The 72,089-nt window shown below is 35.9% G+C and overlaps 2 pseudogenes; both read left to right on the top strand.

The window, feature by feature from the left end:
- The first annotated feature begins 39,485 nt into the window (after positions 1-39,485).
- LOC116597066 lies at positions 39,486-39,933 on the top strand (annotated as a pseudogene).
- Positions 39,934-60,599: 20,666 nt separating this feature from the next.
- LOC116597722 lies at positions 60,600-61,712 on the top strand (annotated as a pseudogene).
- The last annotated feature ends 10,377 nt before the right edge of the window (positions 61,713-72,089 follow it).

The following is a 72,089-nucleotide window of genomic DNA, read 5'->3' as shown; positions in this document are numbered from 1 at the left end:
GTACAGATACAGCTCTGCTGTCAGCCATAGGTAGGTTCCTGGGAGTTACATTCCTCATCTGTTCCCCCTTAGACAATGAATGACGATGTGTAGCAGCATATAACTCCACGAACTAATATGCAAAACAATGAAATTATGAGACTGGGCTAAGTGTTGGAGTTTGGGGAAAAGGAATCATAGATATTTAGTAATTAGAGGCTTTATATTTTGAATTGTTTATTATGTGCTAAGCATTGTGCTGACACATTACTTCCTTTGATTCATTCATGGGATGCAATTACCATTATTTTCCTTTTTTACTTCTAAGAATTTATTTGACAGAGAGAGAGAGCTAGAGCTGGGAGTTAGGGTCAGAGAGAGGGGGAGAGAGAGTCTTAAGGAGACTCTGCACGGAGCATGGAGCTTGACGTGGGTCTCTATCTCATGACCTGAGCTGAAATGAAGAGTCAGATGTTTCACTGACTACACCACCCAGGCCTTCTTACCTTCTCATTTTCTATGAAAAATCAGAGATTTTTAAAAAAGCTTATTTGCCAAAAGTTCACATAGATGGTGCATGAAGATTTAATCCTACCTCTGACTCTAAAACCTGTTGGCTATTCAATCTGCCTTTAAACCCACAAAGGGTAGAAACAGACTTTTACAAAAAAATAAAACTTCCCCATGACTTTGACCTCAGCAAAGTTCTTCCTGTGTCATTTTGAAATATGAATCTAATTGGTCTTAAATTGAATCAGCCACCTTCCAAAGGCTTAGAATGCTCTGTTTTAAATTCTTTTCATTCTAAAGTATTCTTACCCAGAAATTTTAGAAGAAACATAATAAATCTTATTAAACTTATTTTAAGAGTTCTTTTCCAGAAAACACTTACATCGCAAAAATTGTTCAAGGGCTCTTCTAGGAAGATATCCTAGCTAAATCATGGCAGTTATATAGGATATAAAAAGAGCACAATGAATCAAGATATTGAGGAATTGGGAAATAATCCAATCTCTTTAATAGCAGATTTAATAGTGCAACTTATCTTGGGGTACTAAAAGCACTATTTGATTTCTATATATTATAGAAATCAAATCACTATTTGATTTCTATAATTTCTATAAATTATAGAAATCAAATTACATATACATATATATATTTGTGTGGGGTTGAATGACCTTGAAATTCTAAAACAGTACTTTATAATGAATTACTGTATCCTTTGTATCCTCCACATCTGCTGATCAGTGTCTCTGAAAGATTCTAAACTTGGCTCCATGCAATAAATTTTATAAATTAGAATTTTTTTCTTTTTTTAAAAAATTTAATATTAATTTAATTTTAAAAGAATTATATGCACAATTTCTTTTCTCTCCTCATTTTCCTCATGGTATCTATAATTGTTGCTCAATTCACCTGAATACCTGTTCGAGACATCATGGATTTAGTTTCTGGAATTTACAGGCAGATGGTATAATTTTTATTGCTCTATGAGGTAAAATGTCAGATTGAGATTATACATGTTTATTTTTTTTAAAAAACATACGTATAAAGAAGCTCTTCTGTTTTGGGATAGTTTTAGCTTTATAGAAAAATAATAATAATAATATAGAGCGTTCCTCAGATGCCCTTCATCCAGTTTCCTCTATTGTTAAAATCTTACATTACCATTTGTCACAACTCAGAAGCCAACATTTGTCCGTCACTATTAACTAAAGTCTACACTTATTTGGATTTCAATAGTTTTTTTCCCTGCGAATGTCCTTCTTCTGTTCTAGGATCCTATTCATTATCATGCCAGATTGTTTACTTATCATGTCTCCTTCATCTCATCTGGTCTATAACCATTTTTCAGACTTTCCTTGTTTTATAAATCCTTCACAGTTTTGAGGTTAAGTGTTTTGTATAAAGTTCCTTAAGTGAGTTTGGCAAATGCTTTCCTTATGGTTAGTCTGGGAATACTGGTGTTTGGAGGGAAGACCACAAAGGTGAAATAACCATTCTCACCATATCACATGAAAGATACATCAACCTGACTTATCACTGATGATGTAACCTTGCACCTGGCCAAGGCAGAGTTTGTCATGTTTCCCCAAAGTGAAGTTCCCTCCTCCCCTTTCCATGTTCTATTCTCTGGAACCAAGTCACTAAGTGCAAATGCAGGATCAGAGGAGGTGATTCAGCTCTGTGTCCTGGAGGAGGAAGTACCTATACAAATTCTTTAAACGGTCCTATAAGGAAGATCTGTCTCTTCTCCACTCATTTACTTTTTCAATCATGTAGTTGTATCACCATGTATTCATGGATACTCATTTTATAAGTGGGATTATGATGTGACACTAGAGTACTTCTTTTGTTGCTCAGCTCTGGCTATTAGGATCTCTTTCAGGTTAGCTCCTGAGTTCCTTTGACGTGCCCCCCACTTTTGAAGACTCTCTTAATTTCTGGCACTGAAAAATTTACCTCCTTCACCCCTAGAATGGGTCATTTCTCCAAGGAGCCCTGATTCTTTTTGCCCAAAGAAACCATGATCTAGGTACTTGGTGTGCTCCCTACTACTATGCTTTCACTGGTTCTTGGCCCCCTGAGCAGACTGAACTAGGAAATGTTTATACACGTATCCCTATTTCTGTATCCATTCATCTATATGAGGTTAAACATGAGTTCCTACTGACGTCTCTACCTCTAGTCCAGTTCCATACAGCTTATTCTAGCCTGTGGCTTTCCCTTTCCTAGAATAGGAAACTTCTATTGCTATCCACCTTATGTTTACTTACTTCCTCAATTCCAGGATACAATTTTTTTCCCTTCTGAAATAGAACTTACCTTATTATTACAAAACCTCTCAGAACCGAAGACATCTTTTTAAAAAAAGCACAAGATCATTGCTAATTCAATAAAAGAATTAGAATTTTTAAAGTTAAATAAAAATAAAATTACAGTTTGATCTTAAAACTATTTAAGGATCCCCAAACAGTATTCTTGTGTGTGCGTGTGTGTGTGTGTGTGTGTGTGTGTGTGTGTGTAGTTTTCCATTAAGTGACTTTAATAGCTGTAAGGAAAAAATACAAATTCCATTCAGAATGGCCAACCTCCTATCCCAAAGTTTTCTACACCTCTTGGCTATGGAGAAAAGAAAAAGAAAAAAAGAAAAAGAAAAAAGGCACATTTGAGTAAAATATGTAATTTTATTCCACTGCCTAAGAACACTCCCAAGACATTTACCAGTCATAAGCGACTAAACAATCAGGTTTCTTCCCTCTTGGTTTTTCTGCTACACAGGCAAATTTTCATCAAGGTCTTTAGAGACTCAAACACTACATAGGAATCTCACCTACTAAGGAAAACTGGATTTGACCAATACCCAGCCGTACCCTACTCCCATGTCCATTCCTACCCCCAACACTAGCTGAACTGCGGTGACACTACCTCATTGTGTCTAAGACGAAGTGAGCACTTCTTAATGGATTTTACTAAAGGCAGTTGGTCTAAACAGGTTGAATGACCAATCAAGTATCATAATAACCTTAATAGTTGAAACAGAAGATATACCATTTCTTTCATCTTTCATTTAACAAAGTATTAAATTCCAAAATTTTATTTTAGATGCCTCCCATAAAACATTATTTTTAAAAAGAGGAAAATTATGAACATAACCTCAACCCCCTTTCAGATTGCTTGTTCTAAAATTTTTTCAATTTTAACTAAAAGTCTGCAGCTTGACCTACATGCCTTCTTTTCAAAAATCTCATGGCAGTGTAACTTTTCAAAGATCTCCTGAAAACACACTTACAAACTCCTCCGCACCAGCTTTGTGTGAATTTCTCCATCCTCTGTCTCACTTTCCTACAGATAGCATGTGTAAAAATGTTACAAGGTCTTTGTGCAGGAAAAGGCAAGTTTTGACAAGAAATCATATCTTAACATCTTAAGTCCAAGGAAGAGGTCTCAGGGCTCAGATGAAGATCTTGCTAGAGAGGCACAGCTGTGGTGCTTTGGGTGATAGAGAAAGTCACTGTAGCACTGTGTAGGCAGAATTTGCCAGAAATCCACCCTTTAGAATGTCAGGGAAAGCTCCACAGAGGGAGGTGCTTCACTGCAAGGTATCTGCCTGAGAGAGGTGCTAAGGTATATGCTGGCTTCCAGTGCTGCACACTGTAGGAATAGAGCACCAGATATGTCACCCACATTGTAGGAGCTAGAGTGAACTTGGGAGGCTGTACTGAAAGTGAGCCAAGAGGCTGACTGGAAGCACCTCAGGACCAGGAAGTACAACTCTTCCTTCCTCCAACACCTATCCAGTGCCCTCTATCAACAATGTTACTGTCAGCTGGAAAACAAAATATTTATTCACAGGACTCACATCCATTGTTGTAAACAATAAAAACATGAATTTGGAGCTGAGAAGCAATAAATGGATAACTGGCAAAGTTCCCAAACATATGTAGTTTAAATTATATTAAGATCTGAGAAGTTACCCCATATGTGGCTCCATGGCTTCCAGATACTGTATTAACTTCAAATGTCATCCACTCTTACTTGAGGGAGTAAGGCTATGCTTTTCTGCTACTAGAGCTGAGCAGTAGGGGGAAGGAGAGAAAGTATGCTCAGACAAAAATGAAAAGTCACATACTTGTAATTCTTATCACCTTTATCTTTCAAAGGCAACCCCTCCTGTTGCTTCTGCTTGCTTTGTCTAATGTTTCACTATTTCAAAACGCCGGATTTGTTTAAAATTTTTTTCAATTTTTGTAACCATTATTCGTGGGTTTCCCTGGACTACTTCACATGTCCAGCATAACTAGAAGTCTGGATTTTCATTAAAAAATAGATATTCAAGTAAAATAGAGTTTCTCAGCATCTTTTTTCCTTTGGTTTGCAGTAGAAACTCAAGTGTCCAAGGGCTTAGATCTCCAAATCTCGCTTCTTCAGGGTTATGAAATATTTTCCAAGATGAGTGTGTGTTTGTGTTTTTCTAGAATGATTCTGAAGACAACATCCCTGGTTAGTAATATCACTGTTTTTGACCAGTCGCTGTTGGTCCTCTAACAATTTGTGTTCTCCTTTCACAGAAAAGACTGATTTCTGGAAAGGGACTGTCCCACCCTTTTCAAGTCTCCATTTCTCCTGGGACCCAAAGAATGTAAGCAGAGGTGACTTGTGTCACATTTGGCTAAAATGTGGATGAAACAGGAAGATGTTATGAATTCTTTCCTTCTCCAACTGTAAAAGAATGTATTTATGACCTATGTGATGGAAGTATCGTAACATGGAAGGAGCCAGGATCTTTGGATTGCTTCATGCAAGCCTGCCCACTGAACACAAATTAAGGGATATAGCATAAATAAAAAACTTCTAGAGTGCTAAACTACTACATTTTAGGTTTTATTTGGATAGCAGCTCGCAACACCCTAGCCAATACACCAAAATGGAAGTAATATTTAAGCTCCTGTATGACATTAAGAAACTAACAAGATCACATTTATGTTTGAACCAATAAATACATAGTAATTTTTAGAGCTGAATGTGTCTTTATCTGCTTCCTTAATTAGATAGGTTAGACCTGGACTCTACATTTAAATAATCTGCAAATACATGGGATTTTTCTAAGTACTATAACATAGACCACAAGACATTCTGTGACTTAAATTCTGGACTGAAAAGAGAGGAGTAGAATTGAGAATAGATGTATCACTCTATCTTTGATCTGGCATAACTTGAAATGTACAATTCCCAGAATCTAAGAGTATGAAGAAAATGTTGCCCTGCGTTATGAAGTCTGTATCCCAAAACTGTCCTATAATTGGTAGGAACAGAAGGAAGGATTTTAGAGCATAAGAAGCAAGATGACAGGGTTTGATTCCTGGAAACTGGAATGCTATTATCTATCCAGTATAAAGCAAGCCCATAGTTTGCCAACACAGTCATGTGACTCAGAACTAAGGTAGAGTCTCCCAGTAAAAAGAAACCAAACAAAGGCTAGGCAGATGGAGCTCTAAGCCATAAAAGGTGAAACTGGAGTTGAGAGACAATAAATAGTGGGACTTAGAGCAAAAATCACAGGTGGTTGCAGAAAAACAGTAAGAAACAGGAATAGGAACAGTGTGGAGTCCAGTACTCTGGTCTAAGAGCCATGTGGGGTGTTTCCTCTCCTCCTAAAATAAGAGTAATAGCCCCAACTTACTTGTCTTTTAAATAAAAATGGAAATTCATTGGGGCGTCTGGGTGGCTCAGATGCCTCAGGTAATGATCCTCAGGGCCTGGGATCTAGCCCTGCAGGGGGCTCCCAGCTCATCAGGGAGTCTATTTCTCCTCCACTTCTCTCCCTGCTTGTGTTTTCTCTCTGTCCCTCTCTCTCAGATGAATAAATAAAATCTTTTTAAAAAGATTTAATTAGGGGCGCCTGGGTGGCTCAGTGGGTTAGGCCGCTGCCTTCGGCTCGGGTCATGGTCTCAGGGTCCTGGGATCGAGTCCGGCATCGGGCTCTCTGCTCAGCAGGGATCCTGCTTCCTCCTCTCTCTCTCTACCTGCCTCTCTGCCTATTTGTGGTCTCTCGCTGTCAAATAAATAAATAAATAAAAATCTTTTTTAAAAAAATAAATAAAAATAAAAAGATTTAATTAAAAATGAAATTCACAATTAATTTAATAATGTGATACTGAAATAAAAGTATATCAGTTATAAGCATGGCACTTCTTCTTAGTTGCCTCCATAAGTATTCCTTCTTTGCCATTGCTGTGTGGGCATTCACAGGTCCAAATTTTTCTTAGAAATGAGAATGCAACTAGAATAGCAATTATGGAAATGTGGATTTAGTCCCAAAATAGATGCCAAATATTTGAACATTCAAAAATGACTGCTGCACCTCAAACATTGAGTGTAGGAAAAAATCAGCAAGAAATGTGTTGCAAGGAGCATCAAGAGAATTTAAAGTCTGAGATCACCTGACTTCCAAAACTCTGGTAGAATTAGCACTGAAAAATTCTATTTTTATTAATCAAGGAAGCAATTAAAAAAAAAACTAATTACAATCCCTTCTTTATTTGTTATAGGAAACCATGGAATTGACAACTGGAGAAAGAAGGCACTAGAAGGCAAGATTACAACACCTATTCCTGTATTTTTTTTATTCTTACCTGAAAACATATGGCTAGAAAGCTCGTGTGACCTTCCAACAAATGGCAAAGTGTACAGTGGCTGAAATGGAGGTGGGAAAGTTGAAGTTTCAGGACCCAAGTGTGTCTCTGACCATGAAAGCATGGGAGTCCAAATATAGCATGTACTTTATATGGAGAAGTTGCCTAATATTCCTAACCTCACTTGCTAAGAAGAGATGGGATTCCAATTTATTAATGTATTTGGAACTGGAAAAAGTAAAATCTGCAGGTTGAAGGACTTTAATCTTCAGGGTTAAATGGAGCTGAGTTAGGAATGGATACCCAAATGGATATACATCTAATATTTGGGGCACTGGGTTGAATTTCATTATATATGAAGAACACATAAAGTAAGAAATAGCACTTCAATTAATTATTTTATAGGCCAGCTTAAATATGTCTTAGCTATTTTTTCTTTTTGTTTGGAATAATGGAAAATTTTGTCACCTTTATAGCAATCTGACTCTGTAATGGGAACAAAATTATTAACAACAACCCAATATTATACAAAAGCTGAAATTTTAAGACTGAGTTCTCAAAAAAAAATTACTAATCAATTTACATCAACAATATAAAGATGTATTTTTATAATAATTAATAATATATATGTCATTATAGTGTACATTACCATGTGTTTGACCTTTATATCTCAAAACTTAAAAATAGAAATTTTACTCAATTCTCCTCTTTCATCTCATTTTTAGCAGAGTTCCTTTTTTGTTTGTTTGGTATAGGTATCGTTTCTTTCCACATATATTCCCTATGTGCCAGAAGAAGACTACCTCACCTCCAAAAGCTAAGTTGGGCCCAAGTGAACAGATAGTAACCCCATCCATCCTCATCAGTGATTGGCTTAAGAATGGAATATGTGAGCCAGTTTGGACCAATGGGGTGTGAGAGGTTTTCAGGAAACCATGATGCAATTATTCTTTTTGTCTTCTAGAATTCATTCTTTAAATGACTATTTGCCCTCTCTTTTACTGTTATAAATTGATCCAAAATTTGGAACTGATACCATGATCTTAATAACAGCCTCACTGATGAAACCAACACATGGCAGGAAGCAGAGCCAAAAGATTTGCTAGGGAAAACAGTGAGAGACACTGAATTTACTGTTAGACATTTTAGCTAGCAATTGATATCAGGTTTACTGTTTAAAACAGTATTTTTTTTTAAAGATTTTATTTATTTATTTGACGGATCACAAGTAGGCAGAGCAGCAGGCAGAGAGGGGAGGCAGGTTCCCCGCTGAGCAGAGAGCCCATTGGGGGGCTCAATCCCAGGACCCTGAGATCATGACCTGAGCCGAAGGCAGAGGCTTAACCCCCGAGCCACCCAGGCGCCCCAAAACAGTTTTATATTAATTTTTCCTGAAGGCATCTAAATGATTGAGTGGAAGTAATTTTTCTAAATATGAAAGGCTTTTCCACATAGATATTTCTCTCCTTTTTTTTTTTTTTCCCTCTCTCAAGTATTGGGAGATCAGAGACTTGGTTTTTAAATTACTCCAGACCTTACCTTTGTCTTGTGTCTTTCCCTCTAATCACAGACAGATATCAAGACTAGGCCTATTCTTGATGCCAGAATGTGAAAAATTAATTTCTCCTGAAAACTGAACTTTGGACTTCTATATCTCAAAACTTGAAAGTGGAAGTTTTATCACTTCAGCTTAAGAAAATTTCTAATAGCTTTTTAGCACTTACATTGCTATCTCCTAAACACGTCCTTTTGTCACACACAACTGTTTTTTCTTACAGTTGTTGTCATGGATTTTATTTATACAAGTCACTCAAATTTGAGAATGCAAAGGTTTCTAAATATTATCTACACTGCATAGTGGGAATTCCTATTTCCACTATGTGAAAAGTGAGAAGATGAAGTACTATTGGAAAACTAATACATCGTGGTCTATTTTGGTATTAATTTGAATTAATCTATCTAGCTGTCATGAGGCCATTGATATATTGTTCATTCTGAGACAGTTCTTTATTGGCTTCATCATACATCAAATCCATGCACCACAGAAATCTATTTGTGGATTGTGGATTTAAAAATAAAATATCTATCTATTGAAATATTAAAATGCAAAATTCTCTTCCATGTCCTGGGAAATAAGGAAGGTGATACATAGGGACATGTATACATAAATAAGAATAAGACACACCACTTGCCAACAAAAGGAATAATAGATTAGTGAGGATGCAGAGGAAGTGTGGATAAAAATAATTCAAAATAAGAGGAAAAAACTTTTTTCTATTTGTGTTTAGTTTCATTTTGTGTTTGCTTTTGGATGGCTTAGTATAGAAGCAGCTAAATTCAATATTTTGAATAGAAAAAATAGTACATTTTATGTCCCTCTTAATTATTAGCAGATTGGAATGTTTAGTAGTAGAATGTCCTCCTGGTTTTGACATATAAATAATTCTAAGCTTCAGAATTAACTGTGGAAAAACAGAAAATCAGCAAAACTTTTTTTTAGCTGTTCAACATTTTTGCCTTTAAAGAGATTTAACTATAATTACAGAGAAGGGCTTCATTAAATTTTCTCTTATTCCAAGAACTTCAACTTTTGAAGGTGATTCTTGAAACTTATTTTTAAGGAAGCATCAAGCAAGGTTTCATTCCTTTATTTTTACTTTAAATTATATTGCCCCTTGCCAAGAATTTTCTCTTTCCATTTGCAAAGAAATTTAGAGATTTTTCTTTCAGAAATGTTTTATGTTGTAAATGCAATATTTACATAAAATTACAGCTCTGGTTTTTATCAAAGAAAAGGCAGAAATATTTAGATTTGTCTGCAATTTCACAGGAACAAAAATTATATACAAGGTAGCAACTGTGGATATAATAAGATTCTATAATTATTCTTAGTGATTTATTATTTATAGTTAGAAAAATGATGCCTCCTTTGTGTCAAAGTAGTCTCACAGATGAGGTCAAACCTTTTCATACACCTGGAAAGTTTGTCGTTCTTCTAATTAGTTTATTATCTTGATTATATTCAGTGTAAGAGTGGGTTAGCATAAGAATGGCCATCCTGAAGGCCGGGAAGCCATTTTACTGAGCATCCCTACCAGCGGACACTGCTTGGGTGACTTGAGATAAGAGAAACTAGCTAAAACCTAAAAAACAACTTAATCATACACCACCAGGACGGTTAGATGGTGGTGCCACAGGGACCAGATGTTAATGAAAAACAAATAGTTAACTTGCAGAGATCACAATCCTGCAAGACAGGAGTCTCCCTTGGTTTACAAATGTCCTAGTGATTTACAACAAAGAAGCTGTCTTCTCAATAGCCCAATTTCCAGAGACAAATGGCTAAGTTCCTTGAGGCCTGGTGTCGCCCTCCCCACCATAAAACTGAAGGAGGCTGAGGCAGAAGGAAATGTAAATAAAGTTAAATTTCTTCTAAACCTAAATCTCGCTTAACCACCAAGGTGACGCCGGGGTGGCAAAAAGTTAAACAAAGTTAAACTGTTAAAGTGGGGTGCAAGACATGTATGTAGCTATGAAAAAGTGCCTTGAAAATGCTATATAAACCCTTGGCTTTGAGTGCTCAGGGTCCTTGTTGAAACCCGCTGTGCTGGGCAGATACTTGCACCCCAGCTAGCTGGAAATAAACCTCGCTGTGTGACTTGCATTGTCAAGAGTGTTTTCTGTCTAATTGAGGGGTGGTCGACTCCGTACCCTAACATTCAGTAGTTTCATGTTTCTCATTTTAATCAATGGTTCATATTTATGGTTGAAAGCATAAAGGTAAATGAAGCAACTCATACAAAAATAAGTTAAATAATTCACTGTGGCAAGGAATAGATCTATAGGCTGTCTTATCATTTTAGGCCAAACATTAAATTTAGCATAACTTGTGGGACCATGAAAACATGATATGTTAGAGTAGATTTTGGTTCTTATGCTGACAAGTTCATAAACATAGTATCAAAAAGATGTATTCATTCCTTAGGAAATCACAGTGGTTAGTTCATCACTTGCCAGCACTTCAGTATCTACAGGTTAGTGTGGTTGGTAAAAATAATTTATTCATTCAAAAATAATTATTATTCAATAATACATATTAGACACACTCTCCATGCCGGACATTATTCTAAGCACCAGGATATAGCAGTAAACAAAACACTATCCATACTATCACACAGCCTACAATCTAGTGATGGGGAGACAGACAATAAAATAAATAAACTGAAATAAACCGAAATAGGAAGTAAATGGTACAGAGCAGAAAACAGAAAGAAATAAACAGGGTTAAATAACATAGAGAATGGTATGATTCATACTGGATAGTTAGATAAAGCCTCTCAGGTGAGGTGGTATTTGAAAAAACATAAATGTAATGATAGAGCAAATCATGTAGATATCCAAGTTAAAAGCATTTGAGGGAGAAAGAATAGCAAATGCAAAGACCCTGAAATTGGAAGTGTTAATCCTGTATTCAAGAAACAAAAATAAGGCTATTGTAACTGAAACAGAGTATTAGTAAAATGAAGTGTTAGAAGACATAGTAAAAATCATACCTGGGAACCAGCTCATATATGCCCTTTTAGTGACCAGTGTAAGGCCACTGGATTTTACTATAACTAAAAAGGACACCTCCTAAAGTATTTTAATGAGGGTAACATGGTCTCAATGACATTCTGAAAGGATTTCTCTGAATGCTATTGTGGAGAATAAGCTATAAATGGTAATGAACAGAAACAAGGAAACCCTCGTTAGGAGACCAATGGAATAGTCCAAGTAGGAAATGACTGTGAGAAATGATGGAAACTGGAGAGCAGTCCAATTCTGGAAATGTTCTGAAGGTAAAGACAAGAATTCCTTGCCCCCAAGATTGATTAATATGGAAAAATAAGGTTTTCCTATTTTGATTATACATGCGATTTACAAATGCTTTAGAAAGTAACAATTCAAATCCCCTCTTCCTACCAATTTTGATATTCTTAGAAGAAATACCATGGTTTTTTTTTTTCCTTTGGAACCCCAATAAAGATGAGTATCCATGTTTGGTTCTCATAGGAATATAGTTAGATTTCTCCATTCAGTTAAAATAAAACATACTTCTAGTCCAATAAGATCAAAAAACAAAAGAAGAAAGAAAGAAGGTAGAAAATGAGGGAGGGATGGAGGGAGAAAGGAAGGGAAGAAGGAAGGAAGGCAAAGAAAGAAAAGAAAAAAGAAAGAGATTGATTAGAAATGAAGAAGTAAAAATGCCCTTATTTGTAGATGACCTCATCATTTTTGTCCAAATCATATGGAATCTATAAGAAAGTTACTAGAATTAATAAGTGAATTTAGCAAGAGTTTAGAACACAAGATTGATACATAAAAGTTAATTTGTATTTATATATAATAGCAACTGACAACTGAAAACTGAAATTGTAAAATCAATACCATTTATAGTAGCATCAAAATTATGAAAGACTGGAATCAATCTGACAGACTATACACTAAAATCTGCCAAGCATTGCTAAGAGAAGTTAAGGACTGCCTAAGTAAATGAAGATATGCCATATCTATAAGCAAAACAACTCAGTATTAAGATATCGATTCTCCCCAAATTGACCTACAGATTAAATAGAATCTTAATCAAAATCCCAGCAGATATTTTTGTAGAGAGTTTTAAAAAGCCAATTTTAAAATTAAAATGCAAATAACCTACACTAGAAAACCTTGAAAAAGAAGAGGATTTTTAGGGCAGAAAAATGACTCTGTAATGGTATATACATGTCATTGTAAATTTGTCTAAACCCATAAAATGTACAATGTTAAGAGGGAAACCTAATGTAAACTATGCACTCGAGGTCATAATGATGTGTCAGTGTAGGGTCATCAATTATAATAAACGTACCACTCTTGTGGGAGGTGTTAATAAGGTGGGAAGGCTATATATATGTATCGGGGTGGAGGGCATATGGGGCATCTCTACCCTTTGTACTCATTTTGCTGTGAACCTTAAACTGCTCTAAATAATACAGTCTATTAAAAAAAAGGGAAATTTTGATTACTAAAACTACTTGATTTCAAGTATAATGATAAAGTTACAGTCAACAAGACTGGTGATATTGACATAAAATCAACACAACAAAGAAACAGACATATACAGATATGTAAATAGATATGAACAGCTGATTTTTGACAAAGGGGTAGGGGAAACACAGTAGAGAAAGGACAGGGTTTTCAACAAATGGTGCTGGGACAATAGAAACAACCCATATGCACCATATACTAAAATTAAGTCAAATGAATCATAAGACATAAATGTAATACATAGATCAAAACTTCTAGAAGAACATCTTTAATCATCAGGGCCATATACCCCAAACTAAAATGTGAAACATGATGTTAGCAAAACAGTGGAGTAGGAAGTTCCAAGCTCCCACCCCCAACAATTAAAATTGCAGAATTTATTAGAACCAACTTTGTTAGAACTCTGGAAAACAAAGGTTTACAGCAGCCAAGGAAATTTTTTTTTTTAAGATTTTATTTATTTATTCGACGGACAGAGATCACAAGTAGGCAGAGAGGAAGGCAGAGAGAGAGAGGAGGAAGCAGGCTCCCACCAAGGCGAGAGCCTGATGCGGGGCTCGATCCCATGACGCTGGGATTATGACCTGAGCCGAAGGCAGAGGCTTTAACACTCTGAGCCACCCAAGCACCCCAGCCAAGGAAATTTTAAATCAAGACAACGCAACTCTAAAATGGAGGAACAACTTGCCCTTGCCCCACCCTCTCCCTGATTCAGCAAGGATCAGAAAGATGGAAGTCTTGTTTTTCCAGCGTGGGATGCTAGTCCCTGGTTGTGGCAGGAGTTGAGTAGATCCAACTTCTAAGCTGCTAAGGAGTTTCTTTGGGAAATCAGGGCATTCAAAAGCACACACTAATATGGGGGAATTCAGAAAGCCATGTGCATGTCCGATGTAAGACGCAAGCTCAGAAATATCTGGGATAACTAACCTTTTACCTGGCTAGGTGTTAATAAAGTACCCTGGCACAGAGCAGTCTGGGAAGACTAGGGGAGGTGTGGAAGGGGTTTCATTTGCTTTAGGTGTTGGTACTCAACGAAATCTCTGTCAAAACACTAGCTGAAGCACTGGGTGTAGTGCAAAAATAATGAATACTGCTATGCTGAAAATAAATTAAAAAAAAAAAAACAACAACAAACACTAGCTGAACACAAGCTAAGAACAGACTTCAGTGACCACAATATAAGGAATAAAAATCTCTGTGAAACCAGTAAGTCACTAAACAAATGGACTAGTCAGTTTTCAATAGTCAAAAAAGCTACAAACCCTAGGGAAAGTGGAAAATCTGATTTCCAATCTCTCTACATTATGATATTTAAATGTCTAGTTAAAAAAAAAAAAATCATAAGGCATGGGTGCCTGGATAGTGCAGTTGGGTAAGTTGCCAGTTCTTGGTTTTAGCTCAGGTCATAATCTCAGGGTCCTGGAATTAAGCACTGTATCGGGCTCCACACTCAGGAAGCAGTCTGTTTCAGGATTCTCTCTCTCTCCCTCTGCCCCTCCCCAGCCTGCCTGTGCTCTCCACAATTAGCTGTCAAGAAAATGCAAATCCAAACCATAATGAGATCACTCTACATACACACTAGGATGGCTATAATCAAAGAAACAGATAATAACAATGTTGACAGGTTGTGATGATATTAGAACCTTAATATCTGTTGTTGAGAATGTAAAATGGTATGGGCCTTTTAGACTATGATCTGGAAATTCCTCAAAAACTCCCATTGACCCAACATTTCACTCCCAGGTTTATTCCTTAGAAAAATGAAAATCTATGTCCACAAAACAATCTGTACACGAATGTTCATAACAGCATTATTCATAATAATCAAAAGGTAAAATAACCCAACTATCTATCAACCGATGAAAGGATAAACAAATGTGGTATTTCCATACAATGGAATATTATTCATCAGTAAAAGTAATAAAGTACTGACACATGCTATAACATGAATAAGTTTTGAAAACATTATGACATGTAAAAGAAGCCAGTCACAAAAGGCTACATATTGTATAATTTCATGTATATGACTGTTCAAAACAGGCAAATACAGAGAGGAAAAAGTAGGCTTGTGCTTGCCTAGAGCAGGTGGAGATGGAATGGGGAATTACTGCCAATGGGTCTGGGGTTCCTTTGGGACAGCATTAAAATGTTTCAAATTTAGACTGTGGTTATAATTGCACAACTCTGTAAGTATACTAAAACCCACTGAATTATTTATTTAAATCAGTGATTGCATGGTATGTGAATTTTATCTCAAAAAACACATTTACTTAAAAAATTTTAGAGACTTTATTAAAGGAAATATTCATTGGAAGGATCTCAGGTTATCCTACTCAGCATATTAACATAAACAATGTGGTCTAAATCAATGGCATGTAAACGTGGATGCATCGCTTCAGAGACTCATAAAAACAAAGCCCTGAGCTTTTATTTTCATTAATGATATTTAGGCTGACTTGAAAGAAATGTATCATTTGGCAAACCCCCCATTCCCTCTAAAATCAGCATAAGTTGCCATTTATCATTTACCAAAAGCTGGTTAAATTAATAGTAGTCTGATATTTTACTACTGCTATTGACATTCTGCTAGATACAGTAGAGTAATATATGATTAACATAGATATCTATATATTTCCTAATTTATAAAACAAATGAAAACTCATCATAAAGGTACATGGCACTTAATACCCTGTTATCTCATACCAACTTTCCTTTTTTTAAAAAAAAATATTATTTATTTATTTATTTGACAGGGATCACAAGTAGGCAGAGACACAGGCAGAGAGAGAGAGGGAAGCAGGTTCCCTACTGAGCAGTGAGACCAATTCGGGGTTCAATCCCAGGACACTGAGATCATGACCTAAGCCAAAGGCAGAGGCTTAACCCACTGAGCCATCCAGGTGCCCCTCATATCAACTTTTCTAAACTGAAATTTTCAGTTTAATCAGGATAATAAGATCTTTAAGAGGATATGACAAGTAAATGGATTATTTTATAATAACACTAAAACAGAGGTGGGAAGACTAGAATTATTACATCTTATTTCACATAAAAGATATTTTTTTCTCCTATCTCTCATATTGTATCCTCCAGGAAGCTACCTATTTGCAATAAAATAAAATTGAATTATTACTTATTTATGTCTCTTCTTTTCACACTTACTAAGGTGTTACCATTGTTTCAAGCCTATATTCCTCAAGAAATACCTAGTTTTTATGTCCAGTTAAAACCTGATATTCCTTCATCCCAATAGCCAGTCACTAATTTTTTTTTTTATTTTTAAAGATTTTATTTATTTGACAGAAAGAGAGAGAGAGCATGAGCAGGGAGAGGGGCAGAGGGAAAGAGAGAAGCAGACTCCCCACTGATCAAGGAGCCCAGCGCAGGGTTGATCCATGGACCCTGGGATTATGACCCGTGCAAAAGGCAGATGCTTAACAGACGGAGTCACCCAGCCGTCCCCCATTCACTTTCTTAAAACACATTCAGTTTTTCTATAGTGTTGTCAGACTCTGCCTTTTTTGCATACTTTAGGAACAAGGCACAATCCTTGCCTTAAAGGAAGAAAGACAGTTAAGAAAGACAGCAGTTTCAACAGAGTTAGAATCACCAGGGGAGGCGTGCTCACACAGTGATTGATGTAGAGCAGCAAAAGCACAGTGACAGCAGGCAGAGAAATGGAGGTTAAGGAAGATTTAACAAAATAGAATTTCTTGAGCTCTGGCATGATGAGTTTGCCCCTTTGCCAGAGAGGCGTGGCTGGTTACATACCGAAAACAGAAAAAACAGCATTTATAAAAGCAGGGAAATACTAAATTGTATAGAACAGTTATATTAAAACAGAATTGCATTTTTACCTCTGCTTCTAGGAAGACAGAGAAGAAATACTTGACCTACTATTCCTTCTATGCACATGTCTACATGAGGAGAGGAAGTGCAGTGAATGATGGAAGTATGGTGATGCAGCATTAGGCGACTATTGACCTTCAGACTGTATGTCAGTAGGAAGGTCACCTCCCCACTTCCGGATTTCAGTTGACAAAGGTTAACTGAAACCGCAGAAAACAAAACCACCATGGAAAAGGGGGGCTACTGTACTTTGAAATGCAAACTGAAAAAGAAAAAATAGTCTTATTTATTTCACAATCATTCTCTGTCTTGAATCAATTCAAGATACAAAAGAGTTTGCCTTCCTACTGATTATATCAATTTTTAAATTGCACTCATTGCTATTTTTCTCTTATTCAGAAAGATTTATTGGATGTCTGTTACGTGCCAGGAACTATTCTCGGTAGAGCAATAAAAAAAAAACAGAAAAAATTTTCACACTCATGAAGCTTAAATTCTAGCTGGAAAGATATAGGAATAAACAAATAGTGAAACAGACAAGCAAAAAGGATGTCAGAAGGCATAAGTACTACAAAGAGAAATAAAGCAGGCCGATGGGATGGCGATTATACATAGAAAGTTCCTATTTTCTTTGGGATAGTCAGGGAAACTGACTTATCCCAAGATTAATGCATGATGACGGCAGCAAATTTTAACAAATAAAGATGAACAAAATGAAAAACTGAAATATCTTTTATTTTATGACCTGGGGAGAGAGAGTCAGTGTTAATATTGTATTTTAATTACAATGAACATCCATAATTATTTCATGAGTCTAATTTCAAATGTCAGTCAACAACCATTACAAAATTAGAGTTATGATCAACATTATCATAATTTTTTCTAGTAAGTTACTACCACTGGCATTGGATGGGAGTAACCACTTCTTGAAATACTCTTTTAACATTGGTTAATGTCATTCATCAATATATGATGAAATCTGAGTTGTCTTTTTTTAGTTTTTGTCATCAGCACAATCATTCTATATTGTCTTTAAAACATAGTAAGGAAGGCACTTGGTTATCTGGTCAGTTCAGGGTCTGCCTTCCACTAAGGTCATGATCTCAGGGTCCTGGGATCAAGCCCCGCATCAGGCTCCCTGCTCAGTGGGGAGTCTGCTTGTCCATCTTCTTCTGCACCTCATCACTGCTCATGCACTCTTTCTCTCTCTGCGCTCTCTCTCAAATAAATAAGTGAAATCTTGGGGGAAAAAAAAAAACATAGCATGCATTGTGTGATGGAATCTATGTTCATCCGATTTAAAGAACTATTCTTTTTAAAGATTTTATTTATTTGACACAGAGAGAGAGAGAGAGAGAGATCACACGTATGCAGAGAGACAGGCAGAGTTGGGGAAGCAGGCTCCCTGCTCAGCAGAGAGACTGATGCGGGGCTCGATCCCAGGACCCTGAGATCATGACCTGAGCTGAAGGCAGAGGCTTAACCCACTGAGCCACCCAGACTCCCCAAAAAACTATTTTAAAAAACAGGGGAATATGTTTTCTCACAGTAGTCTAGAATGGTAGTATACTGCCTTATTTCAACAGTGCATGTATGGCACAAAACCTCAGTTACCCTTTGCAGAGGGTTTTAAATATTTTTACAGCTTTACTGAGATATAATAGGTGTATAATAAACTGCACATATTTAGCTGTATAATTTGGGAAGTTGTGACATTTGTACAAACCCAAGTAATTGTTACCACAATAAAAAAAATAAACTTTTCTATTATTCTCAAAGTTTCTTTTGGCCCTTTCATAATCTAAACCTCATCATATATCCTCATTCACTTCCCAGAATAATATTATTTGCATTCTGTCACTCTAGATTTGTTTCCAATTCTAGGGTTTTATATACATTGCATAATATTATCCTCATTTTTTGTCTAATTTCTTTTATTAATCAAAATTATTTTGGGATTTATTCAAGTATTTGAATGTACCAATGATTTGTTCCTTATTGTGTTAAATATGAATATAATACAATCTGTTTATCCATTCATTGATTAAAGGACATTTGGATTGTTTTCAGCTTTGGCCATCATGACAAATAAAGTTGTTATGAACACTCATACAAGTATTTTTGTGGATGTATTTTTCATTTATACTAAGTAAATACTTGTTGGGTGATATCGTAGGTATGTGTTTAAGTTTTTTTTTTTTTTTTAATATCTTAACTGTTTTTCATATTGGTTGCCTCATTGTACCTTCCCACCAGCAGCCTCATCCTCTACCCCAGGCTCAGTTTTGAAGACCCTTTGTTACAGCAGCTCTGCTGCACATAAGTCACAGTTCACACCATACAGGAACTGAGACACTTAAGGACTCAGAGAAACATCAAGGTCAGCATCAGCGGTATGAGATCTACTTTTAAGTTCATTTTATCATAGTCATGCTTCAAGTTGGTTCTAGGCAACTTTTTTTTTTTTTAAAGATTTTTATTTATTTATTTGACAGACAGATCACAAATAGGCAGAGAGGCAGGCAGAAAGAGAGGGAGAAGCAGGCTCCCTGCTGAGTAGAGAACTCAATGTGGGGCTCTATCCAAGGACCCTGAGATCATGACCTGAGCCGAAGGTAGAGGCTTAACCCACTGAGCCACCCAGGTGCCCCACTAGGCAACTTTTGAGAGAGTCTTCAACCCAGGAACTAAAAGATCAATCTGGAATAATGGAATACTCTACCCTCAACTAATTTAACCTTCCTTGATGCTACGCCTCAACAAACCATGAAACCTGGACCTCAAAGTTCAGGAGATCCAAGTCTGATGACTTTTGATCTCCTCTCTTTCTCCTCTTTGCTTTCCCCAAATCACTCACAGATGGGAAAGGAGCTAGGTCATTGTACTTTACCCGATGCTTCTCAAATGATACATTTACTAAGGCTCTGCTGCGTAATGGAAAGCAGTCACATTAAGCCATATCCCCATCCCCTTCTGAGAGTACCCACCATCAAAGACAACAAAAATCATGAGTTTAGTGTGGATGTTTCCTAACAATATTTTATACTTTACCATATATACAATACATAAATAATATATACATATATACATGAGCAATATACTAAATTATTGCATATAAGAATTTTCATTTTTTAATTAAGAATACCCAAAGTTATAGGAGTTACATGTCCTTTTTCTGTTCTTTTAATGATTACCAATAACAACTACTAGACATACTTACAGTAATATTTTAGTAAAACATTCTAAAGTAAATCAGTGTATCAACCCACAAAAAAAAAAGGATCTTACCAAACTTTTTTGAACTCCCACTTCGTATCCCAAACCACATTAAGTATGAATGTATTTGTTATTTTATTTTAGTGTCCTTTAATTTTTTCAGAGTGTTTTATATGTTGCTCACCTTTCTTTCTAGAATCCCACTCCTTCTGCCTGGGGTTATTTTTCTTCCTGGTATAATATGTTATCAATGACAGTCCTTGGAGTAATTGAAGAACAAACACTTCAGAAACATGTTCATTTTATTTAAGCCTGTTTTTAAACTTCTGAAAGAGAATAAAAAATTCTAAGCTACTGTTGCAAATAATAGAAATCATATTGGAGTCTTCATAATGTGAGGTGAAAAGGATAGTTCTGATAAAAACAATTTCAATACACCTATATTTTAAACTCCAGTATTTGGATTTTAATTTAAAATGCAGTTAAATCAGAAATATTTATAATAAATCTAGTTAATGAACTGATGTAATATTAAAAGCAAGCTACACATTTTGACTCGTATTTTTCTAAGTATTTCATGATATTAACAAACATAAAAATTTACATTTATAAATGCAGAGAGTACTTTTCATGGACATTATATGGCAAGATATCATAACACAGAAAAATTATTACTTCTAATCATGCAGAAAAATTTGTCTCAAGACTCATTTTAACTTGATTAGTGAGAAGACAGGATTCTGCTTAACACCCTGTGTTGTAAATATTCTGAATGACCAGTATCTCTTAGTAGTAAAGGGAAATAACTCACAGCATGGTGCCTAGATAAACAATGCTTCAGATCCTAGTGATGTCCATCATAGTTTTCCTTTCATTTAAAGGTGATTCTGTGTATAAGGGATACTAACTTTGTTATCACTTTTGTTTCCTTTTTGAAATGTCTTTTTTCTTCTGTCTTGATAACGATGATCTGTTTTGATGTATATGTGTGCATGTGTGTGTAATAACTTAAAAATAGTTTAGATGTAGAAATCCAGGTTCAAAGATATTTTCCTTCAGCACTTTGAAGATATTCCATTGTCTTCTGTGACATAAATTATTGCTAAGATAAACCCTACTTTTAATATGATTGTCTTTTCTGCATAGGAAATCTATTTTTACTTTAAAATGTTTTAAATATTGTTCATTGTTCTTAATGGTATGCATTTTTTATCTCATTCTTTAAAGTTTATTAGATACACATTACAGCTTCTTGCTATAGCTTCTCTTTCATAGACCCTATCTTTTGTTGAATTGTGGAAATCTACCTATTACCAAATTCACTTCTTCAGTTATGTCCAAACTGAATTTATGTACTGATTTTTAAAGTTAATGGCTAATTAATGTTAAAAGTTAATTTTTTTTAATTCTCAAAATGGTTAATTTCCAAAAAATTGTTCTTAGTTTTCTTCACATTCTTTTACAATCTCTTATCCATTACATGGATGCCCTTTGAAGATTTAAAATAAGCATATTTTAAAACTTCTTCAAATTACTTTAGTGATCTGATGGGATGCCTGGGCGGCTCAGTGGGTTAAGCCTCTGCCTTCGGCTCAGGTCATGATCTCAGGGTCCTGGGATCGAGCCCCTCATTGTGCTCTCTTCTCAGCGGGGAGCCTGCTTCCCCCTGTCTCTCTGCCTACTTGTGATCTCTCTCTCTGTCAAGTAAAAAAAATAATACTTTACTGATCTGAGTGTTTTTTTCTCAGGTATGATTTTTCTGCTCATGAGTATGTTCTTTTTCATGGCAATGGATTTTTCGTTTGCTTTGTTATTTTTATTTGATAGCCCATTTTGCATTGTTTTTCAACATATTCACATATTCATCCCTTCCTGTTAGAGGGTTTCACGACGGTTTCAGAAGAGACTTTAAGGAGAGCACAAATTAGGCCTTACATTATTAGTGAGGAGTAGCACAGACTATCCCAGAACCTATATCTTGTACACTGTGGGCTCGGTTCTGGACTTGCTCTGCCTTACCCGCCAGGTAAGGTGTAATTTGAACTTCAGGTATGTAAAAGAAACTATTTCATCTCCTGTGCGTAGGTGGAGAATTTGGTTCCACATCTTAATCTGGTTTCAGCCCCTGACTTTACCAATGTTCCAGTCTTTTAGCATTTGCCCAGTTTTGCTCTTGCCTCTCTGGTTTTTCAAGCCTCTGTAGAGCTTCCTCTTCATGTCCCTAGCTTTTAAATATTGAATCATCCTAGGGTTCTGTCTTTAGTTCTTAATTCTATTCTATCTACACTCTGTGCCTTAAAACCTAACAAAACTTCATGATATTAAACAGTGTCTACATTTTGATAGTTCCCAAATGCCTATCTCCAGAATGAATCACTTCTCTGAACTCTGAACGTGTATATTCATATACCCACATGATAACTTCAGGTGGATGTCTAACAAACATGTCTACCTCAACATTTCCAAATCTGAGCTTTCACTTTTCCCAATTTTAGTATATGTGCTGCCAAAGCGAGCACTGAGCTTTCACTTTTCCCCTCAAACCCACTCCTCTTACAGTTTTCTTCATTTCAGTATAGCAACTCCATTTTTCAATCATTCAAATAAAATAACATGGAGGTATTGCCAAGCACCTTTTCTTACACAAACATACAGTGATCTCCCAGGAAGTCCTCTGGAAACATACCCTGAAACTGTATCCAGAAGAAACCAATATCTTTTACCTTCTATCTGCCACTCCATCTGTGACACCATTGTCTCTCACCCAAATTACTGAAATATTCTTCTAATTGACCTATTGTTTCTGTCCTTGCCTTACTTTTTCCCTTCCCAACACAGCTTCCAGGATAACAATTTCAAAACATAAGTCACATCATACCATTTCTAAATGGCTTCCTGTCTAATTCAAACTAAAAACAAATGACCTTGTTGATTTATTTTTATAATCAAGTGTTCAATTTCTATTCTGAAATTTTCTCTTGCAATGCTTCTCCTTGATAATTCCTCTCATACCAAACTACTGATGTTCCTCAAACATACCAGGTCCTTACACCTCATTTCTTCTTTGCCTAGAAGTTTCCCTCCACCCCCAATATTCATATGGCAAATCCCCTTACTTTGATTTTTATATTTCCTCAATTGTCACTTTCTCAGTGAAGCTTTTTCATTGTAATTTCCCATACTCTGACATTTTATATCCCTTTTCAATATATTAGTTCTCTCTTTCACATTTATCACTATCTAAAACACTACATATTTTACTTAATTCTCTAGTTGCATTTTCTTCTCTCCTATTAAAACATAAACACATTAGAGTCGGGGGTGGGGGGTGTTTGTTTAATTCACTTCTATATCCAAGAAGCTAGAATAAAGCCTGGCCAAAAAACAAACAAACAAACAAAACAAATAATAAATATTTTTATATTAAGGTATGATTTTAAAAAGATTTCCATTTGGGGGGCACCTGGGTGGCTCAGTGTCTAAGTCTCTACCTTCAGCTCAGGTCATGATCTCAGGGTCCTGGGATGGAGGCCCGCATTGGGATCTCTGCTCAGCGGAGAGCCTGCTTCCCCTCTCTCTGTCTGCTTCTCTGCCTACTTGTGACCTCTGTCTGTCAAATAATTTATTTTTTTATTTTTTAAAGATTTTATTTATTTATTTGACAGACAGAGATCTCAAGTAGGCAGAGAGGCAGGCAGAGAGAGAAGAGGAAGCAGGCTCCCCGCTGAGCAGAGAGCCCGAAGCGGGGCTCAATCTCAGCACCCTGGGACCAGGACCTGAGCCTAAGGCAGAGGCTTAACCCACTGAGCCACCCAGGCACCCAAATTTTGAAAAAAATCTTAAAAAAAAAAAAAAGATTTCCATTTGGGGTAATGAAAAAGTTCTGTAACTAGATACTGGCAATGGTTACACAACATTTTCAATAAATTTAATGTTACTGAATTGTGCATTATAAAATGGTTTAAATGGTAAATGTTATGTGTATCTTATCACAATAAACAAAATGTATGTTAAAAAAGAACCATGAGTTTATACAAATATAAAGATAACCACATGTGAAAAATTTTACTTAACTCATTTATTAGTAAGAGAAATTGTAAAAAGTTATGATTGGTTCAAAAAGCATTTGAGAAAAAAATACATATATAAAATTTAAAAAGAAATGTTAAACAAAGATTTCTGGATAAAATATAAAATTATACCCAATAGAATCCAAGAATCATAATCTTTTAGGTTATCTGTTCTATTAGTTGGAAATTATCTGTATCTCTGCAGAAAGAATATCTGTAAGTTAACCTCTACTCTTACAGAGATGAATACAAACCAGAAAGCAAGGGCATTGACAACTCAGGATATGTCCTGTGAAGTTCACACTCTCTGAAACATTTATGTCATGTTAACTGACTGTAATTTAAATAAAAAGTAAAAAAATAAAGTAACTGCAAGTCTAAATAAATAAATAAATAAAACATATATTTAAACTGCTTTTATCTATATAAACCTAAGGAAGGCTGAATAATTCTTCTAATTTGACATTTCTCCCTTATTTAACATAGAATATGTATTTCATTGGATCCAATAATCATTTAAGCTAATTAGAAATGTAAGTATATTAATCAAACCTGATTTTTCTAGTATCTCCCTTTTTATAAGACGAAACAAATTTATGGATTTCCCATGAGCTCTACAGAAAATTTCATAGAGAATTTCAGTTGTGAAAAATATTGTGAAATTTTTATTTTATATTTTCTAAATTTAGGGTTGAAACTTGAAAGTCAGGGCACCTGGGTGGCTCAGCTGTGTCTGTCTTCAGCCCAGGTCATGATCCCAGAGTCCTGGGATCAAACCCCTGCAGGAAGCCTGCTTCTCCCTCTCCCACTCCCTGTGTTTGTATTCTCTCTCTCACTCTCTCTCTGTCAAATAAATAAATAACATTTTAATTAAAAAAAAAAAAAAAAAAGAAGGGCGCCTGGGTGGCTCAGTGGGTTAAGCCACTGCCTTCGGCTCAGGTCATGATCTCAGGGTCCTGGGATCGAGTCCCACATCGGGCTCTCTGCTCGGCAGGGAGCCTGCTTCCTCCTCTCTCTCTCTGCCTGCCTCTCTGCCTACTTGTGATCTCTCTCTCTGTCAAGTAAATAAATAAATAAATCTTTAAAAAAAAAAAAAAAAGAAAGAAAATTGAAAGTAAAAAATCAGGAGTATTCAAAGATCTGTAACTAGATTAATACCAATCATGATTGACAGAGACAATATTCTGTTGCCTATGCAACCAAAGGGACAATAAAATATTTTAAGATAAACCCAGAAGACAATATGATTTTAAGGAAACAGCACATTGGGGCACCTGTGTGGCTCTGTTGGTCAAGCCTCTGCCTTTAGCTCAGGTCATCATCTCAGCGTCCTGGGATGGAGCCCCACATTGGCTCCCTGCTTGGTAGGGAGCTTGCTTTTCCCTCTCCCTCTGCCTGCCACTCTCCCTGTTTGTGCTCCCTACTTCCCTCTGTCAAATAAATGAATAAAATGTTAAAAAAATAAAAAAAAAAAGAGAGAGACAGCACTTTTACAAGTAAGAAAATTTTTCTTTAACAACTGAGGACATAATAAACTCTATATAGAAAAGAAAACAACCAATTATGCTGAAAAGAGATAAAACCTCTGATAATGGACACCACTATATAGAAGATAGAGAACAACTTTTTACTGTCCTTTATTAAGACTCTAATTTAAAATTTTAACAGAGAAAAACATTAATATGATACTTAGATTAATATAAGAATTTACAGTAAAAATTTTAAACTCAGCTTTCTTTTTTTAAAGATTCTATTTATTTGATAAAGACACAGTGAGAAAGGGAATACAAGCAGAGGGAGTGGCAGCCTGAGCAGGGAACCTGACACAGGGCTCCATCCCAGGACCCTGGGATCACGACCTGAGCCAAAGGCAGTCACTTAACTGACTGAGCCAGCCAGGTGCCCTGAATGTCTCCTTTAATACCATTCACTTGGCTCTATCATGAGTGCACTTGGGCATCTCAATGAATGATCTCCAAAACGAAGTACAATTTTCAGTAGCTGAAAAACATGGTTTCATGTTTTTCTCAGTATAAAATAAAAACATCAAAAATTTTACTTAAATCATTAGTTAATATGGAAACCAGTAAGGATTATGACTGGCTTATAGAGTCTTTAAGAATAAAAGAGGGATAAAACACACTGGAATAAAACAAATGTTAGGATAAGATTTCTGTGTTAGATATGAAACTACCTATATCTAACATTAGATATATATAGATTAATATCACACACAATAATCTTCAGTGTTATCTGCTCTACTGGGCAGACATTATCTGCTTCTCTTCCAGACAAAAATCTACAAGTTAACCTTTTCCCCTTCAGAGTTGAAAACTGCCTGACTGGCCAATAGATAGTCAAGCGAGCACAGCAGTGAAAGAATGCCAATAATCTTTCTTAGCTATTTCAAGATAAAATAATTTTCTGGCTATTAGCTATAATAAGTCTCTAGGTTTTATCAGACCTCAATTTACTTCCAGTGGCCTCAGCTATATGTATGTTTACTGCTGTCTTATCTTTCATTTTCACAGCTTTAGCTCCTGCTTAGTACTTGAATTGTAAGAACTTATATAGAAGAAAAATAATATTTGAAACTCTCTGGTGGTGGGATAAACTGACATATTTTTATAATATGGTTAGTTTGTTAAACCATAAAAAATTTCCATTCCAAAGCCAGATAAACTTATATTTAGAAAGCTATAATAGTTTCTCTGATTACATGGTCTTTTTCATCATTTTGATAACAAAACAAATAAATGTCCTAAAAAAAAGCTTTGCTAGACAGATTAAAAAGATACTTATGAGTTCTGTTATATTCAAATTGTAAAGTTTCATTTCCAGAGTAGTTTTTACCTATATTAATCTAACATCAAATCTTTTGCTTTAATGATGATATCTGCCATAAGATCTCAATGAAGTTGAGATCAAGGATTAGATAAAAAGTTACTCCAGATAATTACAGTTTTTTATGGTCCATTCTTAGCATATAAGGTATCATTTGAATTGATATCATTGATATCATTATAAAGGTATCATTTGAATTGATATGACCACTACCTTACATGTTAACTAATAATTTATTAGACTAATTTATTTCCATTAATTTTCATAAGACAGCCTTTTTTTTCTTAACACTAGCAAACATTGAACACTATAATGCCTAAAAACCTCTCTTTCTATTCCATGTAATGAATTTCTTTATTCCTCTTACCCTTGGTCTTAATATGAGTATCACAGGGAATTTAGATGTCTTCTGCCCTTGTTTTCAGTACAGTGTGAAATTATATAGACATTTCCAACACCCTATTTACCACCCAATGCTATTTTTTTTTCTCTTTTCAGTTAATGGGTTCTTGCTCTACCTGGTGAATAAGCAGAGAATAAAATAGGCTCCAGCTATATCATTCCTTTGTGGATAGATTCCCAAACTTTGTAACTTTCCTTATCCTTCTCAAAAATGTATCTGGTTTTTCTCACTTCTTCAAAGAATCTGTTTTCCAGGTGTTATTTTAATAGTTTCTGATATAGTAACTCATTGTCTTTCTTAAAAACATAGATTTTAATAAAGGCCTCAATGGAAGCAGTACCTCATAGAAATTCAGGTTTCATTAATAATCAACTGTCAGAAAAAGAATTTAAGAGAATTCCATTTACAATTATATCAAAAAGAATAAAATGTCTAGGAATAAATGTTACCAAAGAGGTAAAAGACTTGTACTCTGACAACTGTAAGACATCAAACAGAGAAATTAAAAAGACAAACAAATAGAAAGATATACCATACTCGTAGATGACAAGAATATTAGAATGTCCATACCGCCCAAAGCAGTCTACAGATTTAATACAATGCCTATCAAAATACCAATGGCATTTTCACAGAACTAAAATGATTAATCCTAGGGGTGCCTGGGTGGCTCAGTGGGTTGGGGCCTCTGCCTTCAGCTCCGGTCATGATCCCAGGGTCCTGGGATCAAGCCCCGCATTGGGCTCTCTGCTCAGCAGGGAGCCTGCTTCTTCCTCCTCTCTCTCTCTTCTCTCTGCCTGCCTCTCTGCCTACTTGTGATCTCTATCTGTCAAATAAAGAAATAAAATTTTAAAAATAAATAAATAAATAAATAAATAAAATAAAATGATTAATCCTAAACTTTGTATAGAACCACAAAAGACCTGGAAAAGCCAAAGCAATCTTGAAAAAGAACTAAGCTGGAGGTATCACACTATTAGATTTCAAACTACAGTTCGCCCTTGAACAACATGGGGGTTAGGGGTTATGCTCCTGGTATGGTCAAAAATTCATGTATAACTTTCTTCAAGATTTTTTATTTATTCATTTGAGAGAGACAAGACAGAGAGAACAAGAGAACGAGTCGAGGGTGCGGTAGTGTCAGTTTGAAGCAGACTCCCCACTGAGCAGGGTGACCAATGCAGGGCTCAATTCCAGAACCCTGGGATCAGGCCATGAGCTGAAAGCAGAAGCTTAACCAACTGAGACACCAAGGCACTCTATAACATTTGATTCCCCTAAACTTAACTAAAAAGCCACTGTTGACTAGAAGCCTTACTGGTAACATAAATTGTCAATTAACACATATTTTGTATGTTATTATATACTCTGTTTTTACAACAAATTAAGTTAAAGAAAAGAAAATAATATTAAGAAAATACAAGTATAGTACTGCACTGAGTTTATTGAAAAAGAAATCTGCGTAAGTGGACATGTATGGTTTAAAGTTGTGTTATTCAAGGGTTAACTGTATACTACAAAGCTACTGTAATCAAAACACTATGGTAGTGGCACAAAAACAGACACATAATTCAATGGGACAGAACAGAAAGCCCAGAAATATACTCGTACATATATGGTCAATTAATATATGGCAAAGGGGACAAGATAGCCTCTTCACACATTGGGAGAACTGGGCGGGCTACATGCAAAAGAATGAAACTGGACAACTTTCTTACACCAACACACATAAAAAAAAACCTAAAATAAGTTGAAGACCTACATGCAAGCCTTGAAACCATAAGAATCCTAGAAAAAAAAACATAGGCAGTAAACTCTTTTAGCAATATTTTTTGGACCTGTTTTCACAGGCAAGGGCAATGAAAGCAAAAATAAACTACTGGGATGGCAACAAACTGAAGAACATTTGTACAGCAAAAGAAACCATCAACAAAATTAAAAGACCACCTACTGAATGGGAAGACATATTTCCAAATGATATATCCAATAAGAGGTTAATATCCAAAACAAAAAAACCAAAAACCAAAAAACCTCACACAACTCAACACCAAATAACCACAATCTGATTTTAAAAAGAGGCAGAGCACCTGACAGGCATTTTGCAAAGAAGACATATAGATAGCCAACAGACACATGAAAAAGTGCTCAGCAGCACTCTTCATCAGGGAAATGCTAATCAAAACTACAATGAAATATCACCTCATACCTGTCAGAATGACTAGTATCAAAAAGACAAGAAATAGCAAGTGTTGGAGAGGATGTGAAGAAAAGGTGGGAATGTAAACTGGTGGGAATGTAAACTGGTGCAGTTGCTCTGGAAAACAGTATGGACCTTGTTCACGATTAAAAATTGAAATACCATATGATCCAGCTACTTCACTTCTCAGTATTAATCTGAAGAAAAACAACAGTAGCTCAAAAAGATATATGCATTCTACATTCATTGCATCATTGTAACAGTCAAGATATAAGAGGAACTTAAGTGTCCACCAACAGATAAATAGGTAAAGAAGCTGTGGTACATATATACTTAATGGAATATTATTCAGTCATAAAAAAGAATGAAATCTTGCCATTTGCAACAACATGGACAGACCTAGAGAGTATTACACTAAGTGGACTAAGTCTGAGAAACACAAATACCACATGATTTTACTCACATATGGATTCTAACAAACAAAACAAATAGGAAACAAAACAAACTCATAAATACAGAACACAAACGAGCAGTAACCAGAGCAGAGGTGGTAGAAGTATGGGTGAAAGAAGTGAAGGGAATTAAGAAGTACAAACTTCCAGTTATAAAATAAATAAGCCATGGGGATGGACTTAAAGTACAATTTAGGGAAAATAGTAACATTGTAATAACATTGTATGATAACGGATGATAACATTGTATGGTAATGGAAGGTAACATGGTAATCACTTCATAATGTATATAAATATCAAATCACTCTGTTGTATACCTGAAACTAATATAACATTGCATGTCAACAATACTTCAATAAATTTTTTAATTCTTTCTCTTTTAAAAAATAAAAAACCCTTCAAGTTTATTAGTTTCAGGGCTGTTATAACAAATTGTCACCATTGGGTGGGTTAAAACAACAGAAATTTATTCTCTCACAGTTCTATAGGCTAGAAGGTGTTGGCAGTGACAAATTGTATACTCTTTTTGAAGGAGCTGAGGAACATGTTCTATGATGTTCTTTAGTTTCTGGTGTACCAGCAAGTTTTGGTGTTCTTTGGCTTATTGATGTTATCATTCTAAACTCTGTTTCCCTCATCCCATGGCATTCTCTCTGTGTGTCTTCTATGTCATTTCTCTTCTTCTTATAAGGACACTAATCATACCAAATTAGGGCTTGCCCTAATTCCCTGCTATGTTATCTTAACTTGATTGCCTAACTTGATTTTAACCATTCCATTTCCAAATAAAATCACATTCACAGGCACCAGGGGTTAAGATTTCAGTATAACTTTTTGAGGGGGAACACAATTCAACCCACAATCCCAGGATTTGCACCACAAAGTTCCAATTCTTCCCAGATGGTTAAAAGTGCTCTAGCCCCAAACATCAGGAGACATGCAATTTAAATTGTCCATCAACTGCACTTTTCATGCTGTAAGGTGACTATTCTTTCACATTCTTTTTGTTTGAATGCAGACATGATTGGGTTTTGCTCTCAATATTGAAGCCGTAATAGTGAAGGAAAATTAAGGGAGGTATGCTAATCTGCCTCATACATCATCTGCAAAATTGTCAGGTAAATTCGGATTCCAAAATTTTTGTTTTAGTGTTAGTGACTAGAAGGAGAATAAACATGGTTTGATTTGCAGTCAGCTTGCTATGTTTGTGACATTACAGCAGTAGAAAAAATATTGTTGAGAAGCATAAACTAAGAAAATTTAATACGGAAGTCATTGATTTAGTCTTGGGAGAGACTCTTTTTCAAACAATAGATGAATTTTATTGCTGCTTTTAACATTCACTACATTTTTCAGCAGTGTTGCCATATAAATATTAAAAATATCTTTAAAAGTAAATTATATGCAAATATATGGATATTAAATATCACATGATTGTAAAGCTATTAGATACTGTTTTTAAGTCTACAGGAAAAGCTAATTTGAGCCTGACTAATTCAAATTTTTGATATTTCAGTAAGGGTTCAGTTTAATTTTACCTTTGCTTTATGAGAAAATAATTTGCTAAGCATATTTATCTTATGAAGAAATTGCCCTGTTTATGTGACAAATTGTATACATATTTCTTGTAGCCTGGAAACATTTACATCTGAATAATTGATACACTAATTATAAATCATTCTTAGCTGTTAGTTAAATAAGTTTTCTAAGTTCTACTTCCAGAGGAGGAAACTGTCTAAATCAAAGCAGAATATAGCACAGTAGAAGGTGTTATAAAAAGGGATTTCTATATAAGAAAAAGCTTTTTAATACATAATTTTACTTATTCAAATAGACCTGCCCTTTTTTCAAAGAAATAAATTAGAACACATTTCCTATATTAGATTTTATTCCTGATCATTAACTTGCTCATATTCTTAGCTAGAAAGCAAAATTTGAATGGTTAATATTAAAGATTGATGGCTTCTATAAATGAGTGAAAGATGGACACCAAGGAATTCTTCTTATACATTGTGGAACCAAATATAGTTTCATTTATTATGAAAAGAACTGGGTAATTGTACAAGATTGCATTCTTTTAGCACAGTGGGTGTACTGAAGATGTACACGTCTAACATTACTCAACAGGATTTAGATGTTGGAAGTCTGGATTAATCTGTTACAAAAATTTACCCAAGAAAAATCTTAAGACATTCTAATTTTGTAATGAGTTCTCACAGAGTCAAAAGCTAGTGGGGTTATTAAGAATAATGGAGAGAATTCATGCACTGAAATGCCAGAAGTAAAACAGAGTTAGTGGTTCAGGTATTTCAGAGAAAAGCAGAACAAATCAGAGACCTGAGGCTCAAATTCCACTGAACACATGGCTACTCTTTTACCCTTTCTTATTTCCATACCTGTGCACTCAGTAGCTTCAAGCCTCAAGATCCTCATAGGGCTTAAAGGACTTCAAACAAACTGGAGAAAATACAGACAACCACCACCATACTAGATCAGTCATGAATTAGCATGTCATTTTATGCCCACATCACATGATTACATAACCATTTTACTATGGTTATGATGTCACAGATTCTTTGGATTATATATCAAGAAGTTGACTAAATGTCTATTATCTGTATTTTAGACTTAGCCCTTCTGAGTGAAGTTCACATTTAGACTTAGGCTTAATTAGGGAGGAGAGTTTTCACTTAGGGATAGCTCTCCTAAGAAGAGAAAGATCTTTGCTATTTGACCATGATGATTTAGCATAGATTTTTGTGACCCCTAATGATCCTTCTAATTCATAAAAGCAGTTCTGAAAGACTGAACCGTTATATAAATTGAGGGAAAATGCTATATATATTTGGTGAGTTTATATTGATATTTCAATATTGAGCATCTATTTCATTAATGATTATGTCACAGTAGGGATTACAAAGATTGTGGCATGGAATGGCTGCTCCTGAAAATCTTAGATGTTACTTAGGGAAAAGGTGTAAGTCCTTGAATGTCCAGCTCAGAACATGGGAATAAAGAAAAGGAATTAGAAAGTCTCTATGAAAGCTTTAAAAGTTTCCTTATCTTCCACAGTCGTAAGAAAAATACTGAGCTTGAGTGTGAGGGTTATGGGGTTTCAGTGCCAATTAAATGCAGCACTCTACCAAGCCTCTTCACTAGCATTAAGGCATGGTGTGCAAGACACTGGAACCTAGAATAGTGGGCCATTTTGATAAAACAGAGAGGACCGAGAAATTTGAATCCCTAAATTATCCTAAACCTTCCTCAATTGTAGAAGCAGCCGATCCTTCCCAGCATTACTGTCCGTAAGATCTTTCACTTTAGGCAGCTGCCTCAAGAATGCTTGTTTCACACCTAACCTTACCACCTCTCATTGCCTCTAGTCCCAAATGGAAGATTTTTATCCTACCATACTCCAAATGGAAAAATAAAAGACCTACTCTGGAAAAAAGTAGCTTTTATCCAAAATAATTGCAGAAAATTGCTAATGTAAATACTACCAAGGTGAGCATGTCTGGGGAAAAGGGAAATATTCAGACCTCCCAGAAATATTAGATGTTGGCTCTGAACTGAACTAATTCTCAAAGACCCAAAACCCTGCTATGATTCATGGCCAGAATAAGTAACATTGGAGGTGAGTTTAAAGATGAAGTTGTGGTCTAAGGCATCTCACAAGATATCCACTGAAGTCATGGCTACATGCTGTGGTTCTTTCGTTGGTTCTAGAATATATACTTAGTAACCGAAAGAATTCCTAGATTTGTTCCTGTGAATTGGGGGTCATTAAGGTAAGTGTGTCGTGTGGAAGCCATTATGTCACACCTGCACCAAGACAGTACATTAAAAGCAATGTCCTATCCCAGAAGATGGGCAGAAATCAATGCAATTTTCAAATACCTGGAAGACTGAGTGGTGATTCCTACTGTCTCTCCCATTAATTTATCTTTTTGGCTGATACAAAAGCCAGACAGGCCTTGAAAAATAAATGATTAGATACTATTGCAAACTTAATCAGATCATTTTACCAATCATAACTGTGATGGGGAAACAGAGATTTGAGTGGATAAAACCAATATATTCCAACATTCTTATTTTGCCTTATTTTTTTTAAAGATTTTATTTATTTGAGAGAGAGAGAGAGAGTGAGAGAGCACAAGCAGGGCGAGTGGCAGAGGGAGAGGGAGAAGTAGCCTCCCTGCTGAGCAGGGAGCCCAATGTGGGGCTCGATCCCAGGACCTTGGGATCATTACCTGAGCCGAAGATAGGCACTTAACCAACTGAGCCCCACTAGGTACCCCTATATTGCTTTCTTTAGATTCTTATCAACAGACAAAGCATGATCAGAAATAGAAGAACATCCTGACTATCTTCACAGGACATGTCAATTTATCTGCTCCTGTTCGTCACATAATCCCGAGGGATCTTGACTGTCCTGTTATTCCTCAACTATCAGGTTGGTTCATTTTATTGATGGCATTATGCTCATTAGACTTGGCTACAGGATATGACAAACTTTCTAGCTGCCTTAGTGAAACACGGGCATGCAAGAGGATATGGGATGAACCTTGCAAAAGTTAAGGAGCCCAACATATCTGCCCAGTATCTAGAAAAGAAAGGTGTGCTGGAATACCCTTTCTAAAGTGAGAGACAATCTACACATGATACCCTCTGAGAAAAGAGGTATGATGTTTGTTTGAATTCTTAGGATAAGTGGAATAAACACATACCATATTGAAGTCTATTTTTCTAACCCATTCACCAGTCAGTTTAGCATAGGGTCTAGATGGAAAAAGCAGACCCATTAAAGTTGTCCCCACTATTTAGGCCTTATTACTCACCATGTCCAATAGCGCTGGAAGTGTCAGTAAAGGAGATGCTACATACAGCAGTTGACAAGTTATAAGGGAACCCAGAGTAGGGTTTTGAACCAAGGACATGTCTTTTTCTGCACACTCTAGCATTGTTACTGTAACCTGGTAACTGTAACGCTGGGCATTAGGTGATTGATTTAATTTAACTGTCCTTCATGACCTGGGTATTATCTGATCAATGAATGATAAAGTTGTACATAAGCAGCAGCATCTCAGGCTTAAATGAAAATGTTTGTTAAAAGAATGAACAAATGTTACCTTTTTAAAAGCATTTTTCAAACTTCAATTCCCTTTTACATTTCCTTATTCTGATTGATACATTCCTTTAATTAAAAGGAAATTAGAAGGAAATCATTAAGAATATTTAACTCACTGAAGAGTGTAGAGACATTCTCAAATATTAACTCACATGGTACTGAAGTAAAGAAATAGTTTGATGGCCCACCAGAGGGCAAAGGGTGATCCAAAAGATAACTGTGGTTTCTTTAAAGTGCCCTTTGCTATTCCTTTCCTTCCCTTTAATAACAAATAATTTTCTATATGGAATTATTATGTCTGGCAATATTTACCCACTCATTCATTATTCATTTAGATGATAGATAGCTAGAAATGACAGAGATAGAGAAGGTCTGAATCATAAACAGTGCAGTAGATTTTAAATGAGTCTCTAGGACATTGAATGTATAGGTTGATAAAGGAAATACATTTAATTCCACTGATTCAGTGTCTTCATTTCTAAATAGGGGTACCTTAGTAATTCTAAAGGAAGACATAAATATTAATGTGAATTACTCATAGACTTAATGAATTTTGGCCAAACTAAACAAGGATTTTTCTCAAAAATTGAACAAAAGTTTGTGTTTACTGTCTTTATGATGATTAATTGGATTAATGATGCTTAACAAATTTTAGCAATATTTAAAACTATTTAATGGAATTCAAATTGATTTAACAATTTAAGTGTTATGTCAACTATGAAGAAAAGATGTTAAATGATCCCAGGTTAATTAGCTTTTGATGCTTAACCAGTCTTATCTAGTCTTTTGAGCCTAAGAGCATAATAAGGATTTCAAAAAGTTTAGTTATTCCCAGCTTGGTTTAAGAAGGCAAAAGACACTAAGCCTCATTTAATGAGGCTTAACCAAGTTTAATGGAGCTTGAAAATTTTAATGAAGTTTAAGTTTTAATAAGATATGATAATTCCCTCCTATTTAAGATTATGAAGATTTTTCTTTATATCTGGAAAGTACCTTAATTCCTAAGGCAATTATGAATACAATGAAAATCTATTGATAAATAAAGATGACCCTTAGGAGATACAGTATGCTTTTGGGGCTGGAGAGGAAGAGCAACTTGAAAACTGAAATTGTGAGTATTTCAATAAAATAGCAGATAATAGATTCTCAGAATCTGAAGGGGCCTTTTCTTCCATTTTATTTGATGTTCTATCCAAGGCAGGATCCCTCTATATATAATTCCTGAAATACTGTCATTTAGCTGTAACCTTGAACAACCCCGTGATAAGGCTACTACTCTAGAAAACATCACATTGGACTTTAAACCAACTATTTATAGATAACTATTTTATATTGAGATGCAAAATGATATTATGAAGCCAGCTTGGCTTACATTTGAATATTGACACCAACAGTTACCAACTGCATTTATACACATTGCTAGAAATAAAAAACAATATTTAAGAACATATGTTCTGGACTTAAGACTGCCTGAGTTTATATTGCAGAACCAATACAAGCATACCAGATGTGAAGCCTGAGGGAAATCATTTAACCTCTCCGAGCCTTGATGACTCAAGAGGATTTATTTCTTCACAGAGTTGCTGTGTGGCAAGGTGTGGGCAATCAATTAATCTAGATATTTGGGAGTTCTCTGTACAAGTCTCATAATCATTTCAAAATTAAAAAAATAAAGCAAATATAATAAAACTAAAATGCAGCTCTTGTGAACATCAAATAATTGAATTGTGTTTTTATTTTGTTTTCAGTCTATTCTGTCCATCTCTATCTATTCACTGGAGTATTTAATCCTCTTAAATTCTATTTATTTATTTGACACAGAGAGAGAGAGAGATCACAAGTAGGCAGAGAGTCACGCAGGGTAGGGGCAGAGCAGGCTCCCCACTGAGCAGAGAGCCTGATGGGGGACTCAATCCCAGGACCCTGAGATCATGACCTGAGCCAAAGGCAGTGGCTCAATCCACTGAGCCACCCAGGCGCCCCCTCTTAAATCCTTAATCTCAGGAAACAAATTTAAATCCTTAATCTCAGGTTGCTGGAGTGGGGGAGTGGTGGGGAGGACGGTGGCTGGGTGATGGACACTGGAAAGGGTACGTGCTATAGTGAGTGCTGTGAATTGTTTAAGACTGGTGAATCACATATCTGTACCCCTGAAACAAATAAAACATTATGTGTTAATAAAAAATTAATATAATTAAATGATTGGTTACTAAATGTTTTCTATTTTTTCTTCTATTCTTTGCTCTTCTTATCCTCTTTTTCTGTCTATTCGGATTAACTGAATACTTTCAAAAGAATCCTTTTGGCATTTCTTTTTACTCCCTCTGTCATTTTTAATGAATACCTCTGTTTTAATGTTTTAGTAGTTGTTCTAAGAACTAAAATAGTATTCTTAATTTATCACAATCTTCCTTGAATTAATATTACACCAGTTTAGAAAATCAACAGGGAGAAAGTGGCTTTGAATAACACCCTGGACCAGATGGATCTCATAGATATGTTCGAAACATCCCATTCTAAAACAGCAGAATACACATTTTTTCAAGTACACATGAAAGATTCTCCAGAACAGATCACATATTGGGCCACAAAAGAAGTCTCAACAAATGCAAATTATTTAAGTCATACCACGCATCTTTTCCTGCCACAATGCTATGAAACTAAAAATCAACCACAAAACAAACAACTAGAAAAAACATAAATACACAAAGGTTAAATAACATTCCAATAAACAATGAATGGGCCAATCAAGATATCAAAGAAGAGATTAAAAAATACATGTAGACAAATTAAAATGAAAACACGATGGTCCAAAATCTTTGGGATTCAGCAAAAACTGTTCTAAGAGGGAAGTTTATAACAATGCAGGCCTAGGGGCGCCTGGGTAACTCAGTGGGTTAAAGCCTCTGCCTTCAGCTCAGGTCATGATCCCAGGGTCCTGGATCAAGCCCCTCATCTGGCTCTCTGCTCCAAGGATGGCCTGCTTCCTCCTCTCTCTCTGCCTGCTTCCCTACCTACTTGTGATCTTTGTCTGTCAAATAAATAAATAAAATCTTAAACACACACACACACACACACACACACATACACACAATGCAGGCCTAACTCAAGAAGCAAGAAAAACCTCAAATAAACAACTTAACCTTATATCTAAAGAAGTTAGAAAAAGAATAAACAAAATCTAAAACCAGTAGAAGGAAGGATTAGAGCAGAAATAAATAAGGAAACTAAAAAACCAAACCAAACCAAACCAACAACAAAAAACCCACAAGAAAATAGATCAATGAAACCAGGAGTTGAGTTGGTTCTTTGAAAAGATCAACAAAATTGGTAAGCCTTTAGAAATATAAGGAAGAAAAAAAGAAAATAAAGAGGAAAGGAATGGAAATAAATAAACAACAGAAAAAAGAAAGAGAAACTAATATAAAAAAAGAGGACTCATATAAATAAAATCAGAAATGAAACAGGAGAAATAATAACCAACACCACAGAAGTACAGAAGTACAAGGATTATAAGAGAATATAATAAAAAATTGCATGCCAACAAATTAGACAATCTGGAAGGACTGGATAACTTCCAAAAACATCTAACCTCTGAAAACTGATTCAGGAAGAAATAGAAAATTTCAACAGGCAAATTACCAGCAATGAAATTGAATCAGTAATCAAAAAAGTCCCAACAAACAAAAGACCAGGACCAGACAGCTTCAAAGGTGAATTCTACCAATCATTTAAAGAAGAATTAAAACTTATTTTTCTCAAACTATTCCAAAAAATAGAAGAAGGAAAACTTCCAAATTCATTTAATGAGGCTGGTACTACCCTGATACCAAAACCAGATAAAGAATACTATAAAAAAAGAAAACTGCAGGCCAATATTTCTCATGAACACGGTGTACAAATCTGCAACAAAATATTAACAAACAAAATCCAACAACATATTATAAAAAACTATTCACCAAAATCAAGCAGAATTTATTCCTATGTTGCCAGGGTGGTTTAATATTTGCAAATCAATCGGTGTGATACATCAACTCAACAAGAGTAAGGATTAAAGCCATTTGATTATTTCAATAGATGCAGAAAAAACATTTGATGAAGTACAACATCCATTCATGATAAAAACCATTAGCAAAGCTCGTGTTGGAATTATGACTAAACATCATCTGGATTTGATCTTCTGCCGCAAGCAGGCTGGTGTTGCCATCTAAAGACTATGTGAAAAATGTGATGGCAAATGTGTGATCTATGACTCCTACCTGTGTCCTTGCACTCTGGTATGCATATGTGATGAGTGTAACTATGGCTCTTATCAGGCACTGTGTGATCTGGGGAGGCCCTGGGGTCTCGGATGCCTATTATTGTAAGGAGTGCACCAGCCAGGCAAAGGATAGAGATGGTTACCCAAAGACTGTCCATTTGGGGCGCTTTATGACCCTTCTCTTCTATGAATGCAAAAGGTATGGCTTCAAGAAGAGGCGATTGGTGGGTGGCCTCCTCTCCCACCCACCACCAGATGCTGCAGCTGTCAGAAAAGATGGCGATCACCACCAGCGCTCCTCCACAGGCCCCTCTCCACCTTTCCTCCTCTTACCCTGACACGTGATAGGGATGGAAAAGGAATCTTTACACAACACTCTTGGCAGACCAGAGCAGAGAAAAATTGATAGATTGGCTCATAGTTTTTCTTGAATTCAAGAAACAAGTGTGTATTCCAAATTGCTATGTTCTCTCTACCCCAAGAGCTGCTTCTTCTTCCTTTTTTAGACACCAAGAGCTTCTGAAACAGGAATAATACTGCCTCAGTCTTCTGTTTGATGAATTAACTGTGAAGCTACCACAGTGAGAAACCTGTTCTTGGCAGCAGCCCTGATGGCAGACCTCATGGAGGAGACATCTGCTGGGTTGGGGGGAAGCTCTCAGAACAATCAGCGTGGACACTGAATCTTGTAACACGTAGCAGGTGATGCCTGCTCATGTTATTTTCCTTCTGAGAACTTGGAAAACCTTTCTCTTGCTGTTGTGTTAAGGAAAGCAGGTGTTTCTTTACTGGTTTTAAAAAAAAAAATAGCAAAATAGGTTTAGAAGGAACATACCTCAACACAATGAAGGCCATATATGAAAAACCCACAGCTAATATCATACACAATGGTGAAAAATTGAGAACTTTCCCCCTCAGATCAGGAACAATACAAAGATGTCCACTTTCACCATTTTTATTCAACATAGTACTGGAAGTCCTAGCAACAGCAGTCAGACAAGAAAAAGACAAAAAGTGCCTCCAAATTGGTAAGGAGGAATTTTGTTAAGCATTCACTATTTGCAGATGACATGATATTATACATAGAAAACCGTAAATAAAAACTCTACCAACAATCTATTAGAACAGATAAATGAATTCCATAAGGTCACAGCATACAAAATTGGTTGCTATACACTATACAAAATTGGTACTATACACTAATAATGAAGTAGCAGCAAAAAAATGAAAAAAAAAATCCCATTTACAACTGAACCAAAAATAATAATATAACTAGAAATAAACTTAGCCTGGGAGGTGAAAGACCTGTATTCTAAAAACTATAAAACATGGATAAAAGAAATTGAGGACAACAAGAACAAACTGAAAGATATTTCATGTTCATGTACTAGAAGAACAAATATTGCTAAAATGTTCATATTACCCAAAATAATCTACAGATTTAATGTAATCTCTATCAAAACACCAGTATCATTTTTCATAGAACTAAAATAAAAATCCCAAAATTTGTATGGAGCCACAAAAGAATAGCCACAGCAATCTTGAAAAAGGAGAACAAAACTGAAGGTATCACAATCCCAAATTGCAAGATACACTACAAAGTTCTATTAATCGAAACAGTATGGGACTGGCACAAAAATAGACACCTAGGTCAATGGAACAGAATAAAGAGCCCAGAAATAAATGCACACTTATATGGTCAATTAATCTTTGACAAAGAAACAAGAGTATTCAATGGAAAAGACAATCTCTTCAAAAAGTTGTGTTGGGAAAACTGGACAGCTACATATGAGAGAAAAACTGGACCATTTTCCTACACCATACATAAAAATAAACTCAAAATTGATTTAAGACCTTAATGGAAGACTTAAAACCATAAAAATCCTAGAAGAGAGCATAGGCCATCATTTCATTAACATCAGCCATAGAAAAATTATTCTAGATATGTCTCCTGAAGCAAGGGAAACAAAAACAATAAACTATTAGAACTACATCAAAGTAAATAGCTTCTGCACAGCAAAGAGAACAATGAGCAAAATTAAAAGATGGCCTACTGAATAAGAGAAGATACTTGAAATTGGCATGTCTGATAAAGGGTTAGTATCCAAAATATATAAAGAACTTATACAACTCAATGCACAAAAAAACCAAATAATCCAATTAAAGAATGTGCAGAAGACATGAACAGACATTTCTCCAAAGAAGACATATAGACGGCCAGCAGACACAGAAAAAGATGTTCAACACCCTAATCATCAGGGAAATGCAAATCAAAACCACAATGAGATATCACCTCACACCTATTAGAATGGCAAAAGTAAAAAACAAAAGAAACAAGTGTTCACAAGGATGTGGAGAAAAAGGAACCCTTGTGCACCACTGGTGGGAAGGCAAACTGGTGCAGTCACTGTGGAAAACAGAGGAAGTTCCTCAGAAAATTAAAAATAAAATTATTTTAAGATCCAGTAATTTCACTACTAGTTATTTACTCAAAGAATATGAAAACACTAATTTGAAAAGATATACACACTCCTATGTCTACTGCAGTATTACTTAAAATAGCCAAAATATGGAATTATCTGTTAATAGATGAACAGCTAAGGAAGAAGTGATATATATAATGGAATATTGCTCAGGCATAAAAAAGAACTAAATCTTGCCATTTGCAACAACATGAATAGGGCTAGAGAGTATTATGTTAAGTGAAATAAATCAGTAGAAAAAGATAACTTGTGATTTCACTCATGTGTGGAATTTAAGAAACAAAACACATGAACAAAGGGGAAAAAAAATAAAAAGAAACAAGCCGGAAAACTGTAGAGCGACTCCTAACTATAGAGAGAAAACATGGGTACCAGAGGGGAGGTGAGTAGGGGGATAGGTAAAATAGGTGATAGGGATTAAAAGTACATTTATCATGATGAGCACTGAGTAATATATAGAATTGTTGAATCACTATATTGTACACCGGAAACTAATGTAACACTGTATATTAGCTATATTATATTAGCTATATATTAACTATACTGGAATTAAAATTTAAAATATTCCAGTTTAGGTATAACAAGATGTTTACAAAAGTAATGTTCCACAATACTCTACTGCTATCTTTTTATGCAATTGTTATGATGCCATTTATCATTATTTATGATAGAAACCCCACAACAAATGTTACTGTTTGTGCTTTAAAGACACAATTTGTATTTTAAAGAAATTAAGAAAGAGAAAGTCTTTTTTTATTTTAATTTTTTAAATTAACATATAATGTATTATTTGTTTCAGGGGTACAGGTCTTTGATTCATCAGTCTTATACAATTCATAGCACTCAGCGTAGCACATACCCTCCCCAGTGTCCATCACCAGCCACCTCCAGCAACCCTCAGTTTGTTTCCCGAGATTAAGAATCTCCTATGGTTTGTCTTCCTCTCTGGTTTTGCCTTATTCCGTTTTTCACTCGCTTCCACTATGATCCTTTGTCTTGTTTCTCAAATTCTTCATATCAGTGAGCTCATATAATAATTGTCTTTCTCTGATTGACTTATTTTTACTTAATGTAATAGCCTCTAGTTCCATCCATGTCATTGCAAATGGCAAGATTTAATTTTTTTTAATGGCTGAGTAGTACAGCATTGTGTGTATATCTATATCTATATGTATCTAGATATCTAGATATATATACACATACCACATCATCTTTATCTATTCATCTCTTGATGGACATCTGGACTCTTCCCATAGTTTGGCTATTGTGGACATTGTTGCTATATACATTGGAATGCAGGTGCCCCTATGGATCACTACATTTATATCTTTAGGGTAAATACCCAGTAGTGCAATTGTTGGGTTGTAAGATAACTCTATTTTCAATTTTTTGAGGACCCTCCATACTGTTTTCCAGAGTGGCTGCACCAACTTACAGAAAAAAGTCTTTTAAAAATACTTACTTGGGGCCCCTGTGTGGCTCAGTGGGGTAAAGCCTCTGCCTTCAGCTCGGTTCATGATCCTGGTTGTCCTGGGATCAAGCCCTGCATTGGGCCTCTGCTCAGTGGGGATCCTACTTCCCCTTCTCTCTCTGCCTGCCTCTCTGCTTACTTATGATCTCTGTCAAATAAATAAATAAATAAACACTTATCATTTATACTGCTCTTCAGTGCTTCCTATAGATTTACCTTTCCAATTTCTTTTTTTATTATTTTTTTTCTTTTTTTTTTTTTAAGATTTTATTTATTTGAGAGAAAGAGAGTGAGAGAGAGAATGAGAGGGGAGAAGGTCAGAGGGAGAAGCAGACTCCCCGTGGAGCTGGGAACCCGATGTGGGACTCGATCCAGGGACTCTGGGATCATGACCTGAGGTGAAGGCAGTTGCTTAACCAACTGAGCCACCCAGGCGACCCCTCCAATTTCTTTTTTTTTTTAGACCAAAAAATTGTCCTAAGCATTTTTTAAAAGATTGTATTGATTTATTTGAGAGGGAGAGCATGCACAAGTTGGGGGTAGGGAGATTGCAGTAGAAGAGGGAGAAGCGAACTCTCTGCTGAGCAGGGAGCCTGTGCTGGGGCCCAAATCCCAGGACTCGGTATAATGGCCTGAGCTGAAAGCAGATTCTTAACCAAGTCAACCAGATGCCCTGCTTTTAGCATTTCTTACAATATAGAACTTTTGGCCACCACAAGCTCTATTGCATTGTTTAACTGGAAAAGGTCTTTATTTAGCCTTTACTTGAGAAGATTATTTTTGCTGCCTATAAAGCTATATTTATAGTTGCCTTTTTTGTTTGTTTTTTGGAGGGGTTTTGTTTGTTGTTTTTTTGTTTTGTTTTGTTCCTTTGTTTTTAAAAAAGACTTTAAAGCTATCATCCCTACCTTCTAGCATACTTTGTTCATAATAAGAAGTCAGCCACCATGTTTAACTGTTTTTCTATACATAATGGGACGTTTTTCTCTGAAAGCTTCTGGAATTTATCATGTATTTTCAGTAGTATGACTACAATGAAACTTAGTATGATTTTCTTGCATTACCCTGTTTGGAATTTGCTAAATATCTTAAATGCGTGAATTAATGTCTCTCATGAAACTTGGAAATTATTTAACCACCATTTCTTTAAACATATTCTGTCCTGTTTTGTTGTTTCTATCCTTGGGGACTCTGATATTAAAGTACTTGGCATTAGACTGATTGATTGTTGTGTTTTGCTTTACTTGAATTTTCAGCCCTACCTTCACTGTACTTTTCTCAGCAAAACTAGTAATGACAATTGTTGGACCAAGCAAACTATTCTCTCATTTTGACTGCATTCAAAACTATAAGTGTTCCTGCCTGCCTCTATTTTAACCAATAGCCTACCTGGCCTGACCCCAGGGGTTCAATTATATTTTTTGGCAGACTTCCTCCTACTGCTGCTTGAACCAGACCTAGCAGCTGGGTCACTACTCATATATGACTTGGTCCTTTTTCTGGCAGTCAGCTCATCAGGACTTTCTTGCATCCACTGCTCTTTAGTAGTCTCATAGATAAGTATGATTTTTCTATTTTAACTAGATTTCCCTTTGTGATACTACAGAAGTGAAGGCTGTGCAGGTCTTTTCACGTCCTAACTGAAAGTGAAATCCCCTGTTGCCTGACCCTAATGAAGTTGTAATCCATGAGGTTTTCCTTTTGTTATCTTTGTTCTTCTATTTGATTTTTGTTGTTGTTGTTGTTGCTGCTATAATCAAGCTGCTGGAAATTCTTTATGTAACTGTTAAGTCATACTATCTTTGCTCCTATTAAACTTGCACTTAACCACTCTTATTTTGATAAAGTTAGTCTACAGCAGCAGAGACCAAAAAACTATGTTTTGGTTTACAGGTACAGTGATATTAACCAAGTTAAAGAATTTTTTTAAAAAAGGAAATACATCTTTCAGAGAAATGTTCTTAATAAAGGCAGAGATTAATTTTTCTTTAAATCACTTATAAGTGATTAATTTTAGTAAGTTATTCATAGATACTGCCAAGGACTGAACTCTTGATCTTCAGTTTACTTTTTCTTTTTTAAAAAACATTATCAACATCTATGAATATTCAATCTTCTAGTGAGTGTATTGTTCAATGTCTATTATATCTAAGAAACTACCAACAGCAATGCAACATTCCTGTCTTCAATATCTGATATTTTTTGGTGTTCTCCAATGTAATTACCATAATAATCTGTATACATTTTCTACTAAGAAAGCAAATAGCTGGGGCACCTGGGTGGCTCAGTGGGTTAAGCCGCTGCCTGCGGCTCAGGTCATGATCTCAGGGTCCTGGGATCGAGTCCCATGTCGGGCTCTCTGCTCGGCAGGGAGCCTGCTTCCCTATCTCTCTCTCTCTCTGCCTGCCGCTCTGCCTACTTGTGATCTCTCTCTCTGTCAAATAAATAAATAAGAATCTTTAAAAAAATAATAAAAAAAAGAAAGCAAATAGCCAAAAAGCCCCAAAAAACAAAAGTAGTAATTTTGTGTTCTCTTTCTCTCCTTCTTTTTAATTTTACATTGTTTATTCCAAATAAGAATTTTTCTTGTTCTTGTTGTGAAAATAGCCTGAAAAGCATTCATTAACATCTACTTTACGATTTATAGGTTTTATTCTTATAGGTTCTATTTCTTATGGGATATTTTTATTTTATTATGGTTATATAAGACTTCTTACATCATCTTAAGTAAATATTTAAAATCTGAGCATATCAAAACACCCTGCTTGTAACCACAGATATTTTCCCTTTTCTTAGTTTAAATCTTTTGGATTTAGAACACCTAAATTTTGTAGTTTTTTTTCTAAATTTTATTTTTAAATAAATTTATCTTTAAATAAATTTTATTTTTAAGTAAGTTAAATTTTTATTTTTAAAATGTATTATTGATGTGAATTATACTAGCATTTGAAAATAGCCATATGATCTTATCCACCCCACTGAATTTAATCAAGTTATCAATCAAATTAAATTTGATCAAGTTATCAATTCCCCCACCATACAAATTCACTGTCTTTTCTAGGATCAAATAATTCTTAAATCATAGGTTGAAAATTCTGAAAATCAACTCCTATTCTTTGGCTATTTAACTTATATATTTATTTAATCTTCTATAAGTCTCATCTCCATAAAAGAGACGAAAATATCATTAATCGTATCCTTTTTGTCCTTGGTTATTATCTATGAAAATGTAAATGATGATAATTAGCACCAATTTGAAACAGTTCTTTATTAAGCACAATTTCCCTTAGGCAACTGTAGTAGTTCACTTGGACTTTGGCCAACTATACTAAAATATAGTTCATCTACCTCTACTTTTTTGCTGCTTGGGTATCCTAGTCACAGTTACCAAAATAAAATATTGTTATCAAATCATAAGGAAGTTTTGCTTTCTGTCGACACTCTCAAGGAGCATAATAAGAGATGATAGATTTAAAACAAAGAATAATTTAGAACAGATATCAAATGATAAAAATGACCAGAAAAATCTACCAAACAACCATTTGACCATGCGATCTGCTCAAAGCTCAAACCCCCCAACTAGCACCCAAACCTGTGCCTGACATCTTCATCTTAACAGCCTGAGCAGAATTACATTTCAAACAATTAATGTTATTTTCTCCATAATTCCTTACTCTTGGGCTCTCTATGTATTCTTAGGAACCGTGTTAACCATGGAAGATTGACAGATAAAGTAGGTGCCTGTAGAATTAGTTTTTCCATTTCAAAATTTAGGATAAAATCAGAGCTAGAAGTAGGCAAGAGGGATTAGGATGAGATCACTGTCCTATGTTATCTGGTTTCCAATAATTGAAATATATATAGAGAGAAAGTTGTTTTGTTTTCATGTGAAAGTGTAAATCGTGTCACTCTACTCCATCTTAGTTGGCAGCTGTAGTCCCCTGTGAATTTTTTATTTTAAAAACATCCCATATTTATAGTGCATAATCACTTAAAAACTACAAAAAAGAAATAGCTATTGAATAATTTATATTTAAAATCTGAGACCTGTGAGACTTTTTACGAAGGAACCAGGCTTGATGCTTTATAAGTGTAATAGTTTTCACACTGTGTTAAATCATTTCAAATTAATAGTCCCTAACTAAAGTAACAGTACAGCAGTAAAAAGACAGTTTTCTGCATGGCCTTTGTTACTTTCAGTAGTTTCAGCTTTTAGCAGAAAGTCTTTATATTTTCAAACAGAATACATACCAGTGATGCTTTAAAAAGAACAATAGAGCACAAGTTAAAGTGTGGTCAAAAAGCTTTATCTTAAATCTGAAAAATAACCTAAAACTCCTTTGCATTCCTCTTTGCACACATGATTTTAAGTTTTAGCTCTTGTGAATTACGCCTAAAATTTGGATTATGGGATACTGGCAAATTTATACATTTTAATGAAATATACAAAGTCATATATATACCAACATGACTGTTTTAAATTCAGGCTTCTAGAAAGCTAACTTAGAAGCCCACACTATATATAGTGAGTAATGATACTGAGTGTTACAGTTACGAATGTATAGGAAGATCTTTTTTTTAAGATTTTTATTTATTTATTTGATAGAGATCACAAGTAGGTAGAGCGGCAGGTGGAGGGGGGAGGGGGAAGCAGCCTCCCTGCCAAGCAGAGAGCCCCACACCGGGCTCAACCCCAGGACCCTGAGACCATGACCTGAGCCAAAGGCAAAGGCTTAACCCACTGAGCCACCCAGGTGCCCCTGGATAGAAGATCATTTTTGTCTTGTGATGGGAGTTTAATTCGATTGCCCATCAGAGCTACAGCTCAGACTCTGTAAGTGAAGTATTATTTTAAATAGTAGGAACAACATGTATACATATTTGTGAAAAGATAGAACAATGCTTATACTGTATTTTTAATTTGTAGGCATAGTTCTCAAGCAGAAATTATCTATCCTTAATAGAGATGAACATAGATAAGCATCATACTGTTTGTTTACAAGCAGATTACATATTAATCGACTAATTTATATTCTAGCATCTTAGCTCTCAGTCTCATTCAATTTGTTGTACAATGAAGTTCTTGAATTTCTCTCCTATGCCTCTTTTTTCAAAGTAATAAATCTCAAAGGTAAATCAAATTAAGTTCTCTATGCTTTTTAACATCCTATTTGCAAACTGTTATCTTGTGTTACTGTGTACAAATAATATGCTAGAAGTAAAAGGAAAAATATTAACAGAGAATACCAATAAAATTAATTTTCTCAGGTCATAAAATCTAAGACCAATAAATCCACAACGAAGGGATTAAAAATGGTCAGCATTCATTGCTCTGTTATTTTTCATCACTTTCTGCTTTTCTGGGCAATGCTTACAGCATTTCTACAGGGCCAGTTCTTTAGGCTCAGATTTCCATACCACCTTTGAAAACTGCCAATATGACATGGTGGTCAAAGCAGTCCAACCCTCTATACTCCATCGTATAAAATACTCAGTCTCTCTGGATTTAAAGCAACGTTTCTCCTCTCCCCTTTAGCATATAAATGCATAAAAGTAAAAAAAAAATGATTTGTCTACTATGTGTTAGGTTCAGATAGCATAAGTAAAGTCAAATTTAATTTACTTCCATTTTTATACATTTTATATTTTGTCCTATTTTTTAACTGTCTTTGTAAGTATGACATGAAAAATACAACATTTAAGCAAATTTTGTGCTATGGATAATTCACATATAATGTTTTCTGAAATATAAAAGAACAGATAATGGATTTAAGAATAGCATTGTCTTAGCATGAAATAATTGTTAATGCTTGATTTCAGTTGCATTGGAAAGTTCTGCTATTTAAGAGAAAAAGAAAACTTTTAAACCATGGACTGATTCTTGATATTTCCACATTTAATACCAATCATTTGGCTTAAAACTTTGACCCAACTTAAATGCATGCATTCTTGAGAGAGTAAAAAAATTCAGCTTCTATCATTTATTTATGCCTTATTATAAATGGTTTATAAATCCCAGAATGTGAGAGAATTGAATAACCCAAAGTTAGAAGAATATGGAAGGAATATCAAATGAAAGCACTCAGGTTGTTCGATGCCACTAATGTATACAATTGCCAATTCTGTATTTTTAAATGTACTCTATGTTTCTAACTAATATCCAGTATGAAAAAGGATACTTAAATGCAGGTAGGTAACCCCCACACCTCAAAAGTGTTTACAATATTTTTGATGTTCTACATTTTACTTTTTCCATTTTATAATTTATAAATTGCTACCATTTTAGTGGAATGTTTAAAGCAACAACAAATATTTTTATTTTTAGCAAAAAATAACCTAAAGCAAAGAAGGAAGCTCTAACACCCAGTCCAAAATTTGCACAGGGTGAGCAAAGGCTCTAAAGTATCAAACCTAATTTCTTTCATTCAGAAGAAAATTTAGGAGACATGGATTCAATGGTTTACCAGTTATGGTCAGCAGCTAATCTAAGATTAGCATAGAGATCTCCTAATTGCCAAGTCTCAGTAATCAGCGTATGTGGTATCATAAAAATCCTTCCATTCACTTCCCTCTACCACTGCCTCCCATCTATCTGTATTGTGTCCTGTGTTCTACATGCGCTCTCCATGGAAATGTCAATGAAGTATTACCAATGTATGTAATCATAATTGAGGTTGTCAAATAATTCTTAGCGAATAATACTTGTATTTTTAATGGCATTTGTTAAAGTCAAATATCTAAGCACAGACAAGCCATTGCAGTGAAAAGAGACTGGTACTAAGGAACCTACCCTATGGCTCCCGTCATCTCCCAAAACATTCACTTGCACTACTGTTAGAGGTATTTTCTGAACATATCTAAGTTAAGCTTCTAATCACAGACTTACCCCAACATGCTTCACACTGGAACTAAGAGAAGGGGGTTGGGTTTGATGGGATCTGTAGATATAGTGAGAATAAAAATAAATACAGCTTTTGCTTAAAGTCTGTAAAACCTTGCTGTAATAACCAAATAAAAATCAGATTTTGAGCAATACAGGAGAACTATTAGATATCCCTAATACAATCCCAAGATTTTTATAGGAAGCTGCAAGGAGAAAGGGACAAAATCTGGGCCAGGAAATCAAGGCATGAAAAATTGTATATCACTATTTATACATAATAATGTAGACAGACATGAAACTACTGGAAAAAAGTTTAGGGAGAGATTAGGTCATCAGGACAAAATAAAGGGAATCATGGATGCCAACCTGAGCCACAAATGAGGGATAGCCTTCAAATGCATCTAGAGCATAACGTCATTAGAGGAAAACCATACAACGTCATAGGCAAGAATAAACTGGGACTATGCAATGAAAAATAGGTACAAGAAAGCCAGAAATGGGGGTGCCTGGGTGGCTCAGTTGTTAAACGTCAGCCTTAGGCTCAGGTCATGATCTCAGGATCATGGGATCGAGCCCCGCATGGGGCTCCCTGCTTGGTGGGAAGCGTCCTCCCTCTCCCACTCCCCCTGCTATGTCCCTTCACTTGCTGTGTCTCTCTCCATCAAATAAATAAATAAAAACGAAAAAAAAAAAGCCAGAAAACTTGTCTGAGATCTATCACAAACAGGAATCCCAAATCAAGTCATGTTGAAAGGGAACCCTTTCCATGCAAAAAGTATAAAGTAGGTAATTGTCTACCAAGGTAAATTTCAGATGTATGGGAAGGCCCTACTATATAAAACAAAACAAAACTCCTTTATCCACTGACTTATTTTTTATTTAACACCTCAAGCATTTGGCCTCAGTTTTGATCTTCCAAAGAAAATAAATCCATTATCAATTCTTTACACCTCAACAAGGCAACATCAGGATTTACGGTGACTCTCCAGTCTTCATAAGCCTGGGACCTATAGGATTAGTCAATCAAACTGTGGTTTACACACTGCTAGTTTCAACATAACTTTCTTCATATTTTTTTGGCACTGTATACATACTCCTATCATTTTGAAAGTAATAGTGAACTAATAATTATGTGTATTTATGTCTTCCTCAACTAGTATTTAAAATCCTTAAAAGGAAGGCATTATAAATTTTAATAATTCTTTTCCCTCATAACTTAATATAGAATCTAATATATGGTAGACATTCAGTATTAGCTGATCTGAAACTTTGCTACAGGCAATTTTGTTTAAAAAAAAAGTGATTTTCAGCATGTAAATCATATATTAATTCTCCTGATTGGCACACAATCTTAAATGTTTTTTCTTTTAATTAGGTAAGTTCCCCTCTCTGAACTGGCTGCCATGTTTTAAGTTTCACCATCCTCACCACAGAATTAGTTGGTGTCAAGAATCCAAATTATGTTTCTACATCCGCCTGACTTATCCTTTGTCCTTGAATGTCACTTCTTTTTTCCTAGATCTAAATTCCACATAATACTATTGATTTTTTGGTATGTGTAATGTAAAGTGATGTCCTTTATCCACTTGTAGTAGAACATGCTGTTTGAAATACTTTCCTTGTAAAGTAACATTTTCTGATGCAATATTGAATGAGCTACCATAAATCCTTCCTCAAATATTGTTGTATAAATAAATATATATATATATATATATATATATATATATATATACTTAAAAAATACATACACACAGACTCTCACCTGTTCATCTTTCAAACCAATAGTTTCTATTTGGCTGTGGCTCTAGGAACAATTGTATCACTGGAGTAGAGTGAAGTCAAATGTTTTGTGTCTTTGTTCATTCAGCAAGATGACTGAAACAAAAGAGTTCACAAAAAAATAACATTTATAAAGGTGTCTAAAGAAGGTTTTGAACAATTATAACATTTCATTAAGACACCAAAACTCTGCCAAGGAATTCTTAGATTCATGTAATAGCTTATTCAACACTCAAAAATATTTCTCTTTCATCACTGCATATAATAAGATATTTTGATGTGGGAAAATTTAGATGAAGTCAGATACAGCATGGTTGATCTTATTTCAATCAGCCTATGCTCTAGCTTTTTTTTTTAAATCCCTTTCTCTGAATAATACATTTCCCCTTCTTTGAAATATTTATTAGTAGCTAGAAACTAACTCATTCCTCCCTGTACAGACACAACCTGAGATCCTTGGATGCTCTCCATTTCTTCTGAACAAGCAGCCAACTCCATGACCCTGTCACCTGCCACAGCCAACTGAAGTAGGTGGACAGTCAGTCAAAACAGGGTCAATGGGAATTTGTCTCCAAGGACTGCAGAGCTGTTACCCAGAGAGATTAGAGGCGCAGTCTCTGCACTGAAAGAGTCTAATGTGGCCGTCACTGGGCTGACATGAGCAACTGGATCAAAGGAATTTGGTGTGCCAAGAGAAGGAAGAAAGAAGCTAACCCACAAGGAGAAGTAGAGATGAGAAAAAAATATTAAACCAGAAAGAGATGGAGAGCAAGAAAAAGAGATAATAGCTTTCTTAATGTCTGATTATCTTATAGTTCTTGGTTCTTATTCCCATGACTAAATCCTATCTGATCTCTACTAGAAATTAGGAAATTTTTCTAATTATAAATGTTCTTCCTCACTAGCATAGAATTCAAGCTTATGTTTGTACTTCCTAACTAGAACAATACACGTCTTACAGTAAGTAGTCCAAAAAAGGGGTGCGGGTACTGATTAAAATACATACAAAGACAATTTGCTTCGGTACTTTGGTTCCAAGAAATCAAATAGATAATCTAGAACTCTCATATCTGATATAACCATCCCTGAGAGAGTCCATGATTTGAGATAAGCATTGGGTCAATGATTTTACATTATCTCATTTTATCCTCCAACAAACCTAGGAGTTATGTGCTATTTCCAGCATTTCACAGATGATGAAACTGAGACTTAAAATTTCCTAAGGTCACAGAGGCATTAAGTAGTGAAGACAGAATACAAAATCAAGTCTCTGAGTCTGATCCTGTGTTCTTTTTATATATAATTCATGTGAAATTGGTCAGTTTTGTTTCTATGTATCTAGTTTATAACTAGATTATTCTTTAAGTATAATTGCATATTAAAACACTAAGCTAAAGACTGCTAAAAATGGCTTAGAAGATTTGTAATTATATTATTTGTTACTTATTGCTTGTCAAATTAATTAAGTGAATGAATTTGAAAATTAAAAGACATGAAATCAGAGATAGCTAATTGCTAAAGATTGAAAGAGGCCTAAAATCGTCCAAATGCAATTTAATCTAATAAAAGAATTTATTTTGATTGTGCCTTTTAGGGAGTAAAGAATACCTTTTCACTATCTTTAATTCCAACAGTATTACCTTTATGAAGATAAAGTTGGCAAATTTCTTTGTTAAAAATATGTACTTCCTATTCTCTAAACATGTTAGACATGAATGAATAAATAAATACCTTTATGACAAATATCTGAAAAAGATGATTCATAGAAATAAATATTTTTAGAGTATTGTTATAAAAACCCACACTACAAGTAGGTAGATTTATCTGTGACCAAAATATTCATGCAAAATTATAAGTACTACATTATTTTTAACGCACTTTCAAAATTTTTTATTTTGACAAAAATTGGTGACATTGTACTTTCTAGTGAAAAGATTAGCCCAAATTAATGACTCAGACACATTAAACCCTCAAGTTTTATTTTTACAAAATAAACTCATGAAAATAAGTTTAAGCTACTAAAAATAAGTCTCTCTTCATAAACAATATCACTTGCAATTATGCTTTTGCTAGTCTATGTCATCAAGACAAAAAAGTGACTTAACTCTTCTGAAAGTTATGTCATTTTAAACTATAAAAATCTTGACTAACAACTAGCATATTAACAATAATTTGTACAAATTCAGGAAAATAATTTTTGAAATATCATTCTCATGAAAGATTTTAGAATGGAGACTAAAATATAGTTATACATTTTAAGACTTTGAGAAAAGAATTTCTTTCAAATGATGAAAATAATCTCTAAGTCTTATTTTAAGATGTTATTTTGTTTTGTTTTGTTTTAATGAAAAATAAGACTGAGACACCAGACACAGTTCACTGGGACAACTTTGTACATTAAGCAAATACCAATTACAGAGAAAGTCTGGAAAAGGAAAATTTTTTAAAGTAAAGTAATCCTTGAATATAAGATAAGTATCCATAGAACCAGTAATGATAAATCAGATGTGAAAAACAGAAAGCAGTGTTGAGATTTCAGATTTTTGGGCTTTGCCTCCAGCAACTGGCACAATAGATAGGGGAAGCAGAGATTAAAAATGCCTCATTGAGGTAGACACTGAATCTGGGTTCAGTTTGGATCCAGGCCTATGAATCAGGAGCAAAGAAAAATCTTTTCCCAAGCAAATGACTTATATAAAGATGCATACCTAAAAATATGAGGGGGAAAACAAAACAAAACAGAAAAATCTGCCCATTAAGGACAGGTACCAAGCCATTTGCTAGGCCATGACTTAACCTGAGGTTTCCCTACTAACCCCAGATGTTAAATGCTAAGTGGACAATATAAGATCTGGTTGTATACACAGGATTATAAAGACCAAATCGAGACACTCAAAACTAGATGACAGGAGCACAGAGAGGGAAGGAAGGGGAGAAAAATGCCACAATAGCTGGGCCTACAAACCAAAATTCCAAAACCAATGAGGAAAAAAATGATAAGAGCAACAGATCAAAAAACCAAAATTCCTAAGATTGTCACTTCAGATAGAGTACAGAATAGTATATCTAAAATGTTGCAGATCAAAGACTTAGGAAAAAGGTAGCCATGAAACAAAGAGCAGGGTAATACGAAAAACTACTAGTTCTAAATATCAGGAATTGAGAATGTAATTATTGAAATTAAAAATTTAATAGATCTTTTTTTAGGTTGAAAAAGAACACAAAGAAAGGACTATTTTTTTATCTTTAAAAAATGCACAGCAAACATAGGAAAGCTAGTAAGACAAAGAGTGAAAACACAAAAAGGAAGTTCAGAAATAGATGTCAAATGACAGATTTAGTGAGAGGATTTTGTTTCTCTCTAATAGAAATGCATGAGAAAGACACTGAGGAAGTGTTGGAGGAACAATACAAAGGGGTAAGGCTGAGAATATTCTTTCAACTGGAAAGCACACTTAAAAGAACAAGCAAGATAAACAAAAATCACTATATCAATGCATTGTACTACAGTAATAAACAATATTAATGATAAATAGTACATGACTAAGTAATATAAAAGATTTTCACATTTAGAAATATATGGGGGGCTCCCTTCTCCCTAGGAGGCCCAATAAATTAAGATGTTTAATATGTTCATTAAAAAAAAAGATGTTTAATATGTTCATTTTTCAAAAAAAAGTTTTAAATAAAACATTCAGAACTCCAAATAATAAACATCAAAAAAATTTTAAAGATTTTATTTATTTATTTGCCAGAGAGAGATCACAAGTAAGCAGAGAGGCAGGCAGAGAGAGAGAGGAGGAAGCAGGTTCCCCTCTGAGCAGAGAGCCTGATGTGGGGCTCCATCCCAGAACCGTGGGATCATGACCTGAGCTGAAGGTAGAGGCTTTAACCCACTGCGCCACCCAAGTGCCCCAGTAAACATCAAATACTAAGGGTATTTTTTTCTTTCTTTCCATTTTACTGTTTCGTTTTTCTATTGAAGCTCAGTTTGAAAGAATTGTTAATTACACTTGTAAATTAAAAAGCACACTATCACTGCCTGTCCTTTTCCTTCTCATATTTTTGCCTATCTTTCATGATCACTATTCTTATTCCCCTCATCCCATTGTTAATGTGCTTGATCTCTGCCCTTAAATATAACTTCATACAGCTTCACATCCGGAAGGAAGTTTTGCTTCAGTTGAATCATACCTTGAGTCCCACTCAAGTCTGATTTTGGTATTTATATAATACTTTGGACTTTGACTTTAGAATTGTTGCTGGAAAGAATTAAGACTTTAGGGCCACTGGTATGACATGCATGTATTTTGTAAATAAGAGGAGGACATGCATGTTGTATAGCCTGGAGGGAAATGGTATGGACTGAATTATGTCAGTCTAGAATTCATATGTTGAAGCCCCAATGCCCAATGTGATGGCAAATGGAGGTAGAGCCTTGGGGAGATCAATAGATTTCAATGAGATCATGAAGGTAGAACCCTCATGATGGGATTAGAGCACTTATGAGAAGCAGCAGAAATCATTCTTCCTCTCCACCATGTGAGAATACAGTGAAAATCAGCCTTCTGCAAGCCAGGAAGAGAGCCCTTACCAAAAAAACTGAATCTTGATCTTGGACTTACCAACCTCCAGAAATGTGAGAAATGTCTTTTAAGGCACCCAGGCTATGGTATTCTGTTTTGACAGCCAGAGCAGATTGATACAAATTTTTTTTTCCAAGTTTCATTGTATTTCTTTACTTATAATAACTTTTGTTTTTCATTTTTCTTGCATGCCCTGCACTTGACCGATCCAATTTCTTTTGATGGTTTTATTTTTTTTTATTTTTTATTTTTTATAAACATATATTTTTATCCCCAGGGGTACAGGTCTGTGAATCACCAGGTTTACACACTTCACAGCACTCACCAAAGCACATACCCTCCCCAATGTCCATAATCCCATCCCCTTCTCCCAAACACCCTCCCCCCAGCAACCCTCAGTTTGTTTTGTGAGATTAAGAGTCACTTATGGTTTGTCTCCCTCCCAAACCCATCTTGTTTCATTTATTCTTCTCCTACCCACTTAAGCCCCCATGTTGCATCACCACTTCCTCATATCAGGGAGATCATATGATAGTTGTCTTTCTCTGCTTGACTTATTTCGCTAAGCATGATACGCTCTAGTTCCATCCATGTTGTTGCAAATGGCAAGATTTCATTTCTTTTGATGGCTGCATAGTATTCCATTGTGTATCTATACCACATCTTCTTGATCCATTCATCGGTTGATGGACATCTAGGTTCTTTCCACAGTTTGGCTATTGTGGACATTGCTGCTATAAACATTCAGGTGCACGTGCCCCTTTGGATCACTACGTTTGTATCTTTAGGGTAAATACCCAATAGTGCAATTGCTGGGTCATAGGGAAGTTCTATTTTCAACATTTTGAGGAACCTCCATGCTGTTTTCCAGAGTGGCTTCACCAGCTTGCATTCCCACCAACAGTGTAGGAGGGTTCCCCTTTCTCCGCATCCTCGCCAGCATCTGTCATTTCCTGACTTGTTGATTTTAGCCATTCTGACTGGTGTGAGGTGATATCTCATTGTGCTTTTGATTTGTATTTCCCTGATGCCGAGTGATATGGAGCACTTTTTCATGTGTCTGTTGGCCATCTGGATGTCTTCTTTGCAGAAATGTCTGTTCATGTCCTCTGCCCATTTCTTGATTGGATTATTTGTTCTTTGGGTGTTGAGTTTGCTAAGTTCTTTATAGATTCTGGACACTAGTCCTTTATCTGATATGTCATTTGCAAATATCTTCTCCCATTCTGTCAGTTGTCTTTTGATTTTGTTCACTGTTTCCTTTGCTGTGCAAAAGCTTTTGATCTTGATGAAATCCCAATAGTTCATTTTTGCCCTTGCTTCCCTTGCCTTTGGCGATGTTCCTAGGAAGATGTTGCTGCGGCTGAGGTCGAAGAGGTTGCTGCCTGTGTTCTCCTCAAGGATTTTGATGGATTCCTTTCGCACATTGAGGTCCTTCATCCATTTTGAGTCTATTTTCGTGTGTGGTGTAAGGAAATGGTCCAATTTCATTTTTCTGCATGTGGCTGTCCAGTTTTCCCAGCACCATTTATTGAAGAGGCTGCCTTTTTTCCATTGGACGTTCTTTCCTACTTTGTCGAAGATTAGTTGACTGTAGAGTTGAGGGTCTATTTCTGGGATCTCTATTCTGTTCCATTGATCTATGTGTCTGTTTTTGTGCCAGTACCATGCTGTCTTGATGATGACAGCTTTGTAATAGAGCTTGAAGTCCAGAATTGTGGTGCCACCAACGTTGGCTTTCTTTTTCAATATCCCTTTGGCTATTCGAGGTCTTTTCTGGTTCCATATAAATTTTAGAATTATTTGTTCCATTTCTTTGAAAAAGATGGATGGTACTTTGATAGGAATTGCATTAAATGTGTAGATTGCTTTAGGTAGCATAGACATTTTCACAATATTTATTCTTCCAATCCAGGAGCATGGAACATTTTTCCATTTCTTTGTGTCTTCCTCAATTTCTTTCATGAGTACTTTATAGTTTTCTGAGTATAGATTCTGTGCCTCTTTGGTTAGGTTTATTCCTAGGTATCTTATGGTTTTGGGTGCAATTGTAAATGGGATGGAGTCCTTAATTTCTCTTTCTTCTGTCTTGTTGCTGGTGTAGAGAAATGCAACTGATTTCTGTGCATTGATTTTATATCCTGACACTTTACTGAATTCCTGTACAAGTTCTAGCAGTTTTGGAGTGGAGTCTTTTGGGTTTTCCACATATAGTATCATATCATCTGCGAAGAGTGATAATTTGACTTCTTCTTTGCCGATTTGGATGCCTTTAATTTCCTTTTGTTGTCTGATTGCTGAGGCTAGGACCTCTAGTACTATGTTGAATAGCAGTGGTGATAATGGACATCCCTGCCGTGTTCCTGACCTTAGCGGAAAAGCTTTCAGTTTTTCTCCATTGAGAATGATATTTGCGGTGGGTTTTTCATAGATGGCTTTGATGATATTGAGGTATGTGCCCTCTATCCCTACACTTTGAAGAGTTTTGATCAGGAAGGGATGCTGTACTTTGTCAAATGCTTTTTCAGCATCTACTGAGAGTATCATATGGTTCTTGTTCTTTCTTTTATTGATGTGTTGTATCACATTGACTGATTTGCGGATGTTGAACCAACCTTGCAGCCCTGGAATAAATCCTACTTGGTCGTGGTGAATAATCCTTTTAATGTACTGTTGAATCCTATTGGCTAGTATTTTGGTGAGAATTTTCGCATCTGTGTTCATCGTTCTCTTTTTTGATGGGATCCTTGTCTGGTTTTGGGATCAAGGTGATGCTGGCCTCATAAAATGAGTTTGGAAGTTTTCCTTCCATTTCTATTTTTTGGAACAGTTTCAGGAGAATAGGAATTAGTTCTTCTTTAAATGTTTGGTAGAATTCCCCCGGGAAGCCGTCTGGCCCTGGGCTTTTGTTTGTTTGGAGATTTTTAATGACTGTTTCAATCTCCTTACTGGTTATGGGTCTGTTCAGGCTTTCTATTTCTTCCTGGTTCAGTTGTGGTAGTTTATATTTTTCTAGGAATGCATCCATTTCTTCCAGATTGTCAAATTTGTTGGCGTAGAGTTGCTCATAGTATGTTCTTATAATAGTTTGTATTTCTTTGGTGTTAGTTGTGATCTCTCCTCTTTCATTCATGATTTTATTTATTTGGGTCCTTTCTCTTTTCTTGAACTCCATCTAAAGTTCATTCATACTCTGTGGAGCTCAGACTCCCAGCAGCAGTTACAGCTAAGCAGGGCAGGCTTGCTCCTTCCCCCCTTTCCAACCTCCTTTTCCTCAGGGATATACAGTGCACCATGAGCCAGGAATTAAAAATCGCTCTGGGAGCTTCCCCAGCAGAGCCGCTCGCCTGGAGAGAGCCTGGAACTTCTCCCCACATCCCCACCCGTTCTCCTGCCCTGATGCTTCGTGTCTCTTTCTCTGCGTGTTCATTCTCAGCCTGTTCACAAGCTCACCTTTCCACAGAAGCTCCTCTTCCTGGAAAGGGCACAGCCTCCTCGCGTCCAGCTGAGCAGTGAACCCCAGAGACATGCGCCCACAACGCGGAAGCCCATGAGGCCTTCAGACCAACCCGCAAGCGGGAGCTACCATTTCCAGCGGCCCCTGCGGAGGGCGCTGGCCCGCGCCGCTGTGGCGCAGGCTCGGCACTGTGAGTTCCCTCCAATTCCCGCGGCGGTGATTCGGAGGCGCTGAGACCCGCGCTCCACGCAGCCGCAGACGGAGACGTTAGACCGCCTCAGCAGCCGCAGCTGCTTCAGATGCGTTACCTGTGCCGGCGGAAGTATTGCGGAGTGATTTAAAAAAAAAAAAAAATTGCTTTCACACGATGAGTTTTCATTCATACTAGAAGATGGCGACCACGTTTGCTACGAATCCTTCGACTCCCAAAGTGATCTGGAAAAGGAGATGCAGGAAGTGCATGATTTAGTCCCACAGACCTGAACAGCATGAAACAGTGAAGCCCAGAGCTTCCCCGGCTCAGGAGAAAGAACTATTTGACATTGGGATCACAGGTTATGGCAGTGTGTTAGATGTCCGCGTTCTGTAGACATAGGTTCTGAGTCTTGGCCCCTCAGGGTGATGGCCATATCCATCATGGACTTGACATTGAAGGAGGGCTTTTTTGGACTTCAGCATCGTCTCCAGGTATGATCTGGATGCAAGGAGGGGTGTTCATTTTTGGATCCGTGATAAATCAGAAAACGGTCTTCCACAGTACATTCTGGGATACTTGACTGTGAGTCTTGCAAAGGGTGGTGAAAATGTTAAGAACTAAGTTCTAAGTGAAAGATTTCACCTTCGGTCAGAATATCTATAAACATAATTTTAAAATACGTCAAAAAATATGCCTTGGTTGATCAATATATTCTTGAAAATAAAGCTGGGATAAGATTTGAGAACTTGCCCTTGAGCCAATTCATGAGGAACTTCAACAGATCTTCCAAAAGCATCACAGTTCCCGTCGGCACTGGGAGCATTTCAAGATGGTAGCCAGCAGATGTCAGAATAACATAAAAAATGACAAACGTGGACCCAGGCTTGAGTGGGAGACCACGCTCGGACACTTTTCTACGGATGTCCATGTTAGAGAAGGAATCAATCTTTTACTGAAGAGCTTTCTTAATATTCATACTATAACAGGCTGCATTTCTGTGCCTATTGATTTACAGAAAGAGGATCAGTTTGATCCATTTACTGTTCTAAACAAATCTCCATCTGCCATGAATTGGGTAACATTTCTACTAACGCAGAAAAAAAGAGGAGAATGAAGCTGAATCTAATATTAAACATAGAATCAGAGATTATAAGAACTTTCTAGCTTCCTATGTGGAAGTTTTCAAACGGTTTCTTGAGAACCTAGACAAGTCCTGAAAAGGTGAAGTTCTCAAGAAGAATGATTTACAAAAAGATTTCTGAAGGTAACAATTTCCCCCAAACCAATGTGGATATCTTCAGTCTAAAAATCAAATACTTCAAAAGCCATTCCATAAATATGGCAGGACCATGTATGCGTCTTAATGCTCAAAGCAAAATTTCCTTTTCTTGTGAAATAATTATGTTGAAAATACTCCTGAGAACACCAAAGGAGTGTCAAGATTCCTGGAAGGAGCAATAATGGGAGGGATAAGTGGATTGCAGGTAAATTTGCAAAATTTAATATTATACAATGATAATTCTAAGATTTCCAATATGAATACTCAAAGCTTTACCAATTGCTGTAGTGAGCAGCAGTATACCTGAGATTTTAATCTCACCCCAATGGATACAGGTCCATAGTTCTGGAGTGACTATTCTAGATGAATGAGACATTTGTCTTTAAGTCTTTGACCCTTAATTATACCCGAAGTGTGTATTCAGTTATTTCCTAATTTTGCCTACTAATATTTTTATTAGGCTGCACTTTTAAAAATCATTGTAAACTGGGCCTCTAAACTTACAAAAACTTCCATTCAAAAGATATAGGTTACTATATTACAATAGTAAGATCTAATAGTGTATCTTTCACAACTAGCAATTATAGCTCCTTACTGCTTCCCTCAGAAACAATTGGATTATTACCTATATAAAGAAAACACCTTAGAAAAAATAGCTAACTTCATCAACAAAACTCTTGTATTTGTCAAAACGCTTGGACTTTCTATATATCTGATACTTTAATTTTAAAGGTTTTGCTTCTTCCTTGTTTGATTTTGTGCTATAGATTTTGAAGTATCAGATTTCTTTTGCCTGGTTTTACAGCCAGTCGAAACAAAGCAATTGTTCTGGTTTACATTCTATTTTCTGAAAAACATTAAGAAGCAAGGTATTGGGTTAGTGATTTCCATGACTTACGAAAATTTTCCTTCCTTTGCATTTCCTTTAACACTGTTTTCTCTGCAGTTATATAGTCTTTTCTAATCTTTTAGTTTACATAGAGCAGACTAATGTAGGCAACACACTGAAATGCCTTGCATTCCTTTCTCTGCCAATTATTTTTAAGAAGTATTCCACTTCTATTGTTAAGACCAAAATGCCACCCTTCACTGAAGTCTGTATATGAGGATCGTGAAAATGGCACAGTAGAAAACAACCTGAATCAGAGTTGAATTGGGAGAAATCAGATCAGTGTGCATTATGAGAAGCATTAAGTGAGATTTTAGCCCCACCTAGTGTCCTGTGGTAGAATAATATCTTGGAAATGAAAATACACCATTTTAGGCAAGACTCAGATTAAGTAGGAGCATAAAGCTAGTCCGTTTGACCTCCAGTCAAAGGCCTATTGCTTTGTGTTTTTTAGTTGCTGTACTGAAAAACATCCATGCAAGAGAAACATTCTTGGATCTAAGGAATTTGCCAGATATTTACAAGGCCAATCAGCACACGACAGCTCTTTCATATATCGGCTTTAAAAATAGGAAGATTTGAAGTGATAGAAACCCTGATCTGCTGAAAATAACAAGACAGTGATGGAAGTCAGGATGGCCATAACACTTGGAAATAACAAAGTTCACAACACATCTAAGGAAAATTTTACATATGCACGAATGAGGTCATACTGTGCTTTTCTTTCCTTTTAGTGCAAGTATATTTCAATATAACCATTTTAGAACTGCATTGAGATAATAGACAAAAAACAAATGAAGACATAGAACATATGAATAATAAAATAAATATATTTGATTATATAACTATGGCTGTATTTGGAGGAGGGAAGAGCTTAAATTCACCAAATACAGAATAATCTTTAGTGTATACCTATAGAACATTTATAAAAATTAATCACACACTTGACTAAAATGAATTTCTTAAATCCAAAAAGTAATGCATTTGTAGATCACATTCTCAAAATAAAACTAGAAATAAATTTAAAATGTTTCATGATTATTTAGGAATTAAGAAGCACACCCAACTCTTGAATGAAAGGGAACAAAAATAAAATTATAAACTAAATAACAATGAAAAGGAGACTACATTATAACAAAGCCTAGGGGATTGAGAAAAAGCAGGATTGAAAAAGAATTTGACCTTCACAACACTCCATTATTCATGAAGAAAGATGAAAAATAAAGGAATTCGTATTTATCTTAAGCTATTAGAAAAAGAATGACAATCTGGAATGAGGAAAGAAAATTAGTAAAGATGTAAAACCAATTTGCTTAAAAATGTTTTATTAAGAAACAATAATATAAAACAAAAACATGCCTATTTATATCTGCTTGAAGGGGTCAAAAACAGCATTATTTCAAAGTCATCCCAGCAAAGTTTCCAAAGTCTGACTCTTCCATGAACACAAATAATAGGCAATATAACATTTTTAACCGATACCTCTTTCAAGGTATGTCAGTACTCCATCTAATTTTGAATTGCCATAAGAGCTTCTTACCATCCTGCTTGGGCCCATTTTAATGTTTCACATATTCTAGCACAGAGGTAGGAGTAATTGCCCAATTTTTTCTCTATAGGGCCCAAATGTTAGTACCTTGGATTTTGTGAGCCAAATTGTTGTGTCTGGTGTCTGTCCCAGCTACTCAACTCTGCCCATTGTTGCTCAAAAGCAGCCATAAACAACATCTAAATGAGTAAGTATGGCTATGTTCCAATACAAATTTGTTTATAAGGGAAAAAAAAAAGATTTGCAGATGAATTTGGCCTATGGGCTGTGTTTACTGACCCTGGGTTAGAGTTGATAGGGACCATAAATCTATATGTGAATATATAAATAATTTCACTTCAAAACAAAGAGCATATCCATTTGAGAATGATAGTAAAGATAATAATAAAATAATTACTACTATCACTATTATACTGTCATTTTGGTGGGGACTTTCTTCAGGTTTTTAAAAATAGTGTTTTATTTTATCAAGTGTAATTTCTCACCTAATAGCCACATCAATCCTGTGAAGTAAGTAGTGATATCACTGCCCTTTTCCAGATGGAGAAACTGAGATTTAGACACTTAAGATATCTGAGCAATGCTCTAATTGTAAGGTGATAGTTTGAGACTGAAAGTCATGTCTGCTGAGTCCAAGTTCTAAACAGCTCCACAGCAATACTTGGAATCACGGTGTCAGAGACCCAGCACATGACAGTGTTTTTCCTGGGTTCAGGAAGCTATTGTTACATGTTCATATTTCTCTGAAGGCACCTACACTCCATTTCCAAGGAAGCAATACTCCATCCCACCCTCCCTTCCCACCTTGCTACAGCACTGAGTTCTCTGTAATGATAGAAGAAGGGAGCATTCCAATTAAGAGTACACCATTCCCTGAATCACATAATCATCAGCTTTATAATTTAGGAAGCATGGACCCACTTCCTCTTGTCCTTTTGGAGTGAGTTGTGTCCAAGCACATCAAATGCTTGCTGCTATAAATTCCATGAAATAAACTGAAGAAGCAGGGCTTCTTTTAGGCCCAGCTGTCTGCCAATAATGTGATGAACAGATCAGAGACTTGAGGCTCAAAATAAATTTCAAGGCTCAAAATAAAGGTAGAAATACCCTGCTATGTTCTTCAGTCCAGCTTTTTTTTTTTTTTTTAATATTTTATTTATTTATTTGACAGAGAGAGATCACAAGCAGGCAGAGAGGCAGGCAGAGAGAGGAGGAAGCAGGCTCCCTGCTGAGCAGAGAGCCCCATGCGGGGCTCGATCCCAGGACCTTGAAATCATGACCTGAGCCGAAGGCAGAGGCTTAATCCACTGAGCCACCCAGGCACCCTTTCAATCCAGCTTTACTGGTTTTAAATCTGAGCCTGTTTTAATACTTACTGGGTCCTTGTTTGACTTTAATTGGGTGAGTTCCCAAAGATGGAGAGAGTGAATAATCAGACTCACTCAAACCTCCTGACTATAGGAACCACAGAAATTATAATGCATGCCTGAGGCTACTTGAGAGTCCACATTGTTTCTGGAATGTTATCTGCCTAGAGTATACCCAAAGGCAGAGTAACTCTAAAATCTGTTGAATTCCTCTCCATTTGACAACTCTTTAAGAGAATTTCTTAAATAATTGCCTATAATGAAGTTAATGGAAGACTAACCAATTATAGTCTAATCATGAAAGAGGCTGGAACTGAACTTAATGAGACAAGGTGAAATTGCAAAAGACTGTGGAATGAATTACAAGGATCAATGGTAGCACCACTTAGTGAACTGTTTGATATGATGAAGTTCAACTGCAATGTGATGATTAAGGCAAGAACAAGGGCATTAAAGGAAGAATAGATATCAATTATTTTGTTTTCTTTGAGTTCAAATGTTCATCCTTATGTAGGAAGAATATAATTCAGGCACAGAGATGCTTTCTTTGAAAAATATTGTGTCAGGCCAATACATTACTGAGGAAAAACCTCATTTGTTTACAACATTTTAAAAAGCTCCTTTTAGATTCTAGAATCTAGAAGTCTTGCCTAAACCTGTGGCTTGGGACAATCATCAGAACTTTGCTTTCATCCAATCAGGCAGAAATACAGATTCTCTTGGCATCATCTAGTGAGATCACAGCCAGTCAGCTTGCACTCTGCAGCTACAAAGAAAGCAAAACTTCGGAATATGAGAATTCTCCCTGGGTAATTGTAACAGAGGTAAGAGGAATGTCTGGCACATAAAAAGTTGTTTTTTTTTTCCTTAAATTTGAGGATTCGGATTTGCTAATCTCACAACATTTAACACACATAGTCAGAAGATAGTTTGGAATTATTCCTGGTTTATCTACGTAGATTCAGTAATAATATATGAAGAATATAGGTCTTTTTTAAGGAAAAAAAACAGTCTGCTGTATTTGAATATAAAAATGTACCAAAAAATAAAATAATAAAGTAAAATAAAATTATACCAAGATATGAATCCTTTCCACTGTTATTTAAATATATATTTAAGCAGACTTGGAAAAGTTCTGACCAGTAGAAAGCTGGATTTTGATGTGAAAATGTTGGGGTTCAGAGCAAATGATTAAGAAAGAATTCTTGAAATGTCTTTGGTTCCAAAAGGGTGGTTTTATTAAAGTATGTGGACAAGATCTGTGGGCAGAAAAAGCTGCACTGACGTTGTGAGGAGTGGCTGATTATATACTTCCAAGGGGAGGGCTTTAGGGATAGTGTAAGTCTCTAAAGAGTTTGAAAGCAAGATTTCTAGTTGAAGGGCTAGCTGTTGTTGGAAAATTTCATTAACTACTGTCTAGTAAAATCTCAGTAATGAGACCCTCTAAATGTATATCAGTGTTCCATATGTTTGGAGGATGATTGCCAACATATAACTTGGGGGGTAGAAATAAAGGAAGTTTCCAAAGGAATTTTTGTATCTTAAAGGAGACTCAGGATCCTAGAGGTCAGGCTAACATTAAGCTAAGGTTACCTTTTGCCCTTAGCAAAGTTGTTGTTATTGTTGTTGTTTTTAAGATTTTATTGATTTATTTAGGGGCACCTGGGTGGTTCAGTGGGTTAAAGCCTCTGCCTTCCGCTCAGGTCATGATCCCAGGGTCCCGGGATCCAACCCTGCACAGGGAACCTCCTCTCTGCCTGCCTCTCTGCCTGCTTGTGATCTCTGTCTGTCAAATAAATAAAATCTTTAAAAAAAAAGATTTTATTGATTTATTTAAGAGAGAGAGAGAACATGAAGCGGGGTAAGGGGCAGGGGGAGAGGGAGAACAGACTCCCCTCCTGAGGAGGGAGCCCAACTCCAGGCTGACCCCAGACCCCTAAGGTCATGCCTGAGCCAAAGGCAGACACTTAGCTGAATGAGCCTTCCAGACACCTTGCCCTTAGCAAATTATTAACATCAGGGCAGTTGAGTTCCTAGAGGAAGGTCACTCTCCGAGTCTCATGGACTTGTCAATGGGCTATAGAATGCAAGGAAATTTAATTTTTTTTTCTTTTGTCTTTGTTCTCCACATCAGATTAGATGTACAAAAAATGAAAAGGATAAGCACCTATTAGTTAGATACAAAACTGAAATTAAATTTTAGGTTATGGGTAAATTAATAGAAGACTATTCTAGTAGGAAGCATACGATTTGAAATGTGAATTACAGTTTAGGGCGTGGATAAAAGGGAGTAATTAACACAGGGGAAAATGTAAATATTGCCTCTAATTTGCTAGAAAAGTTTGATTTAAACAATATAATTTCAGAATGCCTGTTAGGTAGTGAAGTTTGTATATCAGTTACATGCTTGGATTTATAACATTAATTCTCAGGAGCTATTGGGTTTTTTTCGCTCTAATAAAACAACAGCATAAAACATTTGGTACTTCATGAATTAAGCACATACCTAAATCAATGTCTACAGGTATATTTACATTTACATTGCCTCTTTGTCCTTCTCCCATTATCAATCTCTTACTCCTCCAGGGGTAATTCAGTTTTGAAAAACTAAGATATATTAAAGTCACTTAAAGCATCTCAGAAAACAAAATAAAGCAAAACTAGATTTCTTTAGAATATTCCAAGAATTGCTTTAATTCTCTGTCCTCAGCAATAGCAAAATAATTGACTCTTTTAGATGAATCAATACTAGTTCTTTTTTCCTTTGCCAACCTTAAAATGAAACAAAGTTATGGTCATACCATAGGGGTATTAAATTCCTTTTGCTGTTGTAGCAAACATCACAAACATAGTGGCTTAAAACAACACTAATTCACAATCTTATCATATGGAGGTCAGAAGTCCTAAACTCAAGGTGTGTGTGTTTGGTGGCAGGGGGCGGGAGTGGGGGGCTGCATTCTTTTTGGCAACTCTAGAGAAAAATCTGTTTCCTTGTCTTTTCCAGCATCTGGAGTCCTCCTGCATTCCAGGGTTGGTGGCCCTTTCTTCCATCTTTGAAACTATCTCTGATTCTGACACCTCATCTCTTTCCTTTTTTTTTTTTTTAAAGATTTTATTTATTTATTTGACAGACAGAGATCACAAGCAGGCAGAGAAGCAGGCAGAGAGAGAGGAGGAAGCAAGCTCCCCGCTGAGCAGAGAGCCCTATGTGGGGCTTGATCCCAGGACCCTGGGATCATGACCTGAGCCCAAGGCAGAGGCTTTAACCCACTGAGCCACCCAGGCACCCCTCATCTCCTCCTTTTAAGGACACATGTAATTATACTGGATCCACTCCGATAGAGATGTAGTCTCCCCAACCAAGATCTTTAAATTAATCACATCAACAAAGTCCCTTTTGCCAGGTAAGGTAACATACTGACCGGTGTTGAGAATTGGGACATGGACGTCTTTAGTGGAGGGGTAGGGGGAGGATGTTATTCTGTCTACTACAGTAGCATTTACGAACTTGAGTCTAAATCTGATATGGTTTAGGGAAGAGAAAATAATAGAGATGAAAAAAGAGAAAAGCCCTTTTCGAAACAGTTTAACTTTTTTCCTTATCAGTAAAACTACAATGAAAGAGATCTGTGTAATTTTTATGGGATATTAAATGGGAAATAAGTTCTGTAAAGTCAAAAGCTGGTCTTTTTTGGAGAGTAATTATGTAATTATTTTAATCTGTTTTTATGAGATATTTCAACAATTCATAGATGTAAATTGCCTTCCTTTTCCTACTATTTGCTTTATCTGTCCTTCTATAGATACGGAAATGAAAGTCAGAGATGTGAAAAAGAACTTCATATTCGAAAATTTTGTGGAAGATATCTAACTGACCAGCTTAATGATTATACTCTAGTCCAAGCCCCAACACTTCACATGTAAATAATGATGTATCTAGTTACTAGTGTCTTTTTAAAGCTGTTCCCTGCAATCTATCTAAATATTATTCTCTTTAACGCATGCTGCCTAATGATTACTGTTTTTTCAGCACCTTAAGTCTTACCCCCTAATGGACTGATTCGTTCATCAATTCTTTTATTCATTAATTTATTCTACTGATGTTTTTATTGGCTGTTTTCTAAGGTTTGTGCTAGAAACTGGGTGCAGGAAGGAGTGCGTGACAAGCACAAAAAAAAAAAAATGTCAGTGCATGTGTTTTCTCCACTTTTTCCAGGCTCACCACCACTGAGAATTATTTTGTTGCTTTAGGGAAACAATAGCATACTGATTAATGATGAAGATCATAGACAGTAGACTCAGACTTTCTAGGTTCAGACAGGGTCCCAACCATTCTCATCCTTCTGATCTTGACAAATTACTCACTTCTTTGTGCCTCACATTTTTCTCATTAAAATGAGAATTGCTTTAGCCCTTATCTACTGGGATTTTTGTAGTTTAAATAAGCCAGTCTACAGAAAGTGCTGAAACTAGTGCCTGACATATTGCAAAGCCCTCCGTAGATGCTAGCCATTATTATTTCCCCTTACCTCACTTATTTCTGTAAAGAGTATCTCCTAACCAAAGAGCCCCATCCTTATTCTAATAGTGACTAAAAGGAAAGCTGAAGAAGAGAGGGTGGTAAGATTTGATTTGGCTGGAGCACAAGATTTCTTCAGGGTGAGAGTACGGAAAGACAAGAAATAGGAGATGGCCAGGAGGTGTAAGAATTATTGAAAGTGGAAAAAAAAGTAGGGAAATGATTTTTTTTTTAAAGATTTTATTTATTTGACAGAGAGAGCTCACAAATAGGCAGAGAGGCAGGCAGAGAGAGAGGGGGGAAGCAGGCTCTCCACTGAGCAGAGCCCGACATGGGGCTCCATCCCAGGACCCTGAGACCATGACCGGAGCCGAAGGCAGAGAGGCTCAAGTCACTGAGCCACCCAGGCGCCCCAGGAAATGATTTTTAACAACATGCCTTAGTAAGATACTAAAGCTTTAGAAATTTTAAGAAGATTCAGTAGAAACTAAAATTGTTTTTTTTTAAGGTTGTCAGATCATTTTATCATTCATTAATTCATTCAACAGATTATTAATGGAGCTAGAACTATGTGTCATATATCTTGTGCTAGGTACCTGTGATAGTCATGAAAGGTTCTGTCTGCATTTAGCTTTTGTTCAAGGAAATGACAAACATTGATTGAATAATCAGACATAGAAATGTTAAATTATTAATGTTGCAGTTGCTATAATCATTCACTCCAGGTGATCAACAAAGCTTTTGTTGGTATCTGACTGATGATTAAGGGAGGGAGCTTGGTCTATTTTAGGAAAAGAAGGAAGGGGTGTGGCTGGGCTGCATTCAGTGAGTGCTTGAAGTGAAAGAAGAAAAGGGATCAGACATGTGTATGTGTGTGTGTGTGTGTGTGTGTGTGTGTGTGTGTGTTCCCATGTGAGTCTTAATAAAGATTTTGGTTTTTGTCTTTAGGAGAAATGGCCTGATATAATCAGTTTTTTTTTTTTTTTTTTTTTAAAGATTTTATTTATTTATTTGACAGAGAGAGATCACAGGTAGGTAGAGAGGCTGGCACAGAGAGAGAGAGAGGGAAGCAGGCTCCTTGCTGAGCAGAGAGCCCGATGCGGGACTCGATCCCAGGACCCTGAGATCATGACCTGAGCCGAAGGCAGCGGCTTAACCCACTGAGCCACCCAGGCGCCCGATATAATCAGTTCTATATAGTGAAAGAATTTTTCTTCAGAGACTGCTTAGAATAAAAGACCAGTGGACAGACCAGTGGGAGGCCATTGAATTCATACTGAGGAGAGCTGAGTGGCTAGAACGGGGTAGTGACATCATACAGATGGCTTTATGTATGGATTTAAATGCTTTTAAAAGCTGTTTAAGAGTGAATCAGCAAGTTCCACTAAGAATGACAGAACCGGTGTGAGGTTCAAGGAAAAGGTATGACAGATGACTTGTAATTTTCTAGCTTGACTAACTAGTTGGATAGATGGCAGCTGCATTCCTGGGAAGACTGGAAGAGACTAGAAACTGCATTGGATTTATTTTTGACTCTGAGAAATCTGTCCTCAAAATGAAAGAGGGTTTATATAGAGTTAAAATCATCACCGTAGAGATGAGCCAAGAGTACTGACGATTTATGAATATTGAAATTTACTGTTAAAAGATATGCAAATTATGTTTCATTTTACAGAGTTATTTTAGTTTCAGGTATATCACATAATGATTCAACAATTCTGTACATTTTAGAGTGCTCATCAAAATAAGTGTACTATAGTGGGATGCCTGGGTGGCTCAGTTGTTAAGCGTCTGCCTTTGGCTCAGGTCAGGATCCCAGGGTCCTGGGATTGAGCCCCACATCGGGCTTCCTGCTCAGTGGGAGCCTGCTTCTCCCTTTCCCACTCCCCCTGCTTGTGTTCTTGCTATCTCTGTCAAATAAATAAATAAATCTTTAAAGAAAAAAGTTTACTATTAATTTCCTTTGTCTATTTTACCCATTACTCCATCCACCTCCCCTCTGGCAAACACCAGTTTTTTTTTCCCTGTATTTAAGA

Source organism: Mustela erminea, chromosome 8 (genome assembly GCF_009829155.1).
Source record: "Mustela erminea isolate mMusErm1 chromosome 8, mMusErm1.Pri, whole genome shotgun sequence".
NCBI lineage: Eukaryota > Metazoa > Chordata > Mammalia > Carnivora > Mustelidae > Mustela > Mustela erminea.
The sequence above is the reverse complement of the archived record's forward strand: the minus strand, read 5'-3'. Positions and strand labels throughout refer to the sequence as shown.